At 39.4% G+C, this 72,089-nt stretch overlaps 3 protein-coding genes across 3 annotated transcripts; 1 reads left to right on the top strand and 2 right to left on the bottom strand.

Annotated features, from left to right (window-relative positions):
• Nucleotides 1-20,698: 20,698 nt before the first annotated feature.
• On the bottom strand, nucleotides 20,699-23,776 carry LOC132149786 (chymotrypsinogen A-like). Its single transcript, XM_059559185.1, has 6 exons — nucleotides 23,688-23,776; nucleotides 22,395-22,415; nucleotides 22,155-22,320; nucleotides 21,800-22,068; nucleotides 21,559-21,701; nucleotides 20,699-21,016 (listed from the first exon to the last, which is right to left on the bottom strand). Exons 1-6 carry the CDS (start codon nucleotides 23,740-23,742, stop codon nucleotides 20,699-20,701), a joined length of 972 nt encoding a protein of 323 aa, XP_059415168.1. The 5' UTR covers nucleotides 23,743-23,776.
• Nucleotides 23,777-32,713: 8,937 nt separating this feature from the next.
• On the top strand, nucleotides 32,714-35,791 carry LOC132149787 (chymotrypsinogen A-like). Its single transcript, XM_059559186.1, has 6 exons — nucleotides 32,714-32,802; nucleotides 34,075-34,095; nucleotides 34,170-34,335; nucleotides 34,422-34,690; nucleotides 34,789-34,931; nucleotides 35,474-35,791. The coding sequence occupies exons 1-6, from the start codon at nucleotides 32,748-32,750 to the stop codon at nucleotides 35,789-35,791; spliced, it is 972 nt and encodes a 323-aa protein (XP_059415169.1). The 5' UTR covers nucleotides 32,714-32,747.
• Nucleotides 35,792-55,654: 19,863 nt separating this feature from the next.
• On the bottom strand, nucleotides 55,655-57,454 carry LOC132149721 (GTPase IMAP family member 4-like). Its single transcript, XM_059559132.1, has 2 exons — nucleotides 56,794-57,454; nucleotides 55,655-56,687 (listed from the first exon to the last, which is right to left on the bottom strand). Exons 1-2 carry the CDS (start codon nucleotides 57,440-57,442, stop codon nucleotides 55,681-55,683), a joined length of 1,656 nt encoding a protein of 551 aa, XP_059415115.1. The 5' UTR covers nucleotides 57,443-57,454; the 3' UTR covers nucleotides 55,655-55,680.
• Nucleotides 57,455-72,089: the final 14,635 nt, after the last annotated feature.

The following is a 72,089-nucleotide window of genomic DNA, read 5'->3' on the forward strand; positions in this document are numbered from 1 at the left end:
GTTGGACTTATAGCTACTGTAACAACACTTGTCTAAAGGGTAGTTAGTTAAGATTAGACTCCTTTACCAACCCTTAAAGCTACCCATACCAGCAAACCTGTCCCTAACCTTACCCGTATCCCACCTCAATAGCAGCTAGTGTGTTTGCAATAGAACATGAACACAATAAGTACACTGTACGTCATATTTTTTGACGCAAGTGGTTTAACCCTTGTGGATTGTTCAAATTCACTACCCTTTCGAGTTGTTCGGGATGAAAACATCCACTCAATTAAACTGCTGTAAAAATGTATCAGATTCACATTTTTTTTCAATTTTTTTTGCATAAATCTGTTAATCAACCTCAGTCCTGATCAAAACTATCAAATGTTTTTAAAAAAAATCCAAGATTTTAACTCTTTAATTGCCAAGTTCATAAATGATGTCACTGATTTGGGGGGAAAAAACACACAAAATGACTTATTTTCAATATAAAAGTAATTGTGGCTGGATTTTTTTTTTTTTTTACTTTTTATAACAGTCTTGGGCATGTCAAAGTTTAGTAGCAACATTGGCTTTGATGCATTTTTAGTTTTTGTGCAACATTAGATTTAATTTTTTTCTCCCTAATTAGTTGTTGGTGGCTGTTTTTGCCCCATTGACTTCCATTATAATGACATTGATTGCAAAGCCATGAAACCATGTAATCATGCATTCTTGATTGTTTGTGGTTTTCCCTTTTGGGAAGAGGTAAAATTTGTTAATTTTACAGTTGATCACTAGGTGGGACCTTTAACCCTTTAGATAGGCCTGTGCAAAAAAAGGCTTAGTTTCTGGCTTGTATATGGAGTAATATGGAGTATAACAGCAAATTACAGTGTTTGTGTGTGTGTGAGATTCTTGATTGTTGGTGGTTTTCCCTGTTGGGAAGAGGTAACATTTGTTATTTTTACAGTTGATCACTAGGTGGGACCATTAACCCTTTAGATAGGCCTGTGCAAAAAAAGCTTAGTTTCTGATTTGTATATGAAGCTATATGGAGCATAACAGCATATTATATTGAGTGTGTATGTGTGTGTGTGTGTGAGAAAGAGAGAGAGAGTGTGTGTGAGCGAGACCTTTGCGCACTTACCTTAATGTATTTCAGAAAATCACAATGTACACCTCAGCTCTTAGAACTACATGGAGTAAACAAAAGTGTATTTATGCACCTGCTGCCTTTTAATGGTGGTGAAAGTATTCGGTTGTTAAGTGATGACGTAAGAAGCGCTGTTTCCGGTTCCAGGCCTCAACTTGCTTCACTTGAGAATATGACCTCAGCAGCCGTTTATGAGCACTGTTTATTCATATTGATAATTTAAGTTAAATGCTTTCAAACTTACGATATACACTACAGTCTCCGTGCTCACAGTGTCCCAAAAACAAATAATTTTTAGATATTTTTTTTATATTTATTTTTTATTGTCTGGCTATCTGGTACTTCGGTATGGAGTTAAAGGTTAATATTATAACTTTTTCGCTAGTATTCTATCACATTGTGAGTTTATATTAGCACCTTTTGTTGTTTTCTCGTGGTAACTGATAGAGCGTTTGGACACGGAAAGCGCCGCTACGTGACGTCAGACTTAACAAGCGAATAGACTAAACAAAAGCAAATTACGTGGATTTAAACACTTGCATGCCATTGTGCTGGATATTTAATGGTGAGAAGAGCAGCAAGCAACACGAGAAAGGGCTTGACTTGTACCAAAGTTTTAGAAATGATTATGTAGCGTGACCCCTCCAGCGAGCTTCAGCTTATTTGAAGTTGGTATTGCATTTTGGTTCATAATACATTGTTCATAAATTTGATGCGAAGTAGATTTTTTTACAGGATTTTAAGGTTTTAAACTGGCTTTACCATCAAGAAAAGAGGAGCATTTGACTTATAGGCCATCTGTACTTTTCACCATCAAAAGGAAGCAGGTGCATAAACACACTTCTTTTTTTATTGTTTACTCCATGTAGTTCTGAGAGCATGAGGTGCATATTTTGATTTTTTCAAATACTGTACATCAAGGTAAGTGCACAAAGGTCTCTCTCACACCCTCTCTTTCTCTCTCTCTCTCTATCACACACACACACACACACTAATATAATTTGCTATTATACTCCATATAACTCCATACAAGCCAGAAACTATGCCTTTTTTTGCACAGGCCTATCTAAAGGGTTAATGGTCCCAACTAGTGATCAACTGTAAAAAATAACAAATGTTACCTCTTCCCAACAGGAAAAACCTCCAACAATCAAGAATCTCACACACACAAACACTATAATTTGCTGTTATGCTCCATATAACTCCATATACAAGCCAGAAACCAAGCCTTTTTTGCACAGGCCTATTTAAAGGGTTAATGGTCCCACCTAGTGATCAACTGTAAAAATACATTTTTTTACCTCTTCCCAAAAGTGAAAACCACAAACAATCAAGAATGCATGATTATATGGTGTCATGGCTTTGCAATCAAAAAATGTCGTTATAATGGAAGTCAATGGGGCAAAAACAGCCACCAACAGCTAATTAGGGAGAAAAAAAAATAAATATAATGCTGCACAAAAACTAACAATGCATCAAATCCAATCTTGTTGCTAATCTTTGACATGCCCAAGACTGTGATAAAAGGTAAAAAAAATCCAGTCCACAATCACTTTTTATATTGAAAATATTTAATTTTGTGTGTTTTTTTTCCCAAATCAGTGACATCATTTATGAACTTGGTAATTAAAAAGTTAAAATCTTGGAATGTTTTTAAAAATTTGGTAGTTTTGATCAGGACTGAGGTTGATTAATTGATTTATGCAAAAAAAAATTGAAAAAAATATTTATCTAATACATTTTTACAGCAGTTTAATTTAGTGGATGTTTTCATCCACGAACATCCCGAAAGGGTAGTGAATTTGCCAAGAGTGTACCGTTGAGTTTTTGAAAAATTTCAAAGCATTTTCCCAAAATATGGGTCAAAATAAGATTTGTCACCAAAAATCATTCCATTAGCTCAAACACAGAGAAAGTTGTGGCCAAAATAAGACTCAACTTTACCCCCTAGTGGACGAAAACGTCCCCAACAACCCACAAGGGTTACGACACCTAATATAAAGTGTTATATTCTTAAATTTTCTCTTGAACATCCAGATCACTCATAGCTACAAAATTCCTTTTTGCATTTGTACATTTGTAAATGTAAAAAAGTGCATTACTTAATATATGAACTGGAGTTTAGTGACATTTGTAGATTTTCAAGAATTCTAGTGTTAGTGTTCACCCAAAAATGAAATTATGTCATTAATTACTCACCCTCATGTCGTTCCATAAAACTGCAGTTCATATTCAAAACACACCTGGAGATCTTTTTGATGAAATCTGAAAGTTTTCTGTCCCTTTGTTGACTCTATGCAACTATCAATTATATGCTTCAAAAAGTTTATAGCGAACGTAAAACTAATCCATAGGAATAAAGCATTTTAGTTCAAGGGCTCATAAGAACAGTTTGAATTTAGGGGTGAACGATGCCTTTAACAAGCACATCTCATATTTATAGCTATGTGAGTATGTTCTCATGATTTGATCATTATATAATGCCTATTAAGGATTTATTAAAGTTATTATAAAGTGTTACCCCATCTTTAAACCCTCTGAAATTCCATTATATGAATCTAATCACAGATATCAAAGGGAAAGACAACAGTTTGATTTTCTGAAGGAGTAAACAATAAGAGAGTTATAATTTTAGGGTGAAATTCTATAACTTCTGTTATTTCAGCCTCCAGCAAGGACTTAAAAAACCTTCTGAAGTTCTGGGTCGGATGGGAGCGGATGAGGGAAATATGGCTGTGGAAATTGTGAAAAAAGATCTCCCAAAATCCTCTGCTTCTGTGTTCTCCGGCTACCAGGGCACTACAACAGTTTCCGGTCCTTCACCAAGGACTTGATGATGTGCATTGGCACTTGCAAGTGTGGTTTTGGCAATGTGTAATTTTTAGACACATGTACATGTTACATTTGTTACACAGTGATATACACTTTTATTAAATGCTGTTACTGGACCTAGGACCAATGCTTTGTTCAAATCCAGCTTACAAGTTTTTTTTTTCTTTTTTGGATTGCTTTGGACATATCAAAGAACCTAATAAAATATGGAAATATATATTCCAAATATTTAATATAGGCTATAGGGAATTACACTAGTGATGGTTCGTATGTGAACGAATATTTTAGGTGAACGAATCGTTCTCGTTCACGTAATCCACTGACCATAGGCAGCAACCATACTCAACCATACTTCCGGTGGCGCTGCTCTGTTTGCGACCCGGGCACGCTGTTTACTGCGATCGTCGTTTTGTTTGTTGGTTGTTTTTGTTTGTTTGTTGGTTGCGTTGGCTTGTATGTTTGTGAATGTGTTGCTGCGCTGTGGGAACGTGAAGTCAACATGGCAAGATTTATTCATTACATATATCTTGTGTTGCTCATTGTCGGGAGTATGTGTACCATGCCAAACTTATTCAGCGGGCATCCAGGCCCAGCATCTTACTACCTACACCCGAGATGTACTACCTACACCTTCCACCTGTGGATTTACCAGCCTGCGTGTGCGCTCGGCCAGCGCGGTTCGAGGAGAAGGGGTCGGCGCGGTGGAGCACGCCAGCGTTTACGACGGAGAGGCAGTAAGCCTCCTCTACCTTCAATGATATTATGCAACGCAAGATCACTTCGAGCTAAAATAGAAGAACTTCGGATTAATACCAGAACATGCTCTGAGTATCGCACCTCAAGTTTAATGGTGATCACGGAAACGTGGTTACACAGGGATATCCAAAACTCTCTGATTGACATCGATGGATTTTCACTTGTCAGGGCAGATAGGACTGAACAATCCGGAAAAACGAGAGGTGGCGGCATGGCTGTGTATGTAAGTAACAACTGGTGCAAACAGTACACAGTTAGGGAAACACTTTGCTGTCCGGATGTCGAGATTTTGCATTTGACTATGAGACCGTTTTACCTCCCAAGGGAGTTCGGAAGTGTGGCCGTGTGCGTTGTGTACATTCCTCCCAGCGGGAATGCAGCTAGGGCCGCAGCTTGCATTGCTGACTGTGTACACCAAGAACTGCAGCGCGCTCCGGGCGCCCCCGTGTTTATAGTGGGCGACTTCAACCACTGTAAACTTGAATTAGCACTCCCTGGGTTTGAACAATATATCAAGTGCAGCACACGTGAAAACAAGACTATTGACAAATGTTATGGCAATGTTAAAAATGCCTATGTAGCCAAACCAAAAGCCCCATTGGCCAATTCAGACCACAACGTGATTCACTTAATTCCCATCTACAAAACCATGCTGAAACACAGCAAGCCACAAGTGAAAACAGTCAGTGTGTGGTCTGATGAGGGGATAGAAACACTAAAAGGATGCTTCTTGTGTACAGATTGGAGTGTGTTTCACGACACAGATATTGATGTTACAACAGAGACAATCACAGACTATATAAATTATTGCATAGATAGCGTCCTTACAAAGAAAAAAAAAAGGTGGCTTTTAGAAATAATGACAGAATTGAGCTAAAAGTGGTGCAAAAGGAACTGAACCAACTGCTTAATAAAGCCAGAAAAAAGCAAAAGGAAGTAATTGAAAGCCACTTTATAACCATGAATTCGAAAAAACTCTGGGACTCAATGAAAACTATCACTAACATGGCACCAAGTAAAGTACATATAACCACTACAGATGACTGGATGAAAGCTAATGAATTTAATGACTTTTACCTTAGATTTCAAACTCAGGATTTTAACAATGATTGCACTAGTATCCTAAACTCCATCAGCACGGATTTGAACATAGGACATGAGATAGACTGGTTACAGATACAGTCACTGTTCCAGCATCATTGTACTAGGAAAGCTAAGGGTCCAGATGGAATCTCTGCCCGCTTACTGAAAACATGTGCGGAGGGGCTTGTTCCAGCCTGGTGCCCTATCTTTCAGCAATCGCTTGACTCTCACATCATCCCAGCCCTATGGAAAAAGACTGTTATTATTCCAGTACCAAAGAAACCCTGTCCCAAGGAGAACAATGATTTTAGACCAGTAGCATTGACATCCATTGTAATAAAGTGTTTTGAGAAATATATGGTGTCTCTTTTAAAAACTGAGGTTAACAAAAAGTTAAATCCCTGGCAGTTTGCCTATAAACGGGGTAGGAGTATAGCATCACCCACCTAGTCCTTAAGCACTTGGAGGACCCAAAGGCCTACGCACGCTTACTTTTTATAGATTTTAGTTCGGCCTTCAATACGATTCAGCCAGTTATTTTATTTGAGACACTTAAAAATATGAGTGTAAGCTCTTTTATTGTTGAATGGTATTACTCCTTTTTAACTAATAGGACACAATATGTTAAAGTACACAAGGCAGTCTCAGACCCCAAATCCATCAGCACGGGGGCACCACAGGGTTGTGTGAGCTCCCCTGTCCTTTTTACTATCTATACCAATGAATGTGTGAGTAAACATCCACACAATTATATTGTTAAATTCTCTGATGACACTGCTATCCTTAGCTTATTGTTTCAAGACCAAGACACAGTCTCCTACCATTCAGAAATTAAACAGTTTGTGGACTGGTGTGATGCTCACCATCTGATGGTTAACGTCATTAAAACAGAGGAGATGATATTTGACCCAAGATCAATCTGTGAACCTAATCCTGAACTTATTCATAACAAACCAATACGCCAGGTTACGTCATATAAGTATCTGGGTGTATTTATTGATTGTCCCCTTACCTGGCACATTCATGTTGGAAATCTTTGCACCAGGTTGCAACAAAGGATGTACTTTTTAAGAAGGTTAAGACTGTTTGGTGTTAACAGCAAAATCTTGCTTCTGTTTTTTGAAATGATTTTAGAGAGTGTGATACGTTATAGCATGCAGACCTGGTATGGTAATCTTTCAGTTCAGCTTAAATCTAAGTTGGGGCGGCTGATCAATACAGCTTTTAAAATTGTAGGCTACCAAGAACAGTGCTACCTTCAGTCACTGTATGAAAAATCTGTGCTCAGGGAGGCACATAAGATTCTGGATGATCCATCCCACATTCTGAAGGAAATAGAGTTGTTACCCTCAGGTAAACGATTTAGAATGCCGTACTGCAGGTTAAAGAGGTATAAAAACTCATTCATCCCAGCTGCCATTAAGATGCTAAACAGTAGCAAATGACGGTTACCTACTTGTATACTTTTTATCCCCACTGTGTTGTGCAATTATTATTATAAATTAATTTTTGTAATTTTCACGATACAGTGTAATGACGCATGTTTGTATTGTTTATATTCTGTGTATTTTTTATATTTTTTTATGTGGTACGTTGTAAGTGTGTGTCGAAGTGACTGTAGCCCAAGACAAATTTCCCCCCTGGGGGACATTAAAGTATATTTTATCTTTATCTTATGCGCGTAATTTGCAGGGGGGTTACGGGGGTCATGAAACATTAAATCAAAACCGCATCTATAGCCGCACGTCAGTTTATAAATGCAGGCTAGGATACTGCATACATGCACCAAACGATTAACTAGGAAATAACTTTACCATTAAATAAATAAACACAGAGAACTTTGAAAATACGCTAGATATAATTTTAACAAAATAAATACAAAACGAATTTATTCGAATTTACCCCCCCCCCCCCCCCACCCAAAAAAAAAAAATCAGATCCAACTAATATAACCCCCTCAATATCATCACATCATTCAGATTAAAATAATATGAAATATTCAGAATGAATACTTTTGTTCGTTTTCTTTATTAATTTCATTTGCCAGCAAGAAAGATAGTATCATATTTTAATTAAAATATAAAAGGCCTACTATCTTTCTTGCTGGCAAATGAAATGTACCCCCCGCCCACATCACCGACTACTTGGTATTACTGCGTCAGTGCGCCTAGAGTGTTTAGAGTGTTTAGAGTGATCATGTTACTGATATTGAATGTGTAGTGATCAGGAATGAATGTGAAACAACAACTATATTGCTGCTGTGATTTTGTAATGTTTATTTCTCTGTCATTTGCCTTTGGCAGATCACAATCTATATGCTAAGAGATTCATAATATAGACACCGGGAACCTAAAAAAAATCTCTTTGTGGTACTCTTTCTGTTTAAAGAGTATTTTATGATCACTGTCAGTTTCTGCACTTATAAAACTATAACATGTTCACAAATGAATTACTTTAATGCAATATAGTTATTAGAAAAACAAACTGTATTTAAATATTGTGTGCTCTAGTGTAGTTTTACCTGTAGCTGTTAATGGAGATAGGTGTCATAAAATTTATGTTTATGCTTACTATTATTTATATTTATTAAAATTAACATTATATATATATCATATATATATATACATATATATATATATATACATCTGCCAATATGGGGTGATGTGTGTACAGTAATGAGGAAAAAAATAACTTGCCTATATAGCTTAGCTTTATTATTTATTTATTTTTCTGTTATTATTTTTAATGGTTCACAGACACTGATCCTTTCTAACCTAAAGCGCAGCGCAATATTATACACAAACCTCCCAAAGTCACGCAATAATGAGTGTGTGAAGTGAATGAATGTAAACTTTATGATTGAAAAGTGCGCACATCAAACACCGCACTGATGTTGCCTCTCTGTGCATCTCTCAAAAATCAGAGCTTGGAGAGAGTAATATCAACTAAAATAATACACCATACATGTTCTACTATGTGTGTATATTTAAAATGCAATGATTTAAACCTCATAGGCTAGGAAATGATACATGAATGGAATAAGCACGCGATCATCAAGCTAACAGCCGCGTGGCGCGTCTCTCAAAAACCAAACCAGCTCTCTGTCAAGAGAAGGCTAATAATCAGCTTAGACAGTGGCGGTCTTAACATAGAGGCATAGGTAGGCGGCTGCTTGGGGCCCCCTACCAGCGGTCGTAGAAGGGGGCCCCCAACAAACCTCAAAAAAAAAAAAAAAAGAAAAGGCCCCTTATCATCATGAATGCTTCAAAAGCAAGGTACACTTTATTAATATTCTTAAGAAATACGTTGAAACGTTGAAGTAGTGGTTAAAATGTCCAGTTCATGGTTATCTGTCCCTACACATACACCCCCTGTTTTCACAATGAAATGGACTAGTCCATAACGCTGCGCGGCGCGAAAGATAAACACACAGTCAGTGACAGGAGGACTGAGAAATACACAGAGACGACGCAAGGCAAATCAAAACGGGAAAATGAAAAGAAGTTACGAAAGCGGGTCAATTAAAAGAAAAAAGCGAAAAGACGCCAATAAATATTTGGCAACGCTGCCAAAGTTGACACACTTTTTTACGGCTGCTAATACAGACTGGAACAACAACATCCAAAGCGCTAACATTACAGCAGCAGCAGCAGCAGCTAACGTTAGCTGTGAAGTGGCGCTAGGTGAGGAGGAGGATAACGCTGACCAAGACAATGAGGACATCACGTTGTTGCTGCCCGCCGTCACCGACAGAGTTATCGAGGTTGACACAGATGAGGTGGAAGAGTTGTCCAGTGATGGCCATTTTGACACCGATGACGGGGATTTGGTGAGTCAACCGCCTAGCCTAGTTCTACTGTTAGTGTAAAAACGGTGAAATTTACGGTAAAAAAAAAAAAAACGGCAGATGTGGCTGATGTATTTTACCATGAAAAAAAAATGGTGGCAACCTTTTATGTTTTACGGGACTTAAATTTACGGGCAAAAAAACAACAACAACAACACAATTTAAAATAACCCTGTGAAATTTACCTTTTTTTTTTAAACTAAGTTAATTGTAGTAGACTTATGATTCTACAGCATGTGATCCATCCGTGTTGTGATAATCTGAAGAATCTGTAAAAAAAATTTGCACAATAAAGGTTTGAACTACTGTATTTTTCAGACATACACAGACATCAAGATTCAGCATATGAATCTCAACAACGGGGATATAAGTGCAGTGCATGATGGGAGCCATCAATCAAAACTCAATCAATATCTCCCAACATGCATTGCAGCATGAATAAATTATGCTGAATTGCCTTAGTATTTTCTTTTATTATTATTATCTGCTTTTATTTTTGCTGTTGTTTTTGTTGCAACTTTTTAGTAACTTGTTTTGTGATGTTCAGAGTTTTATCTGATTATTTTGTTGATTGTCACCGTTGTTGAGATTCATACGCCGATTCTTGATGTCTGTGTTGATCTAGGCTAACTCATATAACGTTAGAAGTTTTAATCCTTTTTTGTACATCGTGTGTTTTTAAAGTTCTTCAGATTACCTGTTTGTCACTGCTAGCTTGCATGCGGTAGGGTCACAGAGCTATAATACTCAAAAACATGAAATATTAATTAGTATTAAACATTCCCCATACAATGAAAGATAAGACTCTTTATGAGCTCAGTGAATCAGGCCACTACATGACGATTATGCCATCATCAATAAATAGCCACAATGTTTTTTTACGGTAAAATTTAGTTCAATGCCATTAAACATAAATGTTTCTAAAGTATTTTTTACGGTAAAGTATTGGCAACCACAGCTTCCAGTTTTATACCTTAAATTTTATTTTTATTTTTACGGTAAGGTACGGTAAATGCAATGGTAAGTTTATGGTATTTTTTTTTAACAGTGTTCTTCCAAAATCTGTACATTTAACAGTATTTTACAGTAAAATTACATGAAATGTCCTGTGAGAGCTATTACAGTTTTTCACTGTAAGGGTACATACTGTTAAGCAATTAATTAACATACTGTTAAGCATTTCCGTTGCTTTTTTACAGTTTTTTACTGTTAAAATTACAATTCTTTTTTTTACAGTGTAGTAATAGCCCTAGCTGTGCTAATCCTGCTGCCACCAACCAAAGCACTGTGGGCTTGCTGACAGATGACCCGGCTCTCTGGCCTAAGAAGCTCACAGCCGAGGAGAGATGTGCGATCGTTCGCAAAGGTCCCATACAAGCCGGTGTAGAATTCCCCAAAAATCAAGAGGGGCGGAGATTTACCAGTAATAATTACTGCATCCAAATGAAGAACGGGGAGAAGATTAATAGGACGTGGCTTATCTACAGTGAATCAGGGGACTGTGTTATGTGCTTTTGTTGCCGACTTTTTGGAGAGGGGAACACACATTTAAGTTCAGATGGTTTTAACAATTGGAGAAACCTCGGAGCTCACCTGAAACAGCATGAGAGGTCCGCTGAACATGTGTCTCATATGGAGTCCTGGCACACACTTACCCAAAGACTTCAGACAGGCACAGCCATTGATCAGCTGAACCAAAATGCAATGATGGCAGAAATTGAGAGATGGAGAAATATTTTAAAAAGATTGCTTGCCATAATTACCCATCTAGCTGAGCGAAATCTTGCTTTCCGTGGGCATACGGAGAAATTATATGAGCATGGCAATGGAAACTTCCTAGGACAAGTACAGCTGATGGCAAAATTTGACCCATTCATGAAAGAACATTTAAGAAGAATCCAAGAAAAAGAGCTGTCAGACACTTATTTGAGTAAGCACATCCAGAATGAATTGATATCACATGTGGCAAAGAGCACCCTTGATGCCATTGTTGAAAAAGTGAAGAGGGCCAAATATTATGCAGTCATAATGGATTGCACACCTGACATCAGCCACAATGAACAGCTGTCTGTGGTCCTGCGCCTAGTTAATTGCGAGCTGCACAAAGACGTGTCCATCCACGAGCATTTTGTAGGCTTTCTTTTGGCAGAGGACACAACTGGCAAAGGCCTACTCGAACTTTTTCTTGGACATCTGGAAACACTGCACCTGGATATCTCTGACTGCCGTGGTCAATCTTATGATAACGGCAGTAACATGCAGGGAAAGAAGCAGGGGGTACAAAAGAGGGTCCTTGACCTCAACTCCAAAGCCCTCTGTGTCCCGTGTGGAAGTCACACACTGAACCTGGTCATTGGGGATGCTGCCAAATCATCCACAATATCCCTCAACTTCTATGGTGTGTTACAGAGACTCTACAATCTTTTTAGTGGCTCTGTTCAGCGGTGGGCCATTCTCCAGGCGAATGTGAAGGATTTTACCATCAAGGCCTTGTCAACCACCAGATGGGAATGCCGTGTGGAGGCTGTAAAAGCTGTACGGTATCAGCTTCCAGAAATTTTGAATGCCCTGGAGGCTTTACATGACTTTGCCATAGAAAAGAGTGATTCAGAGTGTGCATCCAGTGCTTCAAGCCTCTGCCGGGAACTGAAGAAATGGCCATTTATGGTAAGTTGTGTGGTGTGGTACAATGTATTGTACGTTATCAACAAAGTTAGTAAGATCCTACAGGGCCCCAAAGTGAGCATTGAGACCATGAAGAGGGAAATCTCTGCAGTCATAGACTTCCTCCAAGATTTCAGGGAGCACGGATTCAATGCCGCCAAAATAGATGCCAGGGAAATTGCAGAGAAGATGGAGGTGGAGATGATCTGGGCAGACATTCGGCAGAAAAAAACAAAAAGGCAGTTTGACTATGAGGGCACAGAGGAGACTACTTCAACTGCAGAGGAACGTTTCAGAAGAGAGTTCTTCTTACACCTAGTTGATACTGCCCTGGTCAAGACTAGGGAGAGATTCTCCTACATGGAGAACTTCTTTAAGTTGTATGGATTTCTCTACTCCACTGATATAATGAAAAGCACCATACAGGCAGGCAATCTAGATGAATGCTGCAACAGGTTTGAGAAGGCAATGGAGGATGTGGATGCAGGGGACCTAAAAATGGAAATTACAGGTGCTGTTAAGTCTTTCCCCCCACACATCTCATCACCATTGGAAGTTCTTAACTACATATACAAAGAGAATCTCCTAGATCTGTATCCAAATCTTAGCATAGCCCTGCGGCTCTTGCTTACTCTTCCTGTTACAGTTGCATCAGGTGAGAGAAGTTTCTCTACATTGAAACGACTGAAAACATATCTGCGCTCATCTATGTCCCAAGAAAGACTGTCATCCCTGGCTGTCATTTCCATCGAACATGACATAGTGGAAACTGTTGATACAGACTCCATAGTTAGAAAATTTGCTGAGGCCAAGGCTCGCAGAGTAAGATTAGTATGAACATGATGAGAAAGACAAAAAAAGGCATGAGGAGGAAGAGAGGGAGGAGGAGAGAAGGGACAGAGACAAAAGCAGATGATACACTCAGCACTCAAACACAGTCAATAAAGAAGAGCAGGAGAAGAACAGAAAAAGGAGTAGAGGAAGAGAAAGACAGACAAGGGAGAGAAAGACTAAAAACAGGCATGAGGAGGAAAAGAAACAGAGGGATGAGAAAGAGAGAAAGGAAGGGACAGAGACGCAAAATAGAGAAGGTAATCATTTAACAATAGAAAAATTCTAATTATTTCTTAATCCCAATGATTGACTGCTGTTGTTTTTTGTTATTCTTTCACTTCATAATAGAAGAAAGAAGCCCATCACTAACTTCTGGATAGCTAAGGTAATTGACTCAACCTTTTATTGGACCACAAAATTGTCCCACACTCATTTTGTTCATAGACCATTTTGTTAGTTGGTGACAATGTTTTTTATTATTATTATTATTTTACAGGTACAGCTCCTACATCTGCACATCATGTTGGTGAGAAGACCTGTGAGAAAATGTCAACAAGTAGGACTCTATGTGTCAGAAGTGTGTCATGTGGAGAACAATCTCTCTTTTCTCTCTCATAGACTCTCACTCACTCACTCACTCACTCACTCACTCACTCACTCACTCACTCAAAGACACTCACTCACTCACTCACTCACTCACTCAGACACTCACTCACTCACTTACTCACTCACTCAGACACTCACTCACTGACACTCGCTCACTCAGACACTCACTCACTTACTCAAAGACACTCACTCACTCACTCACTCACACACTCGCTCACTCAGACACTCACACTCACTCACTCAGACACTCACAGACACTCACTCACTCAGACACTCACTCACTCACTCACTCAGACACTCACAGTCACTCACTCAGACACTCACAGACACTCACTCACAGACACTCACTCAGAAACTCACAGACACTCACTCACTCACTCAGACACTCACAGACACTCACTCACTCAGACACTCACTCACTCACTCACTCAGACACTCACAGTCACTCACTCAGACACTCACAGACACTCACTCACTCAGACACTCACTCACTCACTCACTCAGACACTCACAGTCACTCACTCAGACACTCACAGACACTCACTCACAGACACTCACTCAGAAACTCACAGACACTCACTCACTCACTCAGACACTCACAGACACTCACTCACTCAGACACTCACTCACTCACTCACTCAGACACTCACAGTCACTCACTCAGACACTCACAGACACTCACTCACAGACACTCACTCAGAAACTCACAGACACTCACTCACTCACTCACTCAGACACTCACTCAGACACTCACAGACACTCACTCACAGACACTCACTCAGAAACTCACAGACACTCACTCACTCACTCAGACACTCACTCAGACACTCACAGACACTCACTCACTCAGACACTCACTCACTCAGACACTCACAGACACTCACTCACTCAGACACTCACAGACACTCACTCACTCAGACACTCACTCAGAAACTCACAGACACTCACTCACTCAGACACTCACAGACACTCACTCACTCACTCACAGACACTCACTCACAGACACTCACAGACACTCACTCACAGACACTCACAGACACTCACTCAGACACTCACAGACACTCACTCACAGACACTCACTCAGAAACTCACAGACACTCACTCACTCAGACACTCACACTCACTCACAGACACTCACTCACTCAGACACTCACACTCACTCACAGACACTCACTCACAGACACTCACTCACTCAGACACTCACAGACACTCACTCAGACACTCACACTCACTCACAGACACTCACTCACTCAGACACTCACACTCACTCACAGACACTCACTCACTCAGACACTCACACTCACTCACAGACACTCACTCACAGACACTCACTCACTCAGACACTCACAGACACTCACTCAGACACTCACACTCACTCACAGACACTCACTCACTCAGACACTCACACTCACTCACAGACACTCACTCACTCAGACACTCACACTCACTCACAGACACTCACTCACTCACTCACTCAGACACTCACACTCACTCACAGACACTCACTCACTCACTCAGACAATGACACACACACACACACACACTTTCTGTCATACCCTGTATCCTGTACATGGGTCTGCTTATGCAATGGCAATTGCAACTTCAGCCCTCTCTCTCTCACACACACACACACACTATCATGTACATAGGTTTGTTTGTAGAATGTTTGAAATGTTCAATCTCAAATGTAATGTCAATTCACTTACAATATCCTGTATCTTGTACATGGGTTTGTTTGTAGAATGCAATATTTGCTAAGTATATGGCTGTTTGTGGGGGTTTACCCTTACTACTTGTCTTGCTGGTTATGTTAATTTGCTCTTATAAAAATAATAAACAGTGCTGGTTTTCCTGGCATTTTGGCAAATTTTGTTATCTGTTATCTGTTGGGTTCAATCGTGACTATTAGTTTGTGTAGTGCTACACTTTGTGTGGTCTCTGCTTTCCATCTTCATTTTGGAGTAAAGAAGTGTATGCAGGGTTCAAAGGGGAAGTTTTTTTTTTCTCCTCTTCAAACTTCACTTCCCCGTAGATTAGCTTTACCTGCCTATCCACAATTCAGTCTTTTTTTTTTTTTCGCTCTTTTTTAAAAATCGGATGGGGGGGCCCCATACATACCTTCGCCTTGGGCCCCCAATTTGCTAAATCCGCCACTGAGCTTAGATACAGATGCATTTTCTACTAGGCATACATGTTTGCTTCTTTATCTTTTGCTGGTTTGCGTGGCACACACACATTCGTTTAGTGAAGTTCAAAAAAGACTTCTTAAAGATTTATGCGTAATGAAAAAGTGCGCCTTGAATTAATTCAGTCGTGTTCAGACGATCACTAAACGTTTGTCATGAAAGCTCTATATTTGTATGATCAATTTATTTTTGCAAATTAATGTTAAACTTTAGAAGACTGAATAGGGCAAATAGTTGAAGCACAAATATTTTTTCATACTCTGTTCTCATTTTTTCCATACTTTTCTAGACCTGAAAATGACCCCCCCCCCCCCCCCCTACATAAATGTTGGGTACAATTAACTATATGTTTTACCACCCTTCATCTATTTATAACCAGTTCAAGTGTAATGATATAAAAATACTGTTATTAAACCATTTCAAATATAAATTATGGACAAACTAGTTTTGATTCAATATTAACTTTAAAGTGCTATTACAATACATTATAACCACATATTTAGCTATTCTAACTATTTTCATCATTGGTTTAAGTAGCAGTGGGTAGTAATAGAATAGAAATGTACAGTTATATCCCATCGTGCTGATGTCTTTAGTCATTTGGCAATCCTACAGCCTGAACCACTAAATATTGAATATTGTGGAAGAAACAGAACATCTCTTTATTCTCTTGCTGTAATCTCTATCAAGACTACATTATAGGAATATTTTATTGCTCAGTGGTTGCTCTTTCTAAACTGAGGAGACTTAGTTGTGATTCTCATGTATTTCTGATTTTAGTCTAAAAAGTGTCTCAGATGTTTCTCCTAAAAAATCCTTAGGAGAAATGAAAGTAGAAACATGCACATCTCTTTATTGTCTGGAATGGAAACGCCAAGATGCGCATAAATTCTACAAATGTGCATAAAAACCTATGGGCACATTTGAGTTGGATCAACTTTTTATCCAATAAGAAGAAATGTGCATAAACTACTACGGAAACACATTAACTGAATAAATTCCTCCATGCGCATTAAAAAAGTCCTGTGACTGTGCTATGAAATGTGATAACTTGACTAGCAGTGGACCGATCTCATTCACAGCATCTATGTTCTGAAATGCCTGAGAAAAGTCTGTCATCAAAGTATTTCTGTATAATTACTGTTTTACACGACTGTGTTCCCATACAGCAGCATCCACTAACAGCATTTATTTTGGTATATCTGCTCGCTCTGAGGTGCAAGTAGTTTAAATCATTTATGAAAAATGTAAAATGATTATATTCAGTAGCTTCTCCTAAGTTCTTAGGGATATTTAGTGCCACAGTTTACCAGGAAGTGACACTTTTGTTCTCTTAGACTCGTTGGATGGAATCGGTGCTTTATTCGCTTATGTTTATGTGATATTCCAGTTTTGAGCATACGTTTAATTCAAATCTTTGGATGAAAACATTGATATCAGCTGTCACGCTCATGGACTGTGTGTTTGTTTTCCTCCCCCACGTGCTTTGTTTCCTAGTTTTAGTCATGTCTTTGTGTGTGTGTGTGTGTGTGTGTGTAAATAAAATCAATTATTTCATAACAACAAATGACGTGCCTAAGTACATAAACATTGTCCAATAAAAAAGTAACATTAACCTTATTTTTGCATAATGGGGGAGTCATGGCCTATGGTTAGAGAGTTTGACTCCTAACCCTAAGGCCTGGTTCACACTGCAAGCTGCGGCAGAGCAGAAGCAGCGCGCGCCTATTTTGCTTTCACACTGGCAGCAGAGGCAGCACGCAACTGAACAGCGGATTTTGGTCAGAGTACTCTATAATGGGTACGTTCGCATTGCTATATTTCCATTTAAAATACATTTAAATAAAAAGACTTGGCAAGAAGCTTTTTTAAATTAATAATTTCATTGTTACTTTTGTTGCATCTTTGTAGGAGAGAACATGGTGCATATTACCATCTTGTCACTGGGTTTGTTTGCAATCAAATTTACCAAAGGACACCATGAAAACCAATTTAATAAACGGTTTTAAATGATGTGTACATTGTAAATAGTTCACAGCTTTGACTTCCTGCTCATCTTGAAATCAGCATTTACTTGTTTATTATATATGCATGTATCACCTGCTTTTGTTATTTGTGTGCTTATGTGTAATTTAGAAATTGTAAATCAATGGTTCCAATTGAATCAATTTTGAATCAAATATTAAGTTGTTCGCTCGTGTGCCAACGAAAGCGTCAAAAGCACTATAGAATTACTTACCATCTGCAATAAGAGCCACTGCAACTTCATTCCATGCTTTTTCCTTCTCCTGCAAGTCTTTGTAAAGTACATTGTGTGGATCATAAAGAACTTGATATTTCTCAACTTCCACGATGAGACGAGTGTCGTCCATTATTGTCTTTCCAGGTGCACTCTGAAGACCACCGCCTGTGACACCACGTGCTGTTGTTTATGATTGTCAGCACGACATCTGTTCTTCTGCCAATATATAGGACTAGTTATAAGAATACGACTACTACTAATAATAAATAAATCTCCAAGACTAAACTAGCAATATCAATTATTTAAAGTTGTTTTTGTATTTCGGCAAAAAAGTTTATTTTTGGATATAACTGTAAGTACTTTAACAGATTTTGTAATATATATATATATATATATATATATATATATATATATATATATAAAATACACAGCATTTACTACATCGGTTCCGTGAGAGTTAAGCTAAGAAATAAGAGTCGACACCACTTTCAGCAATTTGTGTGTAAATGTAGGTTTTTGACAAACTATTTCTAGCGAGATATTAGCATTGCATTTAATATTCGCTTAGTTGTCAGCAAAGCTCTCTTGTTGTAGATCATTAAAGCGTTGTTTTAGAAGTCAGTCTGAAATCACTTTCAGGAGGAACCGTGAACAAACGCTGCCTTTAAAGTCATTTTCTGATAAGAGAGCAAGTCATAAAGCTTTCAGACGCAGCAGAGTCTTCTGAGGAGAAGTGAGCAATTGACACTATTTCACATATTAACATGAACATATGAGACACAGTTTACACACCACACTGCTCCACTGATCATGTTCTGGTTACTCCACTGCACACCTCGGATAACGTCCTCCTCACTCTTAACCTCCTGGTTCCTGATGCAACACAAACCCCGACACATAACACTTTTCAATGTATCCTATGATCACTCACACCCTCCCAGCTATCGGCCTTGGTTTTATCTTTGCTTCCTCCCCCTAAAACAGTTCTCATCTCTTGATGCTGACAGTGCTACCGACACTCTCTGCTCCACTCTTTCATCTTGTTTAGAAACTTTCTGCCCCTTGTCTTCCAGGCCAGCTCGTACCACCCCTTCTGCCCCTTGTCTTCCAGGCCAGCTCGTACCACCCCTTCTGCCCCTTGTCTTCCAGGCCAGCTCGTACCACCCCTTCTGCCCCTTGTCTTCCAGACCAGCTCGTACCACCCCTTCTGCCCCTTGTCTTCCAGGCCAGCTCGTACCACCCCTTCTGCCCCTTGTCTTCCAGGCCAGCTCGTACCACCCCTTCTGCCCCTTGTCTTCCAGACCAGATCGTACCACCCCTTCTGCCCCTTGTCTTCCAGGCCAGCTCGTACCACCCCTTCTGCCCCTTGTCTTCCAGGCCAGCTCGTACCACCCCTTCTGCCCCTTGTCTTCCAGACCAGCTCGTACCACCCCTTCTGCCCCTTGTCTTCCAGACCAGCTCGTACCACCCCTTCTGCCCCTTGTCTTCCAGACCAGATCGTACCACCCCTTCTGCCCCTTGTCTTCCAGACCAGCTCGTACCACCCCTTCTGCCCCTTGTCTTCCAGGCCAGCTCGTACCACCCCTTCTGCCCCTTGTCTTCCAGACCAGCTCGTACCACCCCTTCTGCCCCTTGTCTTCCAGACCAGCTCGTACCACCCCTTCTGCCCCTTGTCTTCCAGACCAGCTCGTACCACCCCTTCTGCCCCTTGTCTTCCAGGCCAGCTCGTACCACCCCTTCTGCCCCATGTCTTCCAGACCAGCTCGTACCACCCCTTCTGCCCCTTGTCTTCCAGACCAGCTCGTACCACCCCTTCTTCCCCTTGTCTTTTTAGGAGAAAGTCCAAGGAATTTATTGGAAATTTCAGGTTAACTCTGAAGGAATTTTAATAATACTGGTAGAAAAAGCAGGAATCCATCAGTCATAATGCATTTTTTCAGACTTTGCCTTTATTTTTCTCCAAAATTTTACAGTAAATCCCAGTGGAAGTTTTTATTTTTACAGGATAACAGCATTATTGCAATATGAGATAAATATTTTAATGTGATAAAATGTTTTGTTTTAAATAATAAGTGCTGAGGATGTGGACAGATTTCCTTCTTGTTCGTCTCTAGCTGATCACTCGCCTGAACATGGTAAGTGATTAAAGATAATTAATTTTCAACCAGATACAACCAGTATCTCAGATCACATTGTAATGATTGCAGAGCTCCAGAACCGATATCGGTTTTGCATATTGATTATAAAACACATAAACATAAAAATAATTGGTATCAATAATTGGTATATATTGGTTCATCTCTACTATGTATGCAAATATCCTGAATCTCAGAGGACAAAAGCGTGCTAAACTTCTTTATGATCTTACAATATCAATAAGACAGCTTTTTAAGATTATCACATTTATAGAATGATAATGAATAAATGGCAAATATAACAATATAACAGCTTTTTCTCATATTTTTGAGAGCATGTACAGCAGAACTGTCCTCTTCATCAAAGGACCCTGATGATTACTGTTCAAGCGAATTTTAGGAAGCGAGAAACAGGGAGAAAGAAATGATGGAGACTGTGAGAGAAAGAGGGAATAAGAGGAGGTTGGGAACACTTCCGAAGTTGGAGTTGGATGTTTGATCTGGAGTTGGAGTTGATTGTTGAATGCCATTGCTAAATGCAACAAATCCAGGCGGGTTGCTGCCCGTTAAAGACTTGATCCAGTCCTGAAACTGAGAGACTTTGGCGAACACAGTGGGAAATGTGGGCTCAGCACATCCTTTGCCAAAACTCACAATGCCAGACTGAATCCACAGGGAGCTGTTGCTGCTGAGTATCGGACCTCCAGAGTCTCCCTGTATTGAAACACATTCAACATTTATATCTCTGACAGTATACAGTGAACAACTGTTATAGATACAAGTATTCTAGTGTTGGTCAAAGAATCATGGATGTGTGTCCGTCACTTCATACATATACATTTATATATATTTTTTATTTTTTCAAATATGGTTTCTGTGATTTTAATTAGTTCCTATATCACACTGGTGTATGGGTAAGTGTTTGTTTTTCAATAAGTTTGGTTTTATGTAGTTATTTAATGCCATAAAAGCAGGGTTTGACATCATGATTATGATTGTGTGATTGGGTTTGAGGGAGTTTAGGGCGGGACTTTGATACCGCAGCTCCTCCACGCGATCATTACTGCACAGACTCGGGTCCCAAAAGATGTCATCTTCACAAGATGACCGTGGATATTGAGCAGTTCATGACCGGTGGAGTAAAGTCGGGGCATAACTAGGTGCAATGTACAATTGTGAGGTGACAAAACTGGTGAGTAGTGTATTGTAAATTGATTTGGATTAAAAAGGTTTCAAATGAATGACTGATGTCTTACCTGACATGGACCTTTTCCTCCCTGATTTAACAATCCAGCACAAAGCATATTGCTTGTGAAGGTCTCTTCATAAGCCTTTTTACAATCACTGTCGCTCACAATCGGTATCATCACCTCCTGCAGCATGTCAGGAACCTGGGTGGCTGTGACACAGATCAGAGGACAGATTTGATGGCTTAAAAATATTTCTAGGTAAATTATTGAGGTTTACAGTAGAACTGGCAAGCAAATGTTCACCCACCTCCAGATTGCAGCAAACCCCATCCAGTGACCCAGCTCTCAGTCCCTCCACCAAACACACTCCCAGTCGCTGCCAGACAGACCGGACTGATGTAATCAGAGAAAGTCACAGAGGAGGAGAGCTGGACCAGGGCTATATCATTGTCAAAGGGAGGACTATTATAGTCAGGATGGTTAATGACTTGACTCGCTTTCCTGGACGTCTCATCAGGGTTTGAGCCAGATTGACTCAGACGACCGAAGTACATCACAACGTCAGACAAAACGAAACTGTAAATAGATAAAGATGCTTTAATCCAACTATTATCAATCTACAAATATATGCATTATTAAAAATGATGCATTAGTCTTCATACTCCTGGAAGCAGTGAGCTGCAGATAAAACCCAGTCTTTAGTGATGAGAGTCCCGCCGCAGTTATGACTTGAGCCGGAGAGATGAATGCTGACCTGCCACGGCCAAGAACCTGCCGTCGCATCCTCCCCTCCAACAATCTTGTTATTGAGAGGGGCTCGACCACAGACTGATGACAGAAAGCACCTCTCAGACACAGAAGATTCACAAGCTGTGAGTTTTATGACCATTACATAAACTTACCATCTAACTGGCAGAGTGAACCTGTGTGGAAAGATGAAGACAAAGACAAAGTAAGCAGAAAGATGACTCTCATAAACTGGTTTGTGTAGTTTACCTGTTACATCAGTGCTGGTGCATATTTGCATGAAAACAAGATACAATTTTTATGTATTTTAGTAAAATACCTGTTGAATAATTTCACAGTTGTGACATGAATGAAGTAACTAACCTAAATCAGGTCAGTCTCTCATGCTGTGCGTTTGTGAATTAGATACTTATGGGTTTCTATAGTTTACATTTTAGTTTTAAATGGCCGTAAACATTTAGTGAGAGTTGCTGAATATAAAATAATTATGTGCCTGTCTTGTGACCAAAATAATAAACAAATCAAAACTATCTTTTAGCCTCTTTAAAGTCACACATCTCCATCCTGATTATTGACGTACTGGGATTAGCCCAGTTTGTTTGGACCAGTTTGTCCGTCTGAATCACAGCCTGTCAGTATGATTTATAATTGCTTTGATGTTCTTTTGAGCATGCAAAATACTGAATATAGTTTTGTGTTTCGTGTGGTGTATACAGTCAGTGTAGCTGTAAGTCTCTGGCTAACTCATGTTATAGTTCTGCTGATCAGCCGTGGGCCGCTAATGTCTAGAAAAGTGTCAATAAATATAGAACGTATGTTGTACTTGCCCTCATGATAAAGGACGGGTCCGGTTCGCTAACATAAGTGTAAAACAATATTTCCCCTCCGATTCGTTATCTTTAGAACAGAGTGAAGCACTATTATATTATAATAAGATGTATTATTGATAAGCCGTACTTCAGTCCTAGTGATGGGCATTACGACTGTGACATGCGCTGTATGCAGTAGACCAATCACAACAGACTGGGTCATCCGACCAATCAGAGCAGAGAAACATTATGCAAAGGAGGGGTTTGGAAAGATGAATCTTCAAACTAATCATCTAAGAGTGGTTGAGAAATAACGTAAAATTAAATGTCCATTATAAGAAAATTAAAGTGTTTTGATCTGTTGTTGGGAACTCCCAAAAGCACATTATGAACCTTTCAAATAGCATAATATGAGCACTATAAGCATTTGTAAAGACATTCATACAAATGCAAAATCTGTGTTTATCTACGAAACCAATTGAAGCATTTGACCATGTCTTTAGATCCAAATATGTTTACACTGTCAAGTGTGTTCCCAAAGGATCTTAAACATGGCTTGGCAGCTAATAAACCATTAAAATAAACATTATTAGATGTACTTTTAACATTGTCATGTTGTATCTTTTTCTAAGCTCTCACCTGTAATGTAGAGAAGTGTGACTCCAGCAATACTCAAAGCGCTGTTGAACTTCATCCTTCTGCTCTGCTCTGCTCTGTGATCGGACTGCTGTTTCTACACTGTCTGAGATGGAAAGCAAGTACCACTGCATTTATCAACAGTTCTCAGTCTCCACCCCAACACTACGTCCATCTCTGACTCATATGTTTTCCAAAATATAAATGAAAAGCTTCCTTTTCTTTTGTGGCTGAGGGTGGGATGTCATCACCAGTTTTTATTCAAGTTAAAGAAAATCTCCAATCCATTATTCTTCATGATTTAATTCACACATGCATCATGAAATACACACAAGTCATGCACACTTAATCCACCATCCATCTACATGTTTAGCACCAGTATACATTAATTAATTGTATTTATATATATATAATCTACAATTCATAAATGTCTGTGAATGTTACATTTCTAGGAACTTGTATTGTTCTTGCTATGTCTGTTTGCTATTTATTTTTTTTCTTTAATTGTCTGTGTATGTTAGATTGGGTTTTTTGTTTGTTAATAAAATATAGTTTCATTAAAAGCAACATCTTCTTAATGCCTGAAGTAGTGAAACAGTTTAAAATTCACTTGTATTCACTTAATTTGGATATTGTGCTAGAAGAATACTGACTAATATGATATCTATCTTTAAACATCATGCTATTCACTAATGTTTTATTGTCCTGTTGATGAGATTGATGGTGATTTATCTAAACAGAGAAAAGTCCTGCATGTACTTTTATTATTCTGACCTACAAAACCTGTTTGTACAGTCAACACTCTTCATACTTCCAATCGCAGAAAAGATCAAAAAGATTTTAACATCATTTCTCGTCTGGAGGTATGCATAACTAAAAAATGACTAAATTACGACAATTTGACAAGAATTAGAAGAATGAAAGTAGACCATTTACAAGAAGTGGATGATCGCTGGTTTCTTCAATGTCACACGACTGGTAAAACCAGACGACTTTCTGCAGTTTTCAGCGACATTATACTGGTTTAGTTTGCTCCTTTTGGACTTGATAGATCTCTATCTTCTTATTACTTCACCTGCATCCTCATACGTGTGGACAGATTCTCCAAAGCATTTAAGCTGATACCCCTGAAGAAAAAAGGGCTAACTTGGTGCTTAAACATTTGTAAAAATGCCTTGGAGTAACCCTTTAAGAAACAAGTTTTTCAGATTAATGAGACATATGATATGCATTAATAACGATACTGAAGAGTGATGACTGGAAGCTGCTAACCCGTCTCTATTTCTCTTGATTATTCAAGATTTTTTATCTGTCCTCATGGCCCAAGACTTGGCACATGCAACATGTTGTCACTCTCCCTTTCTTTGCCTGATATTCTCAAATAAATAAAGAAATCTTTAGTAAAATTGAAGTCACTTCAAGAATTACAATAAACTGAGCTGAAAAACACATTAGATATACTAATATAATATATTGTGATTAAGTACCTTTTCAACTCTTTTTTTTATTGAATTAGAAGCATCCATTGGAAAAAAAACCACAACTAAATGCTTCCCAGAAAGTTCACATATGTCTGCAAGATGTCTGTTAAAGATCTCTTCATCTGGAAAGCATCTGCTGTGTACCAAAATCTGATATGTTCATCTGTCTTTAAGAAGTCAGTTTTACATTCATTCTAAATCATAAGCATCTTAAAGGCTATTTGACATCTGATAAGAAACGTCCTATAGATGTATGGCAGATGAGCAAACAGCCTAAAAAATACATTTTGCAGATATCAAATAGAGTCTCTGTGTTGAATGTGTGCTATTAATGCTTTAAGTTTAAAAATCAGTCACTATTCTAAATGTAATTGCCCTGTTTATGAGACATTTGCTGCTTCACCTCGACAGAGAAAAGACTGTTGTGTACTTTGACAGTTCTGGCCTGCTTATTGTACACAACTAGGCACCAAGATATGGCCAAAATGTGAGAAGAGCAGTATGTACTGTGACACCCCTGCAGGCTGTTCTTGAGTTGCAAACTCTGAGTTTTCGGTCTCAGAACAGCTAAATTGTGTTCAGTTGAGTCTTCGGTTGACTCTTGAGTTTAGCGTGTGCAACACGACAATGAGAAGTCATGATCAACGGAGCTCGGAAATTATTATTAATTATGGCAACAGCACTGACAATACATAAATAATTCTTAATCACTGTTATGATGTCAGAGGTAAAAATGGTAAATTATTGAACTAATATTTATTTTGATGGTAGCCTATTCCACAGCAAAAAAAAGAAAGAAAGATAGAGACTGTAGCAGCATCTAAAAAGTTAATTATAAAACACAATTCAATCATGGTAAAGATTTGGTAAGGCATAAAAGTTTCATTGGTGTAGGCAACGTGACTTTATAGACATTTGACATATTTAATATCATTTAGTGTCTATTTTACTGCGCAGCAGCTTGTTGCACTTAGTTTAACGCTCTTTTAACATAGGTTAAATAAATATTCTGTAATCAAACCTGTTACATTTCTTAATTATTTTAACAACTTACTTGTCCTCAGTCGACACCACTGACAGATGAAGAAGAGACGGTTTAGGAAGAGGAATTTAAAATCTAAAAGGAAAAACTAATAACTATTGCTTTTGAATTTGTAGAAAATAAAGATGACCAAATCAATTGTGAATAATTTGTGTTTATTTAACAGCTGTGGTTATGGCATATATCTCGCACTACCCCTCCATCTGGCATCCTTCCATTCCATACATTAACCTAATTCATTTTCAGAAGGTGTGATGATGGGGATATGCCTGTCTTCAATGCATCCAAACACACTGGAAATCCTGAAAAATATTCGTACTATTGGGTTACTTCCAGAGGTCGCAGCAAGATGTTATCAAGTGAACATCATTTATAAGATTAGCCTGGTTGGTTGTAGGCCTGCTGAGCTTCCTGCGGGTCTGTGAAAGGTGTCATGATGTAAAAAGTGGTTATTATTATTAGCTCATCTATTTATTCAATTCAATTTTATTTATATAGCGCTTTTCACAATTGTTTGAAAGCGGCTTTACATTAATAAAAGCAGGAGAACACAGAAAATCGGTGGACAACATAAGAAGCTAAGATTAAACCGTACTAGTGAGCATAGTAATCATGTAAGGCTTTGATAATAATTTATGAAAGCCTTATACAGTGTGATGGAGTTACTTAACACAATTTCACTCATATCTGCAGTCCATTTCAATTAAAAATTCAACCGTTTCATAATCAGAGTACAACTGCGTTTTTGGAGATGTGAATTAACTATTTGGATTGTAATTGTGATGTTTCAGGGGAGAGGTGATTGTGTAATTGTGCACTACTTGCGCATTCAGGCAGCCTGCAATACTTTGCCACGCTTTTTCTCTTTGCATTATCACTGTGGCGGTGTTGCCTTTCTTCTTAATTATGTCTTTTACCTCTTCGTATGCCTCAATGAAGATTTGAGCCTCCAAACGGGGAAAAGTACACCGCTCTGGTTGCCATGGTGAATCTGTGAGTCTGTGATCAGTGGCGAGTCTATTCGAGTGAGCCGTGAGCGCGCACCTATCTAGGATTGGTTTCACCTGACTTGATGAACCCGTGGCTGCTCATCCTGGCTTGGTCTTTGTGCAACCAATTAATCCTGGACGCACTTGTTTTGGCTTCATTGAGCTCAGCTCAGTCATTTATCCTGGATGTCTTAATTCTACTTTTGTGCAATGGGCCCCAGGTTAGGTTCATGGAGTAAGTTACCACGGTAACTGACCCTGAGTATAAGTTACCTATATATACGTAGGTTTATAAGTAGGTTATAAGTAGGTTTGACAAACCTCCCACTCTGAAACTGAAAACCCAGAGTTCCCCTTGTTTTAGGGTTAACATACTCAGCGTTTTCACTTAACCTCGTTTCTAAAACAAACCCCAGCTGCTATTCCCTGTTTTCATAATCCATAGTTAATAATTCTAACCTGCTCATGTATAGTCACCATATGGCCAGAATGTGAGAAAACCAGTATGTACAGTCAACACTATTTATACGTCTACACAACATAACAATTTTGTGTTATCAGGTTTCTGGGCCCGGGGCTTGCAGAGCCATCAAACCAGTCATGTGTTCTTGAATTGTTAAGAATGAAATAGTTTAACAGCATTTTCCAGTAAGTCACTGTAGTAATGTCAAAGACCGGATTGAAGGAAGAGGGCCGGATAGGATAGTCTGCTGCTGGTGATTTATTACTTTTAATAAAACAAACAAAATGTTGCACAATCAGCGCTCAAAATGCCACAATTTGTATTTAACAGTTCACAAGTTCTCCAGAGCAGACACGTTCTCCCCACCAGACAGCAGTCCGTCTCTCTCCCCTCTCCAGCTCATTTCCTCTCCAGCTCATTCCTCGCCTTTTATGTGGTCTCTAATATAATTAGTGTCATTCATTATTTAAAATGCAGTAAATGGTTAAACGTTTATTTGTCCTGTTGTTATAAAAGCTGCCGTATATTTATTTATTTATTTTTATTTATTTTCTTTTACATTTATAAGCCAAATCCCAAAATTGTATGGTGTGTCTGTCTCAAGCATGCTTCAATAAATGACAACTTTTATAAAGTAAAGAGGAAAAGCATAAAAACAAATATGTGAAAGTGAAAGTGAAGTGACATTCAGCCAAGTATGGTGACCCATACTCAGAATTTGTGCTCTGCATTTAACCCATCCGAAGTGCACACACACAGAGCAGTGAACACACACACTGTGAGCACACACCCGGAGCAGTGGGCAGCCATTTATGCTGCGGCGCCCGGGGAGCAGTTGGGGGTTCGATGCCTTGCTCAAGGGCACCTAAGTCGTGGTATTGAAGGTGGAGAGAGAACTGTACATGCACTCCCCCCACCCACAATTCCTGCCGGCCCGGGACTCGAACTCACAACCTTTCGATTGGGAGTCCAACTCTCTAACCATTAGGCCACGACTTCCCACAGTATTATAGATTATTCACACAATATTATAGAAGAAAAAAAAAATCATCCAAATATTCCTGAAATCGTAGGAACTTATTTGAATTATTTTGTCACTGAAAACCATGTCCTGTGGTATGACATCATATCCTGTTTTTAAATCGAATCGGGCAAATCCACAGACAACTTTAATTAGCTGAAAGCCCCCTCTGAAGCCCATCACATGTGCACCTGGTCAATCTCGGTCTCAGAATTAAAATACTTAACCTTTTGGAATGACTTATTATTATTATTATAATTAAAAACTGTTAAACTACATAATCATGTAAAACTTTGGGGCGGCTATCTACGGAGAATTTGTTACAGGCTCAGGACAAACAAAGCTGGCTATACTACAGAGGAACCCGCTTACGAAAATTTGCACCGGAAAGAACGTTTTTGTATTACACCCAACTTCGAGTTCTAAATTACTTGCAAAGTGACAAGGACCATTCAAGGTAACATGGCAATTTGGGGATATTGATAATGAGGTGGTTCGAACCAAGCCAGGATGAGCAGCCACGGGTTCATCAAGTCAGGTGAAACCAATCCTAGATAGGTGCGCGCTCACGGCTCACTCGAATAGACTCGCCACTGATCACAGACTCACAGATTCACCATGGCAACCAGAGCGGTGTACTTTTCCCCGTTTGGAGGCTCAAATCTTCATTGAGGCATACGAAGAGGTAAAAGACATAATTAAGAAGAAAGGCAACACCGCCACAGTGATAATGCAAAGAGAAAAAGCGTGGCAAAGTATTGCAGGCTGCCTGAATGCGCAAGTAGTGCACAATTACACAATCACCTCTCCCCTGAAACATCACAATTACAATCCAAATAGTTAATTCACATCTCCAAAAACGCAGTTGTACTCTGATTATGAAACGGTTGAATTTTTAATTGAAATGGACTGCAGATATGAGTGAAATTGTGTTAAGTAACTCCATCACACTGTATAAGGCTTTCATAAATTATTATCAAAGCCTTACATGATTACTATGCTCACTAGTACGGTTTAATCTTAGCTTCTTATGTTGTCCACCGATTTTCTGTGTTCTCCTGCTTTTATTAATGTAAAGCCGCTTTCAAACAATTGTGAAAAGCGCTATATAAATAAAATTGAATTGAATAAATAGATGAGCTAATAATAATAACCACTTTTTACATCATGACACCTTTCACAGACCCGCAGGAAGCTCAGCAGGCCTACAACCAACCAGGCTAATCTTATAAATGATGTTCACTTGATAACATCTTGCTGCGACCTCTGGAAGTAACCCAATAGTACGAATATTTTTCAGGATTTCCAGTGTGTTTGGATGCATTGAAGACAGGCATATCCCCATCATCACACCTTCTGAAAATGAATTAGGTTAATGTATGGAATGGAAGGATGCCAGATGGAGGGGTAGTGCGAGATATATGCCATAACCACAGCTGTTAAATAAACACAAATTATTCACAATTGATTTGGTCATCTTTATTTTCTACAAATTCAAAAGCAATAGTTATTAGTTTTTCCTTTTAGATTTTAAATTCCTCTTCCTAAACCGTCTCTTCTTCATCTGTCAGTGGTGTCGACTGAGGACAAGTAAGTTGTTAAAATAATTAAGAAATGTAACAGGTTTGATTACAGAATATTTATTTAACCTATGTTAAAAGAGCGTTAAACTAAGTGCAACAAGCTGCTGCGCAGTAAAATAGACACTAAATGATATTAAATATGTCAAATGTCTATAAAGTCACGTTGCCTACACCAATGAAACTTTTATGCCTTACCAAATCTTTACCATGATTGAATTGTGTTTTATAATTAACTTTTTAGATGCTGCTACAGTCTCTATCTTTCTTTCTTTTTTTTGCTGTGGAATAGGCTACCATCAAAATAAATATTAGTTCAATAATTTACCATTTTTACCTCTGACATCATAACAGTGATTAAGAATTATTTATGTATTGTCAGTGCTGTTGCCATAATTAATAATAATTTCCGAGCTCCGTTGATCATGACTTCTCATTGTCGTGTTGCACACGCTAAACTCAAGAGTCAACCGAAGACTCAACTGAACACAATTTAGCTGTTCTGAGACCGAAAACTCAGAGTTTGCAACTCAAGAACAGCCTGCAGGGGTGTCACAGTACATACTGCTCTTCTCACATTTTGGCCATATCTTGGTGCCTAGTTGTGTACAATAAGCAGGCCAGAACTGTCAAAGTACACAACAGTCTTTTCTCTGTCGAGGTGAAGCAGCAAATGTCTCATAAACAGGGCAATTACATTTAGAATAGTGACTGATTTTTAAACTTAAAGCATTAATAGCACACATTCAACACAGAGACTCTATTTGATATCTGCAAAATGTATTTTTTAGGCTGTTTGCTCATCTGCCATACGTCTATAGGACGTTTCTTATCAGATGTCAAATAGTCTTTAAGATGCTTATGATTTAGAATGAATGTAAAACTGACTTCTTAAAGACAGATGAACATATCAGATTTTGGTACACAGCAGATGCTTTCCAGATGAAGAGATCTTTAACAGACATCTTGCAGACATATGTGAACTTTCTGGGAAGCATTTAGTTGTGGTTTTTTTTCCAATGGATGCTTCTAATTCAATAAAAAAAAGAGTTGAAAAGGTACTTAATCACAATATATTATATTAGTATATCTAATGTGTTTTTCAGCTCAGTTTATTGTAATTCTTGAAGTGACTTCAATTTTACTAAAGATTTCTTTATTTATTTGAGAATATCAGGCAAAGAAAGGGAGAGTGACAACATGTTGCATGTGCCAAGTCTTGGGCCATGAGGACAGATAAAGAATCTTGAATAATCAAGAGAAATAGAGACGGGTTAGCAGCTTCCAGTCATCACTCTTCAGTATCGTTATTAATGCATATCATATGTCTCATTAATCTGAAAAACTTGTTTCTTAAAGGGTTACTCCAAGGCATTTTTACAAATGTTTAAGCACCAAGTTAGCCCTTTTTTCTTCAGGGGTATCAGCTTAAATGCTTTGGAGAATCTGTCCACACGTATGAGGATGCAGGTGAAGTAATAAGAAGATAGAGATCTATCAAGTCCAAAAGGAGCAAACTAAACCAGTATAATGTCGCTGAAAACTGCAGAAAGTCGTCTGGTTTTACCAGTCGTGTGACATTGAAGAAACCAGCGATCATCCACTTCTTGTAAATGGTCTACTTTCATTCTTCTAATTCTTGTCAAATTGTCGTAATTTAGTCATTTTTTAGTTATGCATACCTCCAGACGAGAAATGATGTTAAAATCTTTTTGATCTTTTCTGCGATTGGAAGTATGAAGAGTGTTGACTGTACAAACAGGTTTTGTAGGTCAGAATAATAAAAGTACATGCAGGACTTTTCTCTGTTTAGATAAATCACCATCAATCTCATCAACAGGACAATAAAACATTAGTGAATAGCATGATGTTTAAAGATAGATATCATATTAGTCAGTATTCTTCTAGCACAATATCCAAATTAAGTGAATACAAGTGAATTTTAAACTGTTTCACTACTTCAGGCATTAAGAAGATGTTGCTTTTAATGAAACTATATTTTATTAACAAACAAAAAACCCAATCTAACATACACAGACAATTAAAGAAAAAAAATAAATAGCAAACAGACATAGCAAGAACAATACAAGTTCCTAGAAATGTAACATTCACAGACATTTATGAATTGTAGATTATATATATATAAATACAATTAATTAATGTATACTGGTGCTAAACATGTAGATGGATGGTGGATTAAGTGTGCATGACTTGTGTGTATTTCATGATGCATGTGTGAATTAAATCATGAAGAATAATGGATTGGAGATTTTCTTTAACTTGAATAAAAACTGGTGATGACATCCCACCCTCAGCCACAAAAGAAAAGGAAGCTTTTCATTTATTTTTTGGAAAACATATGAGTCAGAGATGGACGTAGTGTTGGGGTGGAGACTGAGAACTGTTGATAAATGCAGTGGTACTTGCTTTCCATCTCAGACAGTGTAGAAACAGCAGTCCGATCACAGAGCAGAGCAGAGCAGAAGGATGAAGTTCAACAGCGCTTTGAGTATTGCTGGAGTCACACTTCTCTACATTACAGGTGAGAGCTTAGAAAAAGATACAACATGACAATGTTAAAAGTACATCTAATAATGTTTATTTTAATGGTTTATTAGCTGCCAAGCCATGTTTAAGATCCTTTGGGAACACACTTGACAGTCTAAACATATTTGGATCTAAAGACATGGTCAAATGCTTCAATTGGTTTCGTAGATAAACACAGATTTTGCATTTGTATGAATGTCTTTACAAATGCTTATAGTGCTCATATTATGCTATTTGAAAGGTTCATAATGTGCTTTTGGGAGTTCCCAACAACAGATCAAAACACTTTAATTTTCTTATAATGGACATTTAATTTTACGTTATTTCTCAACCACTCTTAGATGATTAGTTTGAAGATTCATCTTTCCAAACCCCTCCTTTGCATAATGTTTCTCTGCTCTGATTGGTCGGATGACCCAGTCTGTTGTGATTGGTCTACTGCATACAGCGCATGTCACAATCGTAATGCCCATCACTAGGACTGAAGTACGGCTTATCAATAATACATCTTATTATAATATAATAGTGCTTCACTCTGTTCTAAAGATAACGAATCGGAGGGGAAATATTGTTTTACACTTATGTTAGCGAACCGGACCCGTCCTTTATCATGAGGGCAAGTACAACATACGTTCTATATTTATTGACACTTTTCTAGACATTAGCGGCCCACGGCTGATCAGCAGAACTATAACATGAGTTAGCCAGAGACTTACAGCTACACTGACTGTATACACCACACGAAACACAAAACTATATTCAGTATTTTGCATGCTCAAAAGAACATCAAAGCAATTATAAATCATACTGACAGGCTGTGATTCAGACGGACAAACTGGTCCAAACAAACTGGGCTAATCCCAGTACGTCAATAATCAGGATGGAGATGTGTGACTTTAAAGAGGCTAAAAGATAGTTTTGATTTGTTTATTATTTTGGTCACAAGACAGGCACATAATTATTTTATATTCAGCAACTCTCACTAAATGTTTACGGCCATTTAAAACTAAAATGTAAACTATAGAAACCCATAAGTATCTAATTCACAAACGCACAGCATGAGAGACTGACCTGATTTAGGTTAGTTACTTCATTCATGTCACAACTGTGAAATTATTCAACAGGTATTTTACTAAAATACATAAAAATTGTATCTTGTTTTCATGCAAATATGCACCAGCACTGATGTAACAGGTAAACTACACAAACCAGTTTATGAGAGTCATCTTTCTGCTTACTTTGTCTTTGTCTTCATCTTTCCACACAGGTTCACTCTGCCAGTTAGATGGTAAGTTTATGTAATGGTCATAAAACTCACAGCTTGTGAATCTTCTGTGTCTGAGAGGTGCTTTCTGTCATCAGTCTGTGGTCGAGCCCCTCTCAATAACAAGATTGTTGGAGGGGAGGATGCGACGGCAGGTTCTTGGCCGTGGCAGGTCAGCATTCATCTCTCCGGCTCAAGTCATAACTGCGGCGGGACTCTCATCACTAAAGACTGGGTTTTATCTGCAGCTCACTGCTTCCAGGAGTATGAAGACTAATGCATCATTTTTAATAATGCATATATTTGTAGATTGATAATAGTTGGATTAAAGCATCTTTATCTATTTACAGTTTCGTTTTGTCTGACGTTGTGATGTACTTCGGTCGTCTGAGTCAATCTGGCTCAAACCCTGATGAGACGTCCAGGAAAGCGAGTCAAGTCATTAACCATCCTGACTATAATAGTCCTCCCTTTGACAATGATATAGCCCTGGTCCAGCTCTCCTCCTCTGTGACTTTCTCTGATTACATCAGTCCGGTCTGTCTGGCAGCGACTGGGAGTGTGTTTGGTGGAGGGACTGAGAGCTGGGTCACTGGATGGGGTTTGCTGCAATCTGGAGGTGGGTGAACATTTGCTTGCCAGTTCTACTGTAAACCTCAATAATTTACCTAGAAATATTTTTAAGCCATCAAATCTGTCCTCTGATCTGTGTCACAGCCACCCAGGTTCCTGACATGCTGCAGGAGGTGATGATACCGATTGTGAGCGACAGTGATTGTAAAAAGGCTTATGAAGAGACCTTCACAAGCAATATGCTTTGTGCTGGATTGTTAAATCAGGGAGGAAAAGGTCCATGTCAGGTAAGACATCAGTCATTCATTTGAAACCTTTTTAATCCAAATCAATTTACAATACACTACTCACCAGTTTTGTCACCTCACAATTGTACATTGCACCTAGTTATGCCCCGACTTTACTCCACCGGTCATGAACTGCTCAATATCCACGGTCATCTTGTGAAGATGACATCTTTTGGGACCCGAGTCTGTGCAGTAATGATCGCGTGGAGGAGCTGCGGTATCAAAGTCCCGCCCTAAACTCCCTCAAACCCAATCACACAATCATAATCATGATGTCAAACCCTGCTTTTATGGCATTAAATAACTACATAAAACCAAACTTATTGAAAAACAAACACTTACCCATACACCAGTGTGATATAGGAACTAATTAAAATCACAGAAACCATATTTGAAAAAATAAAAAATATATATAAATGTATATGTATGAAGTGACGGACACACATCCATGATTCTTTGACCAACACTAGAATACTTGTATCTATAACAGTTGTTCACTGTATACTGTCAGAGATATAAATGTTGAATGTGTTTCAATACAGGGAGACTCTGGAGGTCCGATACTCAGCAGCAACAGCTCCCTGTGGATTCAGTCTGGCATTGTGAGTTTTGGCAAAGGATGTGCTGAGCCCACATTTCCCACTGTGTTCGCCAAAGTCTCTCAGTTTCAGGACTGGATCAAGTCTTTAACGGGCAGCAACCCGCCTGGATTTGTTGCATTTAGCAATGGCATTCAACAATCAACTCCAACTCCAGATCAAACATCCAACTCCAACTTCGGAAGTGTTCCCAACCTCCTCTTATTCCCTCTTTCTCTCACAGTCTCCATCATTTCTTTCTCCCTGTTTCTCGCTTCCTAAAATTCGCTTGAACAGTAATCATCAGGGTCCTTTGATGAAGAGGACAGTTCTGCTGTACATGCTCTCAAAAATATGAGAAAAAGCTGTTATATTGTTATATTTGCCATTTATTCATTATCATTCTATAAATGTGATAATCTTAAAAAGCTGTCTTATTGATATTGTAAGATCATAAAGAAGTTTAGCACGCTTTTGTCCTCTGAGATTCAGGATATTTGCATACATAGTAGAGATGAACCAATATATACCAATTATTGATACCAATTATTTTTATGTTTATGTGTTTTATAATCAATATGCAAAACCGATATCGGTTCTGGAGCTCTGCAATCATTGCAATGTGATCTGAGATACTGGTTGAAAATTAATTATCTTTAATCACTTACCATGTTCAGGCGAGTGATCAGCTAGAGACGAACAAGAAGGAAATCTGTCCACATCCTCAGCACTTATTATTTAAAACAAAACATGTTATCACAATAAAATATTTATCTTATATTGCAATAATGCTGTTATCCTGTAAAAATAAAAACTTCCACTGGGATTTACTGTAGAATTTTGGAGAAAAATAAAGGCAAAGTCTGAAAAAATGCATTATGACTGATGGATTCCTGCTTTTTCTACCAGTATTATTAAAATTCCTTCAGAGTTAACCTGAAATTTCCAATAAATTCCTTGGACTTTCTCCTAAAAAGACAAGGGGAAGAAGGGGTGGTACGAGCTGGTCTGGAAGACAAGGGGCAGAAGGGGTGGTACGAGCTGGCCTGGAAGACAAGGGGCAGAAGGGGTGGTACGAGCTGGCCTGGAAGACAAGGGGCAGAAGGGGTGGTACGATCTGGCCTGGAAGACAAGGGGCAGAAGGGGTGGTACGAGCTGGCCTGGAAGACAAGGGGCAGAAGGGGTGGTACGATCTGGCCTGGAAGACAAGGGGCAGAAGGGGTGGTACGAGCTGGCCTGGAAGACAAGGGGCAGAAGGGGTGGTACGAGCTGGCCTGGAAGACAAGGGGCAGATGGGGTGGTACGAGCTGGCCTGGAAGACAAGGGGCAGAAGGGGTGGTACGATCTGGCCTGGAAGACAAGGGGCAGAAGGGGTGGTACGAGCTGGCCTGGAAGACAAGGGGCAGAAGGGGTGGTACGATCTGGCCTGGAAGACATGGGGCAGAAGGGGTGGTACGAGCTGGTCTGGAAGACAAGGGGCAGAAGGGGTGGTACGAGCTGGTCTGGAAGACAAGGGGCAGAAGGGGTGGTACGAGCTGGCCTGGAAGACAAGGGGCAGAAGGGGTGGTACGAGCTGGTCTGGAAGACAAGGGGCAGAAGGGGTGGTACGAGCTGGTCTGGAAGACAAGGGGCAGAAGGGGTGGTACGAGCTGGTCTGGAAGACAAGGGGCAGAAGGGGTGGTACGAGCTGGCCTGGAAGACAAGGGGCAGAAGGGGTGGTACGAGCTGGTCTGGAAGACAAGGGGCAGAAGGGGTGGTACGAGCTGGTCTGGAAGACAAGGGGCAGAAGGGGTGGTACGAGCTGGCCTGGAAGACAAGGGGCAGAAGGGGTGGTACGAGCTGGTCTGGAAGACAAGGGGCAGAAGGGGTGGTACGAGCTGGCCTGGAAGACAAGGGGCAGAAGGGGTGGTACGATCTGGCCTGGAAGACAAGGGGCAGAAGGGGTGGTACGATCTGGCCTGGAAGACAAGGGGCAGAAGGGGTGGTACGAGCTGGCCTGGAAGACAAGGGGCAGAAGGGGTGGTACGATCTGGCCTGGAAGACATGGGGCAGAAGGGGTGGTACGAGCTGGTCTGGAAGACAAGGGGCAGAAGGGGTGGTACGAGCTGGTCTGGAAGACAAGGGGCAGAAGGGGTGGTACGAGCTGGCCTGGAAGACAAGGGGCAGAAGGGGTGGTACGAGCTGGCCTGGAAGACAAGGGGCAGAAGGGGTGGTACGATCTGGCCTGGAAGACAAGGGGCAGAAGGGGTGGTACGAGCTGGCCTGGAAGACAAGGGGCAGAAAGTTTCTAAACAAGATGAAAGAGTGGAGCAGAGAGTGTCGGTAGCACTGTCAGCATCAAGAGATGAGAACTGTTTTAGGGGGAGGAAGCAAAGATAAAACCAAGGCCGATAGCTGGGAGGGTGTGAGTGATCATAGGATACATTGAAAAGTGTTATGTGTCGGGGTTTGTGTTGCATCAGGAACCAGGAGGTTAAGAGTGAGGAGGACGTTATCCGAGGTGTGCAGTGGAGTAACCAGAACATGATCAGTGGAGCAGTGTGGTGTGTAAACTGTGTCTCATATGTTCATGTTAATATGTGAAATAGTGTCAATTGCTCACTTCTCCTCAGAAGACTCTGCTGCGTCTGAAAGCTTTATGACTTGCTCTCTTATCAGAAAATGACTTTAAAGGCAGCGTTTGTTCACGGTTCCTCCTGAAAGTGATTTCAGACTGACTTCTAAAACAACGCTTTAATGATCTACAACAAGAGAGCTTTGCTGACAACTAAGCGAATATTAAATGCAATGCTAATATCTCGCTAGAAATAGTTTGTCAAAAACCTACATTTACACACAAATTGCTGAAAGTGGTGTCGACTCTTATTTCTTAGCTTAACTCTCACGGAACCGATGTAGTAAATGCTGTGTAATTTTTGTCGTCTTTATGTAAATGGATACTATAAAATCCCAAATTCAAATCCAGAGTACTAAACAATGAATTGCCACCGAGCGCTGCAAGACAGTCTTCATACTGAGGTAGAGGGTGCGCATCTTTCACAGCATGCACATTAAGCCAAAGGAAGTACATGGAAAACCACAAAATGCCATTCTTTTTCATGAAAATTTGCTATCCGCTTTACAAACTATACCCTTCTCCTTCTCATTCAGAATGACACGCAACTTCTGGTACTGCAAAGGGGGAACTCACCTAAAAAGTGAGCAAACTGACTCTCATCAAACAGTTGAATTCTGTGCATAAAGTCCTTGACTTCGCCACAGTCAAGAGAATGTCTGGATGAAAATGGACTCATGATCAAGCACTAAATCACCCATCTTTGCCTTTTTGAATTCAGAAACTTCACACACTTCTAAATCAATGGTCTCCAAACCACAATTTATGAGCCTCAGCTCACTGACAACCAAATCACTTAGAGTACAGGCCATAGAGCTAGTGTCTAACATTGCATTAACGCTAAGTGAGAAATTAATAAGAACCGGTGTGTAGAAAAGCGTATCTGACCATGCAGCGCATTGTGTATTCTGAAAGACGACTCTCTGGGAGTCAGGACAAATATTCTTAAAGGATAGAAACAAATCAGTATCTGCTTTCAGGGAGTTTTCAGATTGACCCATACTTAGCAGACACTTTTATATTTTCTTTTTTCTGGTGACATTGTGCAACAATGGAAACCGCTGTTTCTGTAGAAGGTCGACTGGTTATTCCTGTTGTGTGACTGAAGAAACAAGCCTTCATCCTCTTCTTGTCAAGATTACACTCGGTTTTTTTCAAAGGGTCATCATGTGTTTATTCTCAGTCATGCATACACCTCCAGACCTGAAACGTTGTCAACGGCAGAGTCTTTAAAAATGGTTGTCTGTTCTGCTATTATAAGTATAGTGTTGACTGTACATACTGTTCTTCTCACACTGTGGTCAATTTAGAGATGGCTCTGTAGAATAATGAAAGAACATGCAGGTCTTTCACCGAACATTAGATAAAGCCCCATCATCTCTCTCATAAACAGGGATATACTATACATGGCAGTGCAGAGCTTCTGGTTTTGGGTCGTTGTAATAAACTCTTTCATTGGTTATAGTGCAGCACATTTTTATGCTGCCATCTTCAAATACTGGATAAATATTGAACTTGTGATGTTTATCATATTACACAGTAAAAAATAGAACAAGCCATTTACTTAAAAAAATGAAGGTAAGAATATTACAAATAATATTTTTGAGCAGTTTTTCAGGCTTGATTTTCTACTGCAATCTACCTAAATACATTATGTGAAATCTCCTAAAATAATGAATCTATGACACAATGAATTGAATATAATTAGTGAAATGTGCTCATTAATTTTAATTTGATTCTCAAAAGTCTGTGGTTTTGAGTGAAGTCTGTTTTTATCTGACTTTGAGTTATTTTATACTTTTAAAAGTCTCCAGACAGCCAAAGAGCTGAAGTAGGAAAATATCTGAGGAATACTGGAAAGGACTGCACTAGCACTAGCAAAGCTACTGCTCATTAAACAAGACTTAATGCCTTAGAGGAGTAACAGTGTAACAGTGTAACAGAAACTCTTACAAATGTCAAACATAACTGAACATTAAACATTGACAGATGCTTTCATTCACTCAAAAACATAAAATAGCATTTCATTTCAAAATTTACTCTCCATATCCAGCCATATGCAAAGCATGCTGGTAACTAACACTCACCTCTAAATAAAACTGCAAAATTGAGCAAATTTTCTTCATATTAATAGTTTTTTTTAATTATTATGTTTAATCAGTTCCTCAATTCAAGCACCCAAACTGCTTAAGTTTCCTTAAAAAATAAAAATAGATAAAAAGGTTTTATCTCTTGGTTTTATTTGTAAAAGGTCCTCAATATTTTCTGTACTACACAATTTATTTGATTTAATCTGCATATTATTTTTAACTATAACCTTATCTTTTAAATATAAATTACAAGACCCATGATTAATTTATTCAGTGATTTTTTTAATCACAATTTCCCAATTAAATAGATCTATTTTTAATCATTTTTAATCATTACACTGCAAGTATTAAAGGGAGACTTCACCCCAGAATGAAAATGTAGTCATTAATCACTTTCCCCCATGTCGTCCCAAACCCGTAAAAGCTTCGTTCGTCTTTGGAACACAATTTAAGATATTTTGGATGAAAACCGGGAGGCTTGTGACTGTCCCATAAACTGCCAAATAAATAACAGTGTCACGGTCCAGGAAAGTATTAAAAGCATCGTCAGAATTCTCCATCTGCCATCAGTGAATCAACCGTGACGTTATGAAGCAACGAGAATACTTTTAGTACACAAAGAAAGCAAAAATAATGACTGTTAATGACTCAACAATTCCTTTGTGAACAGTCTCCTCTGTGTTTCTCCATGTCACCCTATTGGACAGTCTCAAGACTCTTTAAGCAGATGTTAAAATAAAAAAAAAATAAAAAATAATAATAATAATCTTTAAAAGAACACTACAGGCCGTACAAAATCTAATATTCACAGACATTGTATAGCGGTTGAACATTAAACACATGAACACTGATCGCTTACAAATGCTCTCGCTCACATTCAGGGGAAGAAGGGCTCAGTAACTCGTTTGGGAGCTATGTGTATCATGTATAAATAAAGGATGAAGAATGGTGTGAATTTTTTGTGTGTGTGTGTGTGTGTGTAAAATATTCCACACACATCCAGAAAATACACCTATGAAAAGCCTTGGTTTTTTTTTTGGTAGAGAATGTGCTGACCCCAGATATCCCAGTGTGTACAAAAGAGTCTCTCAGTATAAGGACTGGATCAAGTCTTACAAGTCTTTGCATTCAACATTGTCATTCAACATTCAACTCCTGCTCCAACTACAAATGTAACTCCGTCTGCAGCATCCAGCTCCAACTATGGAAGCGTTCCCAACCTCCTCTTATTCCCTCTTTCTCCCACATTCTCCATCACTTATTTCACCTTCTCCCGCTTTCTTGCATCCTAAAGATCGTTTGAACATTACTTCTTTAAAGAGCAGTTATATTGTTATGTCGTTTATTCTTTATCTTTTTTATGTACTATTATTGAATAGTATTACTGTCATTATAAGACCATACACTCACGAAGTTCATCATGCTTCTGTTCTCTGAGATTAAGGATATTTGTATAAACAGTAGAGATGGACCTATTTTTTAAACAATACAAATGATTTTTATGTTTATATGACTGATAAACTCTAACAATCTCACAATGGTGATCTTTAAAGCTTTAGAAGAGGTCTCAACAACATCACACAGTGTGCTTATTTTTTTTTCTCTATAACTAAATAATCTGGGGGTTTCATATTTGTCTCATGTAATGCTTTAGACGAGATCCCAACAAAGTGTGCATTAAAAGAAGAACTTGAAAGGCACCAAATAAAGAGGAGTAGTAAATTCAGAGTTAAAGGCTGTTGAAAGAAATAGTATGATAGTGATAGTGACGTGACTTACAGCCAAGTATGGTGACCCATACTCAGAATTCATGCTTTGCATTTAACCCATCCAAAGTGCACACACAGCAGTGAACACACACACACACACACAAACCCGGAGCAGTGGACACACACACACACGCACACACACACACACACAGCAGTGAACACACACACACACACACACACACACACACAGCAGTGAACACACACACACACACACACACACACAGCAGTGAACACACACACACACACACACACACACACGCAGCAGTGAACACACACACACACACACACACACACACACACACAGCAGTGAACACACACACACACACACACACAGCAGTGAACACACACACACACACACACACACACAGCAGTGAACACACACACACACACACACACACACACACACACACACACACACACTTTGAACACACACCCGGAGCAGTGGGCATCATTTATGCTGCGGCGCCCGGGGAGCAGTTGGGGGTAGAGGGCGGCATTGGGTTTGGGCTCCTACGGGACCCAAGGCAAATCTCGCGGGAGCGGGCGGTTTTACCTTTACTGCGGGCGGGAGTAGGCGGTCAGAACATTTCACGTGAGACCCGCGTGGATGGTGTATAGAAATGGAGTCAACACAAGAAGTTGAGAATAAAATGAAAGCTGCTATTTACTTGACAAAAGCAAGGCAAGTCAGACATCTGGAAACAATTCTCATTTTTCACTTGAAAATTGTCACTGGCAACACAGTCTCACTCTCTACTCGTCAAATGTCTGACGCATGGTCAAGGGATCTGGCGTCACTTTTTTGACGCACTGGGTATACCTTTGGCGTTATTTTTCAACGTGCAGGTTAGTCCGATAGACTTCTATAGAACTCATCAGCGTTTAAATTTGACGTCTTGGGTCATAAATAAAAACAAAAAAGAATAGGCTACAAAAAATTATATATGACAGAGATCGTTTTTATCTGGCACTCCAAGTTTTGAGGTTTAAAAATCCTCGCAATCTGATATCAAAGTGCTCTCTGTGCAAAGGCTTAGCGCGTTCATCAGCGGTGAGTTTAACAACACTCACCTGCAGGTAAAACAGCATTCAGCGGTGAGTTTAACAACGCTCACCTGCAGGTAAAACAGCATTCAACGGTGAGTTTAACAACACTCACCTGCAGGTAAAACAGCATTCAGCGGTGAGTTTAACAACACCTAACTCCAGGTAAAACAGCATTCAGCGGTGAGTTTAACAACACTCACCTGCAGGTAAAACAGCATTCAGCACTGAGTTTAACAACGCTCACCTGCAGGTAAAACAGCATTCAGCGGTGAGTTTAACAACACTCACCTGCAGGTAAAACAGCATTCAGCGGTGAGTTTAACAACACTCACCTGCAGGTAAAACAGCATTCAGCACTGAGTTTAACAACACTCACCTGCAGGTAAAACAGCATTCAGCGGTGAGTTTAACAACACTCACCTGCAGGTAAAACAGCATTCAGCGGTGAGTTTAACAACACTCACCTGCAGGTAAAACAGCATTCAGCGGTGAGTTTAACAACGCTCACCTGCAGGTAAAACAGCATTCAGCGGTGAGTTTAACAACACTCACCTGCAGGTAAAACAGCATTCAGCGGTGAGTTTAACAACACTCACCTGCAGGTAAAACAGCATTCAGCGGTGAGTTTAACAACACTCACCTGCAGGTAAAACAGCATTCAGCGGTGAGTTTAACAACACTCACCTGCAGGTAAAACAGCATTCAGCGGTGAGTTTAACAACACTCACCTGCAGGTAAAACAGCATTCAGCGGTGAGTTTAACAACACTCACCTGCAGGTAAAACAGCATTCAGCGGTGAGTTTAACAACACTCACCTGCCGGTAAAACAGCATTCAGCGGTAAGTTTAACAACACTCACCTGCAGGTAAAACAGCATTCAGCGGTGAGTTTAACAACACTCACCTGCAGGTAAAACAGCATTCAGCGGTGAGTTTAACAACACTCACCTGCAGGTAAAACAGCATTCAGCGGTGAGTTTAACAACACTCACCTGCAGGTAAAACAGCATTCAGCGGTGAGTTTAACAACGCTCACCTGCAGGTAAAACAGCATTCAGCGGTGAGTTTAACAACGCTCACCTGCAGGTAAAACAGCATTCAGCGGTGAGTTTAACAACACTCACCTGCAGGTAAAACAGCATTCAGCGGTGAGTTTAACAACGCTCACCTGCAGGTAAAACAGCATTCAGCGGTGAGTTTAACAACACTCACCTGCAGGTAAAACAGCATTCAGCGGTGAGTTTAACAACGCTCACCTGCAGGTAAAACAGCATTCAGCGGTGAGTTTAACAACGCTCACCTGCAGGTAAAACAGCATTCAGCGGTGAGTTTAACAACGCTCACCTGCAGGTAAAACAGCATTCAGCGGTGAGTTTAACAACGCTCACCTGCAGGTAAAACAGCATTCAGCGGTGAGTTTAACAACACTCACCTGCAGGTAAAACAGCATTCAGCGGTGAGTTTGACCAAAGCATCGCTCAACTGCAGGGAAAATGGCATTAAAAGGTGAGTTTAACAACGCTCCAAGGCGAGTGCAAGTAAGCAGTTTAACTGTTTTCTTACAACCCATTCTCGCTTATCGCTTATTCATAGTTTATCACTATGAAATCACGTTCAAGAAGTCTCAGTCAGCACACATCGTGATACTTGCCATCAGCTTACATGTGCCACAGGTTAGGTGAGTAGATGTAAATTCGCTCTTTTAATGCCTGTTATAAAAAGTATTCTGTCTTCTTTATTAATCAGATTAGCGCCGTATTGTTTACCCGCTGTATCAGTCATCCGAGGCTGTCTTTGAGTTTCATTGTGTTTAACTAAATGAACACACCTGCTAACTAGTGTGATTAAACTCTGTCAGTCACGTGACGTGCCATAGACTTTCAATATATTCATTTCAGGTTCAAAGATGTAAATATTCAGCTAAAAATAAAAATAATAAAAAAGGGGAGAGAAAATAAAATTGAATTATATACAGAATGTTAATAATGATCTGTGAGCAAAATATTTAGATATAAACTGATATGAATGAACTGCAGGATGGAAAAATACATTTTTTTATTATTTATGTATTTTTTTTATTTACATTAAAAGGTATTAAAAGCATGGTACATAACATATGATTACTGTGACATCTGTCATATAAAAGCACATAAAACACTAACAGTACAGTGATACAAACATAGCTGGTTTAGTGATTATTGTATTGTTGTGTTGATTATTAATATACCATAGTAAAACTACAGTTACTGTGGTAAAAACATGGTAAATGTCCCGTTTACTGTGTTTTATTCATTTAATTTATTACTATTGTAAGTGTCGTGATTACCATGATTTTACTACAAATAGAACTTACATCATTGATCCTGAAATTAATATAAAACGGATCGAAGGTCTATGGCACGTCACGTGACAGATAGAGTTTAATCACACTAATTAGCAGCTGTGTTCATTTATTTAAATGCAATGAAACTCAAAGACAGCCGCGGATGACCGATATAATACAGCGATTAAACATATGGCGCTAATCTGATTAATAAAGAAGACAGAATACATTTTATAAAAGGCATTAAAAGAGCGTATTTACGATTACTCACCCAACCCGTGCCACTTTTAAACTGGTGGCAAGTATCGCGATTTGTGCTGAATGAGACTTCTTGAACGTGATTTCATAGCGATAAACATCTCATGTCCTCGCGTCGAAATCCTGACGCCAAAAGTTTCCCACTGAAAGCAATGAAGGTCGTAGTGCGTCGATATTGCGACGCCTAAAGGCACATTTGGCGTCATAAAAGTGACGCTAGGGGCGTTTGACCATGCTTCGGGTTTTGACGCCTTTGGAGTGAGAATGGGTTGCCACTCCTGACAGCAAAATGCATATATCTGCATGACTTTCTAACATTTATAGATGAAAAATATACCTGTGACGTGTCAGTTATACAGTGAGGAAAACACAACGTCTAAAATGCATTAAACAGAACTGCTGTACAGGTGCATCTCACTAAACTAGAATGTTGTGGAAAAGTTCATTTATTTCAGTAATTCAACTCAAATTTTCAATCAATTCAGTGCACACAGACTGAAGTAGTTTAAGACCCTTCCTCCAGACTCTAGGACCTTGGTTTCCAAATTAAATACAAAACTTGCTCTCATTTGAAAAGAGGACTTTGGATCACTGGGCAACAGTGAACTTGTGAAGTTCACTCAAATTCTTGAATCGATTTTGCTTCACAACCCTCATAAGGCTGTGGTTCTCTCAGTTGGTTGTGCATCTTTTTCTTCCACATTTTTTCTGTCCACTCAACTTTCTGTTAACATGCTTGGATACAGCACTCTGTGAACAGCCAGCTTCTTTGGCAATGGATGTTTGTGTGCATTGAAATTATTTAATACACGAGTTTCACAATTTGAGTTGATTTACTGAAATCCACGACATTCTAATGCACCTGTATTGGCTGTTTGTCATGGTGGATCGCTTTGATCCATGATCAACATTAAGGGCTGCTTAATACGCCTGTACATCAAATACTCTAAAAGATCATAACTCTATCTAGTGATACTGCAGCTGTAATGAAAATGACTGTGGACTCTGTTTCCTCAACTTGATATTTTCAACTGTTTCCTCAAACTCTCCTTTCATTGTTTCACTGTGTTTCAGTTTTCTTTGTAATGTTTTCAGTGTTGTATTGAGCTCCTCCTATAATTGAACAAAAATACATTAAGCATCAGATTACAGTAAAAAAGAAGACTATACAGTGATAATATTATATAATGAATTTAGTGCAAAAGTATACTGATTTCTTCTGTTTTTGTGACCATATTCTTAATTAATTCAGAAGTTAAAACCTGTCATAAAACAAGTATTTGTTTTAATACAGTACAAAATAATGTGGTGATTTTGGCCACACTGCTTGTTAGCCATGCACACTTCATATACACATGAACATGAATACAAAAATGCACATAAACATCAACAGATTCAACACATGCACAATGTTACAATGTTTCAGGGTTAACAGATATAATGATACTGTTTTCAATACTTCTCTTTTGCACAGAGTAATTTAGATTTTATCTCTAACATAGCACACAATGTTACATTTTGAGTTTATGATCTTGTGATTTATGACTTGTTTATGATGTGTTTATGATTCTTTACTATCCTGAGAGCACCTGATACATGTTTAATGTCTGCATTTACATCTGCAAGATGTATTTTTTAGAGTGTTGCTCATCTGCAATGTCTCTAAGACGTTTCCTTTCAGTTGTTAAATAGATGTTTAGAAAATGTCTATTATATGTTTATGATTTAGAATGTGTGTAAATCTGCTTTTCTAAGAAGTTTCCCAGATCAAGCACTCTTATCAGACATCTTAGAGATGTACCTGTGCAATCTGGGTAATAACGTTCTGCAAAAATTATTTATGTTTTTAAATAACTTATGTTTTTAGTTTGTATGCCAAAAAGTTTTATGGACCCAGAAATATGACAAAACAATCTAAAGCTGGACTAAACCAAGTGTGCAGCACAAGTCTTGAAATGTGAAGCCAAAATGTTTCGATCACCGCAGTATAAGCCATAGACCCGCCCTCTCCATGTGATCTAATGGGACGTGAGACAAGCTAAATAATAAAATATCTCTTAAAATATAATAATGGGACGCGACTCCACTCCAGACTCGGGTCTCGAATCAGAGCAATATGTCTGAGCTCTATCCAGATACTGGCAGCTTTACTGTTCTTCAGAGGACGAGTAAAAGTGTCGTCCATCTTTCCGACTAAGAAAAAACACAAGCAGTCCTGATCACTGCAGCCCTGCTCAATTAGATCAACTCTTCAGAATGCTTTTCAACAGCGTGAAGTTTAAACTCATTCCTCTTACCTTATATGATGAAACCACTTCATCGATGGGTCTGAATTTATGATTGTCGTGTTTCTGTGAGTTAACACACACTACACACACCGGCTGTTTGTCCTCCAGACAGAAGTTTCTCACTGTGTAAACTGCAGATCTCCTCAGATCCTGATGAATGAACCTCATTCCTCTCCTTCAGGAACGACTCACACAGGTTTTTTAACACTAGATTAATTGGAGGATCATCTCTTGAGGATCTTCTCCTGCAGACGGGACACTCCTGAGTTCTCCTGATTCTCCAGAACTGATGAAGACACTCTTTACAGACACTGTGACTGCATGACAGAAACACAGGAGTCTTGAAGATCTCACAGCACACAGGACAGATATAATCTTCTTCAGACTGGGAAGCCATTGTTTTCTCTTTGAGCTGCAACAATCTAAACTTTACTTTCTGGAAGAAGTCCGTTTGAAAAAGGAATCACTGGAATCACAAAGATCGTCGATCTGTCTGTTCAGAAATAAACTAAACACAATTCATTTTTGAAAGAGTTTCTCTTGGTTCTTCGAAGTTGAATCTTTATTGTTTTTTTTCAGTAGAGAAGAGAGTCAGTTTCTCAGAAAGGAGATAAGATGACACGTCAGTCTCTTCCTGGTAAGAGCTGTGAGAGGAGAAGTCTATGAAGAACAACATCAGGATCACTTCAGGTTCAATTTTTAACAAAATATATTCAAAATGAACTTTCAATTAGTACTATGTTATAAAACCTTGGATGAAGCACAATGTAGCAGCACAGTCCAGCGAGGCATGTGTGGGATTACAAATTTATAAAATGTTAAATCTAGGTTCCAATATAATAGCATATGAACTGAAAACGTTTTAGTATACATTTTGAGGTAAATCAGGAAAATCAGGTGTCTGAGATAATGTCCTTTTGTCTCTTCCTTGCCATTTGGCTTTTTAAGCTCAAGACACAGCTGTGCCTTTTGTCTCTATGATAATGTGAAGGTATCAGTGATACTGTCAGGCACCTCTGTATTTAAATGACACTGTTATGCTGATGAGATCAAGGCTGGGAAGATGCCAGTGTCTGGCACCTTCCTGATTGCATTTGCATGCTTTGTTCAGGTAAGTCTCCACCTCTGTGTATCCCGCCCCCTTAAAATGTACATAAACTACAATGTCTTAGGGACAAATTAGACTTCTTGATGACTGCAGCGCCACGCAGACCGTTCTCAATAAAGAATCCTGCTGAAGATTACCCAAGAGTCTCCTGGTCTTCGTTTCTGAGTTCCCAACAGTTTTTGGCGCCGTGACCCGGATAGAGCTTCTCACCTGAATCCAGATTGAAACTGCAATCTCAACAAAGATCTGACTTCATTCCAGACTGAATCTTTCTGTACAACCAATGGTTGGTGAGTGTACCTCTATCCAAAAGAACCTTTAAGACCAGAACAAATGTGTTATCCTCTGCGCCGTCAGAGAAGAGTTAACAGACAGCTGTAGGGTTTGGTTAACTAAGTTACCCTCTAAAAATTATATTTTAGAGATTAAAGTAATTCTCTGTTTAGCCAGGGAAGATTAGCATCACATGCTAATATTTTGCTACCCTCTGTGTCTGGCAGGGAAGTTTAGCATAAAGTGCTAATAGTTTGTGTCTTTATCCTCTGCTTGCCAGGGAAGTGTTAGAAGTGTCATTTTGTGTCAGAAAGACTTTACAAAATGTTGAGAAGGAATCCTAAGCTGATCCCAACAACTAAGAAAGGTGGACTAGCTACTCCTTCATGGACAGACAGTGAGTTCAAATCATTGTTAGGACAGCACATGGACTCAATAGTGACAGAGTCACTAAAAGAGTCACTTGATAAAGAAATTTGGTATTCATCCAGAAAAATTATGGTCAATTGAAGAATGTAAAAAAGTACTAGGATCATGTATTCGCAAAAACAATGTGAAAGGCATTATCTGCTGCCACAGAGAATTTGGTTTAGCACTAGCTACACAACATTCTCAGCGTACCTCAGAACTAGAGGAACAGAACAAAGAGCTCAGAGCTAGAGTATCCTCTTTGACTAAGAAACTGAATCGCAAAAACTGACGTGGAAGAAGTTAGTCAGACTGATAACAATTATCCTGATTTACAAGCTTTCTTTGAAACAGATGTAGCCATCCAGTCAGTAACTGATGTAACTGTAGATTCAGTAAAGGTATGTGGCGCTAGGAGGAGATCTCAGAGAATTGAGGGAACTGAAAGTGTTCCTGCCAACTTTTCTGTTGTCCAAGTACAAACTGTTGCCAAAGGGCTAAGACCTAAGGATATAGAGAGACTATCCCAGAGCTTACCCTCTGCACGCACAAATTTTACTGAATTCAGAAGAGCATTGATCAGCAAAATGCGTCTCTATGACATGTCGTTAGCAGAAGTCACACAGCTGATGTCACAAATTCTAACTGAATCTGAATTCAACAGTTTTGAGTCTGCTTTTACTTTTGAACTACAACATGCCAGTAAACATGAATTGAGAGAGGGAGTTCTGAGAGAGTTAAAGAATATTGTTGGACCAAAAGTGGATTGGTCAAAGGTCACTAGTTGTGTACAGAAGGAGGCTGAAACTGTCTGTGAATACACTGAAAGATTTTGTCAGTCAGCAGTATCTTACAGTGGAATAGTTGGTGATCCTGAAAGTGTGTTAGAGCAGTGGTTCCCAAACTTTTCCATTCCACGACCCACCTAGACAAGTGTAATATATTTCACGACCCACCAAAATATTAAAAAAAAAAAAAAAACAACGAGTGAAATTACTTTAAACCTAATCTTACTTAAAATTTTTATGACAGAAATTAAGTATTTAAGAAAAATAACCATTTTATTTTAGAGTACAACTGAAAATTTCACTACAAATTTACAAGTTTTAATTTTTGTTTACTGGCGTTAAAATATGTAGTGTCCATAAAAACGTGAAGCAGGCTCACTCCAGTGAAGTGTGATCTGCGCTGCTGTGTTTTGTTGCATTCATGATCCTTCCGTGTGTGTCGGCGAGAACGGAGCACAATCCAACACTTTTTTAGAAAAGCATAAGAAGCAAAGCAGAACTATCTAAAACAGTTTGGAGATTAAAATAATTGTGAAATAGGTAAAAAAAGACCGATTGAACCTTTTAATGACATTGCTCTGAGACCTTCAAAACACGCAACGCACACGGACTTAATTGCAATTTGAAAATCACACTAAGGATATTGCAGTTCATTATTAATGTTGGTGGGCTATATCGTTGTGATGAGTGGGTTCCCAGTTCCCGCCTCCTTCTTCCTGTGATTGTGAAGATTTTAATGTTTTACACTGGTGCCGAAGCCAGGGAGGAAGGAGGGGCGCGCTGCCGAAGATCCTTCGCCGCTGGGGTGAATCCGCAGTGCCATCGAGCAGGGCGAAGGAGTCTGCCGCCGAGGGTGCTCGATGTGGTGGGCTGGAGTGAGTTGCCGGGGGGGGGGGGGCGAACTCACTCCAGCCCACCGCCTCGATGACTCCTTCGTGGAAAGAGGTGGGAACCGGCGGACAATCAAACAAAGTTTTAATAACCAAATAAACACAAAACAGCGCGACAGCCCCTCTCGGATGACTGCCGTGCACAAATAAAAAACAAACACAAAATAAAACCCAGGCCTGGTCCTCTCTCGTCCTTCACTGTCATCGCTCCTCTTTTGTATCTTTCCGATCTCCTCCGTGGTTCTTGAGACCGGTGAGTGTTGCTCATTTCCCAATCACTCCACCGGCCTAGCTCTGTTCCCATGGCACTAGGCCCCGCCCCACTCGTCACATTCGTGCAGCCCTAGACTGAACTGTGTTAGTGTCTGTGTGTCATTGAAACGCAAAATTAGCTGCAGCCAAGTGACTTTGTGCGACCCACCTTGTTCCATTCCGTGACCCACGAGTGGGTCGCGACCCACAGTTTGAAAACCCCTGTGTTAGAGGACAAGGGACCATTAGTTCGCATCTGGTCAGATGGCCTTGTAGCTGAGTACAGAAAAGCTTTGCCATTCTTAGATCTAACTTGGTCTAACAAAACTCTCAAAAGTAATCTAGACAGTTTAGCTACTTGGGAAAGAAACTCTGATGTCAAAGCCAGAGTAAAGATTGCAGCAGCATCTTTTCAGGTCAAAACAGAGAACCGACAGAAATGTAAAAGTCCCAAGAAGGAGGGCAGTTGTCATTTTTGTGGTAAAACTGGACACTGGATGAAAGAGTGTAGGAAAAGCAAGAAGACATTAAGAGAAATGAACAGCTTTACTCAGCTCTTACTCAGTCTACTTAGTACGCTGAATCTGCCCCTCCCCACGTCACCTAACTGTTGGAGCAGCTTGCTCAGGTGTTAACTGTAAGGGCTGTGAGTGCTTAACTTCCCAGTAACGTACAACAAAGATGAAAGATCCTTTGTAAATACATTGACTGTCACTTCCTTTCATTGAGAGAACATTAAGTAAACTCACAGCCTTCAAAGCTATACTAAAGCACACTCCAGTCACTCCTATTCTTTTTGGGTTATGATGTCTTGTTATGACTGATGTTTCATTAGAGGATGGAGATGTCACACAGTAAAGTTCGCACACCAACTACAGGGACAGACTAGGACACACACAGACCAGTGAGGAGCCCAGGGAAGAACCGAAGTGCAACAGGCCTCGGGGGCCAACCCTGTGGTGAAGACTTCCTCATAGGTTTCCCCTGTCCGTAGTTTTATCCCCACCTCACTGGTCCATAGGTGTGAAATTACTTAAAACTAGGTTGAGAAAAACACTATACGATCACCAGATTTAAAACCACTATACGATCTACAGAAGTCTAAAAATGTCTATGCATGAAAACTGCTGGTCTGCTGTTTCTTTGTTTTCTTGTGTTGCAGGTATGTGTGCATGAGAAGTCTTTTCCATATGTGACACCCTGGTGTAAAGCATCACTTCAGACATCCATGAACAAGCTTCATGAGGACAAAGAGTCATCTTGAGTGAATCTACATGCGAAATGGACTACAGAAAACAGACTTCACAGCTATTCGGACGCCATGGACTTCAAGACTTCCACTCTTACGCTACATGATTTTTTCTGTGTCATCATGTAGTTTTTTACAACGTGTTACCATCCATGCCATGTGTCAACAGTTATGGTTCTAAAAATACACCTAAGTAAATCTAGGACAAGACACAGAATAAGTTAAACGTGCCTGTAACCTTTTCAAGTTACATGATTGAAGATGGAGCTTGTGTTAACAAACATAGGCCATAGAATGGACTTTTGAAGGTTTAAATTTGTATTATGTGAGAGTTATTAGAACTCTCAACGGGAGGACTGTGGGATTACAAATTTATAAAATGTTAAATCTAGGTTCCAATATAATAGCATATGAACTGAAAACGTTTTAGTATACATTTTGAGGTAAATCAGGAAAATCAGGTGTCTGAGATAATGTCCTTTTGTCTCTTCCTTGCCATTTGGCTTTTTAAGCTCAAGACACAGCTGTGCCTTTTGTCTCTATGATAATGTGAAGGTATCAGTGATACTGTCAGGCACCTCTGTATTTAAATGACACTGTTATGCTGATGAGATCAAGGCTGGGAAGATGCCAGTGTCTGGCACCTTCCTGATTGCATTTGCATGCTTTGTTCAGGTAAGTCTCCACCTCTGTGTATCCCGCCCCCTTAAAATGTACATAAACTACAATGTCTTAGGGACAAATTAGACTTCTTGATGACTGCAGCGCCACGCAGACCGTTCTCAATAAAGAATCCTGCTGAAGATTACCCAAGAGTCTCCTGGTCTTCGTTTCTGAGTTCCCAACACATGACATTTTCTTCCCTTGTGTGTCTCCATATGTTGTCGAATGACAATAAATCCCACTTGAACTTAAAAATACAGACACTAAAACAAACGTGTTCAGATATTATCACGAGTTGAACACACAACACACGCACAATATACACATGTCTAATGAACAAAAACACCAAGTCAGAAGCAGAGAAACAATCTTAAGAGGGAGTTCAACTGCATTCATTTTGACGTTTATGTCAATAATAATATCCCATTCATGGAAAGACAAACACAATATGAATATGGAATGTGTTCATAAGCTTCCCTTTAAGAAACAGAGGCAAAAAAAGATTGAATCTCCATTTTGTGGCAGTCTGTTTCATAGAAGGTTCCAATATATTTTATTAAAAATAAAGTACACATATTTTTGTTTCCATTAATTGGTAATTCTTTACAATAAGGTTCCCTTAATAGAGGGTTTATAAAGGTGCTCATAAATGACTAATAACTCACAAATACATTATAAATAATTGATAAGCAGTTACAAATGCAAGAATAAAAAGGCTGATTTTAATGCAACACCTGCCAAATAGTGAGCCATTTTTAACTCAAATATAATGTAAATAATACATGTTGTAAGAGTTCAGAAAAGTACTGAACTCTTGATTTCTTCTCAGATCCACATTTGTTCACAGTTATCTGTAAGAAAACAGCTGATATGATCATAAATGTGACTGTTCGTCCCTGTGTGGATGTTGTTTGCTGTTGTTTTCTGCTGCTCTCCGTTTTTACTTTCACTTTCGCAGGAGACCCTGATTGGTTCCTGCTGCTGTCAATCATCCGAGAGGGACGGGTTAAAAATCGGATTTAAAACCAGATTTGGTAAAAAACAGATTTATTTAACGCAATATTTGGTTAAATTTCCTTAAAAAAAAAAAAACTTTAACATTTAAATATAATTTGTTAATAATCTTTTGACACAGGCCTACCTATTGGTAAATTTTAGCATGTCCCCAAAGGGTGTTTGTTTATTTTTCAGTTCAAAATCTTCTTAAATTTGACAAAGAGTGGCTTTATAATGTCTAGTTATAAATATAAAATGATGTACCATCTAGTGTGTTAGGTAATGTTTTGTAATGTTGAGTTTTGAGTCAGTTGCTCAGTTTCTCCACTAGATAGTAACCGGAGATTCAAAAGCAACGCCATTCAATTTGGGGGGTTACGTTTTCTCGTAAAACCGAAACACACAGCTTGTATCAAATGCGAAGTTATCTCAGGGCATGTTTTACAGCTAATCTCGGCACATTAGTGGGATAATGTGTGAGAAATATAGCTGGAGAACAATTAAATGCAAAATAGGTTGTAGGCTCTACTGGGTGAATTAATTTTGTTGTTTTTTTTACTGAGTAACCATCATCATTTTCCCAGATAGTGTATAGATTTTTAGGCATTCTATTATCTCAAACAGCCTGAAAAATAGTGTATTTAGCTGATGTAAATGGGGAAAAAAATCTCCCCGGTGGATTTTTTTGCCCCTGAACCCTCTTTGGTTTGGGCTAAGCCCCGAATCTTTGCATAGTCTAGCTCCGCCCCTGGCTCTGAGTTAACACTGCTGTGAATGCATGTGGCGTTGTACAGAATATGACGGAGGAGCCAGAACTGCAGCTCATAGAATGTGTGCTGCACCACAATATTACGATATTTCTTCAAAAGCAGATCATGGAGACATTTTTATCGTCCACGATCAAAAATCGTCATATCACACACCCCTTATAGTTTATTTATATAAAAGGTAGGATATATTTGTGTATAAAGTTGGGGATCAGTGTATTCCCGGTCCCGCCCACTCCCACTGACATTTTTCCTGTCCCGTCTCAATCCCGTGATTAATAGTGAATTTGTTTCCCGTGACCCGCGGGAATCCCGAAAAAATTGTAAGCCTTTAATGTGGACACAAAGATTGTTTATGGCGAACTTGTCTTCTGTCTCATTAAGTTTTTCACTGAATTGAACATAATTTCTGTTTTGCTAGTTTCCGTGTAGCACTGATTGCAAGTTGAACGGCCTCTGCATGTCTGAATCCTTTGCTCTCAGCTTCCTTTATGGTGCTCTCTTTCTCCTCGAGGGACACCATCTCCACTGCTCTGCGTATATCTGATCCTTTAACATCAGGATACATAAGAAGTTCTGCCATGAATGATTGAGAAAAATATTTCTTAGCCTCACGCCGTGACTCCTTTGCTAAACGCCAGTATATTTTCTGCCATTCTGTTTGAGGGACTCGTTTGTGCTTCTGTTTGAACTGCTTTTCTTTCTCATCGAGTTTCTCCTTCTGAATCTCCTGAATGCCTTTCTCCGCTTCCTCAAACATCTCATTTGAAAAGTGTCCATTTTCTGCCACCATGGTCTCTATTTTACTGATCAGATCTTTGAACTGTGGGAAACTAGCGGACTTATTGTCCAGACAGAAGAATCTGTTTCCACAACTCTCTACAAGTTCTTTAAGAGCTGGATCACCTTTTTCTAGATATTGCTCAATGGTTTGCTTTTTGTCCAACTGATCTTTATGGGTGAATATGAGCATGGAGTAGTTTTCCATCTGTTCTCCAAAAACTTCTTTAAGTTTATTTATTGTATTTTTCTCCTCCTTGGTGAATCGGCCCACTTTAATCACAATGAGAAAAGCATGCGGTCCTGGAGAAGTGAACGTTACGCATTCCCCTATTTCAGATTTTATCTCCTTTTCACTGTGTTTAGTATCATAAAGTCCAGGAGTGTCAATCACTGATATTTCTTTACCAAACCTCACTCTAGTTGCTGACTGACACTGTTTGGTCTGAGAGGTTGAAGCGGCTGAAGAATCAAACACATTTCTCCCGATGATGGTGTTTCCAGTGGCACTTTTCCCAGCTCCAGTTTTCCCCAGCAGAACCAGCCTGATCTGGTCTTTGCTCTCAGCAATCACATCAGTCTCATCTGGATCTGCTGCTGGAGACTCATCTGAAACTGCAACAGAAAGAACAGTGTGTCAACACTTACACTTGGTCAACAAGTTGCCATATGCTTGTGTTTTTGAAGTCATTTATAATGACAGCATGTGAAAGACACTTACACATGACACCAGGAACTTCCATGCTTGGTCTCCTCATTTGTTTCATGGTAAATTTCTCTTTATTCTCCATCATCATTTTTTCAATCTTCTGCAGAAGTTCTTCAACTTGACTTTTCCCTTTACATTTGTTATTGAAACAGTGGAAGTTTCCTGCACATTCAGTCACCAGTCGCTGGAGATCTGCATGATCTTGTAGATGTTCATCAATGGTCTGATCCAGATCCTCCAGATCATCTCCACGTGTGAACAGAATCATGATGTACTTCTGAACTTCAGGACCAAACAAACACTCAATATAATCCAGGATCTCTTGCTCATTTTGCAGAGGTTTCTCCAGAGGAACGGTGAGCAGAACTGAACTGAGACCTGCTGAACATCCAGAGACCAGCTGCTCTTTCATCTTCTCCAGCTGCTCTTCATTCAGATCTGGATCCAGTAGATCTGGACAATCAATCACAGAGACCTGCTTCCCTCTGATCTGAGTCTGACCCTCACACACTTCTGACTCATTTTTCTTCTTATGTTTTTGGACTTTAAACCTTCTTTCTCCCAGTATTGTGTTTCCAGATGAGCTTTTCCCAGAACCCTTTCTGCCCATGAGAAGAATCCGGATCACTGGATCATCTGAGCTGGAGCTGCTCGCTGACATCTCTGAAACAGACAGAAAACATGGAGTACGATGTGTAAAAATAATATTATTTATAGATACATATACGTACAGGCAAAGTCAAGTTTTTCTTGAAGCAGGAAAAGTATAGGGCAAAAAACTAAAGAATTTTACAAGTCTAAGACGACATCTTAAATCAGAGTAAAACTGATTCAATAATTTAAATATATATACAGTGGGTACGGAAAGTATTCAGACCAACTTAAATTTGTCACCCTTTGTTATATTGCAGCAGTTTGCTAAAATCATTTAAGTTATTTTTTTTCCTCAATGTACACAGCATCCCATATTGACAGAAAAACACAGAATTGTTGACATTTTTGCACATTTATTAAAAAAGAAAAACTAAAAATATAACATATTCCTACGTATTCAGACCCTTTGCTCAGTAGAAATGCTTAATTGGGTTTAAGTCAGGGCTCTGGCTGGGCCATTCAAGAACAGTCACGGAGTCACCTTCGTTATTTTAGCTGTGTGCTTAGGGTCATTGTCTGTTGGAAGGTGAACCTTCGGCCCAGTCTGAGGTCCTGAGCGCTCTGGAGAAGGTTTTCATCCAGGATAGACTGTACTTGGCCGCATTCATCTTTCCCTCGATTGCAACCAGTCGTCATGTCCCTGCAGCTGAAGAACCCCCCCCACAGTATGATGCTGCCACCACCACCATGCTTCACTGTTGGGACTGTGTTGGACAGGTGATGAGCAGTGCCTGGTGTTCTCCACACATACCGCTTAGAATTAAGGCCAAGTTCTATCCTGGTCTCATCAGACCAGACAATCTTATTTTCTCACCATCTTGGAGTCCTTCAGGTGTGCTTTCATGTGCCATAAAGCCCCGACTGGTGGAGGGCTGCAGTGATGGCTGACTTTCCACAACTTTTTCCCATCTCCCGACTGCATCTCCGGAGGTCAGCCACAGTGATCTTTGGGTTCTTCTTTACCTCTCTCACCAAGGCTCTTCTCCCCGATAGCTCAGTTTGGCCGGACGACCAGCTCTAGGAAGGGTTCTGGTCGTCCCAAACATCTTCCTTTTAAGGATAATGGAGGCCACTGTGCTCTTAGGAACCTTAAGTGCAGCAGAAATGTTTTTTGTAACCTTGGCCAGATCTGTGCCTTGCCACAATTCGGTCTCTGAGCTCTTCAGCCAGTTCCTTTAAGCTCATGATTCTCATTTGCTCTGACCTGCACTATGAGCTGTAAGCTTTTATATAGACAGGTGTGTGGCTTTCCTAATCAACTCCAATCAGTATAATCAAACACAGCTGGACTCAAATGAAGCTGTAGAACCATCTCAAGGATGATCAGAAGAAATGCACAGCACCTGAGTTAAATATATGATTGTCACAGCAAAAGGTCTGAATACTTATGACCATGTGATATTTCAGTTTTTCTTTTTTAATAAATGTGCAAAAATGTCAGCAATTCTGTGTTTTTCTGTCAATATGGTGTCCTGTGTGTACAATAATGGGGAAAAAATAGGTCTGCTCCGATCACGATCGGCCGATCGTTATGTGCATCTCGTCAGTAAAGTCGGTTCTCTAATCAGCGGTAAATTCCATCAGGTGCGTGATTTCACATAGAGCAGCTGTTACTACACAGAGCTGTTGTTAACTGAGAAGATGCGCAAATCCACGTTCATTATCAGCGTTTATTTGCGCATCTTCTCAGTTAACAACGGCTCTGTGTAGTAACAGCTGCTCTATGTGAAATCACTTAAACTATTTTACCAAATGGCTGCAATATAACAAAGAGTGAAAAATTTAAGGGGGTCTGAATACTTTCCGTACCCACTGTATATAATGATGCTTAATGATGCCTTAATTATTTAGTGAGACATCAATATAACTTAAACTACATCTTCAACATTTTTATTAAACAAAATCGAGATGTGTGAAATTACACAGATATCTGCAGCTGCTCTTGCCTCACTTGCACAGAAAAACAGATTTCAAACATTAAAGGACACATACATTATTATGCAAAAACCTTTTTCATGTTGCTGGAACATAAATGTGCATTGACAGTGTGTGTAAACAGCCACTATATGATGATAAAAATCCACCGATTGTTTTTTTTTTAATCCCCCATAAATCATAAGCAGTGTCTTGGATCTGTTGACGAACACTGCAGTATTATCATAGAACCCTCTCTGACCGAGTTGTACAAATTGTATCAAAGTCATAGCAGCTGTAGTGACCAGAATGACTGTTTCTCAGTTCCAAGAACTTAAAGAACAAACTTCTGTGTTCTCGTGGATGCCTGGAAAGAACAAATTTAAAAGGACGTGAGAAGACAGAACACATCTTTGAGAGAATCGATATGTGCTGTGATCTTGTTGCTCGACCGACCATCCGAGCAAATTATAAATATAGCCAAAGTACAATAAATACAACATAACTATAAATTTCATAACCTATTATAACATTTATTTTATATTGTCAATGACATTCTTTTCAGATTATATCTCTTTTTATTATTTTACCATGTGCATTTGTGAAAATTAGTATGTATTTTTGTTATCCATGCTTTGTCAGTGTTGAGTTTATTTTTAATATATCAATAATACTATAGGCTTTTTCTAGGTCTTAAAATTATGTAAAATAATTTTTTACTTTCACAGCTGTCACATTTGCGAGCTTGCAGCTGGAATCTCTTAAGCGAGAAAGAAATTTAAAGCTCACAGGCTTCTGTACGTCGAGCGCCCCAGTGACTTCTGGGATTTGTGATGTTTGATTCTCACAAGTCTGCATTCAATGCATCCTCGATATCAATAACGCATCCGGGTACTTTCATGTGTCCTCTGTTCTTACATTCTTGAATATTGCAACTGAACTTTGACAGATAATAATGACATAGAACGAGAACACAGACACAATATCACTTAAGAAAACATACTGAGAAATGGCTGATGTCTCGTAAGTGACTGATGTGTTTTGTTTCTGGATGTAAGAATGAACATAGCAGTCATCATTTACTCCCGACTTTTGTTTTTAAAGGGAATGTGACCCCCAATCTACCTAAATGCATTTGTTTGCACGACTTAATTTAAACCAGACTGCTTTGTGAACGAGGGTCAGTACAAAACATGGTTTTTAATATGTTTGTGTGTGTGTGTGGTTTTGTTATAGTGCATAGCAAACATTGTAAAAGGATCTGTGTGTATTGCTCATTCATCGTTGCAAACTGCTGCAAACTTCATCAAATAACCATTTGGAGACTTCCTTGTTCCTTCTCAAGACTGTTATTACTGCCTGCGTCTCTCCTTTATGAGTGTCCGACTCTGGTTCATACATACACATATAGGGCCATGGGCGTAGAATACACTGGTGATGTTTTTACTTTCTTAGCCAATTAAAACTAGGAGATAAGAAAATTAAAAATAAAATCTGCCATTTAGACAATTAGAATTTAAAGGGACACACAAAATCAGCTCATTTTTATTCCCAACCTAGAATTGCCATTTTCTACATGGTATAATATAACAATTGTTTAACAATAGTTACTTTGAGCTGAAACTTACAGACACACTTATATTACATCTTGTGAAAAGGGGCATACTAGTTTCTCTTTAAGTAAATGTTATGGCTGTATCATAAACTTGTTCTGCTTGTTTTTTCTGGCCGTCTGATGGCAGCAGTTTAAAGGTGTGGTCGGTGTTACTGCGAAAACTGTGAATTTATTTCCCTTTAGTCCAAAGGGTATTACTTGTTTATTTGGTGTAAAATTGTCATTTGTCTGATTTTTTATTTATTATTATTTTTTTTTAATATATAGTCATATTTGGTATGAAAGAACTGTGAGACTAAGAGCATAATTATTTGAAGGGCATATGACTAAGACAACTTTTCCCTGCAAAAGAAAGAAATTAAGCAAAAACTACAACTTCGATACATCATGGAATAAAACTGATTTGGCAACAGCAGCATATAGAGTCTTTAAATCTACGTGAAGATATTTCTTACCTGTAGGTGCAGAAGGTCCCTCCGCCATCTTTAGTGAATCAGACTCCAGACAGACCACAAGTATAATGCCTCAAACTAGTACAAAACATTAATAAACCACACTCTTTAAATGAAACATGTTCTGGACTTGGTCAAAAGAAAAACTAAGAGAACAGCAGCTGTTGAGTTTAGCTTTACTTTCACTTTGTTCATAGTGAAATCCTCCTGCAGTTTCTTTACCTGTACTTCCTGATACCTGTTAGAGGCGGAGCCAGGATGTTTCTAAAAGAGTGGCCAGGGAGGGGCCAGCAGCCAGTGTGGGGTTATTTCCATATAGAAATGTGTTTGACTGAATATAAAGTACTGGACTGTTTTAGTGCCTAAAATACAACTAAATACAATTAATTTGCTTAAACTTTAACTTAACTTGCTTCTGGTTCTTAACACTCTCAAAAACTTGTTTCCATCACTGCATACTCACAGATGAGACATGCAGGTAACCACAGCCCTCACTGATTATAATAAAATATAATATCAGTGAGGGCTGTGGTTACCTGCATGTCTCATGAGAAAATTAAATAGTGAATGTTTAACCTTCTAAAATTAATTGCAACATTTATATCATACCTTAATTGAACTATTTACAAAGGGGAAAAAAAAATAATATAATATCAGTGAGGGCTGTGGTTACCTGCATGTCTCTCTGAGAAAATTAAATAGTGAATGTTTAACCTTCTAAAATTAATTGCAACATTTATATCATACCTTAATTGAACTATTTACAAAGGGGAAAAAAAAATCTCCATTTGAATCTGCATGTGCAAGAATGTGAAAAAGGGCGGAAATCCACAGCACATAAATGCCAGATTGTAAAATGAGTTATTTAAGTAGTCCATGTGACAGGGTCGGTTAGAATATTTTGAAGCATCAAAAATACATTTTGGTCCAAAAATAGAAAAAACTACGACTTTATTCAGCATTGTCTTCTCTTCCGTGTCTGTTGTGAGAGAGTTCAAAACAAAGCAGTTTGTCATATCCGGTTCACGAACGAATCATTCGATGTAACCGGATCTTTTTGAACCAGTTCACCAAATCGAACTGAATTATTTTAAACGGTTCTCGTCTCCAATACGCATTAATCCACAAATGACGTAAGCTGTTAACTTTTTTAATGTGGCTGACACTTCCTCTGAGTTCAAACAAACCAATATCCCGGAGTAATTCATGTACTCAAACAGTACACTGACTGAACTGCTGTGAAGAGAGAACTGAAGATGAACACCGAGCCGAGCCAGATAATGACTCGTTCACGAGTCAAGAACCGGTTGCATCAGTTCCCTTTCATAGGTCACTTCGATGCTGCGGTGACATCACCGGCTATGGGAACACCCCTCGGTGTGACGAATGTCTGAAGCCCTATACCATCTCGCCAATCCTATTGGCCAAATAGCGCTTGGCACCACCCTTACGCATGCGCACGCATCATATACCTGGGTGCCGCGCGCTATTTCGCTCAGATTTCATTCCTTCAGGGAAGCGAATCATCTGTGCCCTAGGAATCATCTCGCGTTCTTCAGCGGTTTTCTACGAGCAGTGTTAACTCCTCTTCGCGGACGCGATGAGTTTTCGAAGGTGTAAGGAGCCGTGAACCAGGTACATCACGAAGGTAGACTCTCATGAAAGGTGCGTAGTATGTCTGGGTTTACATCACGCACAGGCGGCGCTTAGCGGCCTTTCTTCTTGTCCCCATTGTGATGGCCTGCGGCTCAGGGTACTGCGCTCGAGGGTGGAAGTATTTTCTGATGTCGCGCCCGTGTCTAACCCCGGCCATGTCACTTCTGCGACTGCCGAGGCACCGCACGAGGCGATAGCTTGGGGTGACACGTGCGACATGGCTTTCAAGGACAGCACAGTGCTGGAATATTCTCCACATCGCTCGCTCTACCCTATCCTGGTGCAGAATAAAAGTTTTGTTGAGCCTGTCGTCTTCTCTAATGAGGATTTTCAGTCCACACCGGAGGCATGTAGTGCCATCTCCTTCGGTTGTGGACGCTGTGATGACGTTTTATCCACCGCGGCCTCGGGGTCTGAGGACTTCGCGGCCGACACTGCGAGCTGTTGGATGTGGTTTCTCGCGCGGTGGGTAAATTGGGACTGGATTGGGAGGTTGAGAAGGCTGAGGCCCAACCTTCATCTAAGCTGTACGACCGTTTTCTAACTAGTCGGACACCTGCACAGCCCCGAAGGCCTTTACCTTTTTCCCGGACCTCCACCAAGAGGTCTCGAGGTCCTGGAAACAGCCGTTCTCGGCGCGGATTACTAATGCTGCGGCTGCGGATTTCGCCACCATTTCCGATATGGCGAACCATGGCTATGCAGCGATGCCTCCAGTGGAAGAGACTCTCGCCGAACACCTTGCGCCTAATTCGGCCGCGGCATGGAAGTCTCGCCCCCTTCTTCCCTCTAAGGCGTGTCGAGTCACGTCCAGCCTAGTTGGGAAATCCTACATGGCCGCTGGCCAGGCGGCTGCTTCGCTCCACTCTATGGCGGGCCTTCAGGCCTACCAAGCGGAGCTATTAAATGATAAGGCGCTAAGGCGCTAATCATGGGAGATTTTAATATTCACGTTGATAATGCAAATGATACATTAGGACTTGCGTTTACTGACCTAATAAACTCCTTTGGAGTCAAGCAAAATGTCACCGGGCCCACTCATCGTTTTAATCATACACTAGATCTAATTATATCACATGGAATCGATCTTACTGCTATAGATATTGTACCCCAATGTGATGATATTACAGACCATTTCCTTGTATCGTGCATGCTGCGTATAACTGATATTAACTATATGTCTCAGCGTTACCGTCTGGGCAGAACTATTGTTCCAGCCACCAAAGACAGATTCGCAAATAACCTGCCTGATCTATCTCAACTGCTATTTGTACCCAAAAATACACATGAATTAGACGAAATTACTGACAACATGGGCACTATTTTCTCTAATACATTAGAAGCTGTTGCCCCCATCAAATTGAAAAAGGTTAGAGAAAAACGTACTGTGCCATGGTATAACAGTAATACTCACTCTCTCAAGAAAGTAACTCATAGTCTTGAACGCAAATGGAGAAAAACTAACTTGGAAGTTTTTAAAATTGCATGGAAAAACAGTATGTCCAGCTATAGACAGGCTCTAAAAACTGCTAGGGCAGAGCATATCCACAAACTCATTGAAAATAACCAAAACAAATCCAAGGTTTTTATTTAGCACAGTGGCTAAATTAACAAATTACCAGACGCCACCTGATTCAAATATTCCACCAACGTTAAATAGTAATGACTTTATGAATTTCTTCACTGATAAAATAGATAACATTAGAAATACAATAGCGAATGTAGATTCTACAGCGTCTAACACCTCAGTTTCATCCATCGCACCCAAAGATAAACTGCAGTGCTTTACAAATATAGGACAGGAAGAGCTAAATAAACTTATCACTGTATCTAAACCAACAACATGTTTATTAGATCCTGTACCCACTAAATTACTAAAAGAGCTGTTACCTGTAGCCGAAGAACCGCTTCTCAATATCATTAACTCGTCGTTATCTTTAGGTCACGTCCCAAAACCATTCAAGCTGGCGGTTATCAAGCCTCTTATTAAGAAACCAAAACTAGATCCTAGTGTACTGGCAAATTATAGGCCTATTTCAAATCTTCCATTTATGTCTAAAATTTTAGAAAAAGTTGTGTCTGCTCAATTGAGCACCTTCCTGCATAAAAATGATCTGTATGAAGAATGACATACTCATAGATCGATTACAAAACTATACAGGTATTCAAGGGCAGGCTCTAAGATGGTTTAGATCCTACCTGTCCGATCGCTACCATTTTGTTTACTTAAATGGGGTGTCATCTCATTTATCATCAGTAAAATATGGAGTGCCACAAGGATCCGTCCTAGGTCCCCTTCTATTTTCAATATACATGTTGCCCCTTGGTAATATTATTAGAAAATACGGAATAAGCTTCCACTGTTATGCTGATGATACTCAGCTATATATTTCAACGAGACCAGATGAAACTTCCCAATTATCTAAGCTAACAGAGTGTGTTAAAAATGTAAAAGATTGGATGACAAATAATTTTCTCCAATTAAATTCGGATAAGACAGAGATATTAATTATTGGACCAAAAAACACCACACAGAATCTTGTAGATTACAATCTGCAACTAGACGGATGTACTGTTACTTCCTCTACAGTCAGAAATCTGGGTGTTATATTAGACAGCAATTTGTCTTTTGAAAATCATATTTCCAATGTTACAAAAACTGCATTCTTCCATCTTAGAAACATTGCCAAGCTACGAAACATGTTATCTGTTTCTGATGCAGAAAAGCTAGTTCATGCTTTCATGACCTCTAGACTAGACTATTGTAATGCACTTCTAGGTGGTTGTCCTGCTTCGTCAATAAACAAGCTACAGGTAGTCCAAAATGCAGCAGCTAGAGTCCTTACCAGGTCAAGAAAATATGATCATATTACCCCTATTTTACAGTCTCTGCACTGGCTACCTATTAAGTTCCGTATCTGTTACAAATTATCATTACTTACCTATAAGGCCCTAAATGGTTTAGCTCCTGCGTACCTAACTAGCCTTCTACCACGCTACAACCCATCACGCACCCTAAGGTCACAAAACGCTGGACTTTTGGTAGTTCCTAGGATAGCGAAGTCCACTAAAGGAGGTAGAGCTTTTTCACATTTGGCTCCCAAACTCTGGAATAGCCTTCCTGATAATGTTCGGGGTTCAGACACACTCTCTCTGTTTAAATCTAGATTAAAAACGCATCTCTTTCGCAAAGCATTCGAATAATGTATCTCTTAAATTGTGAGTGTAGTTGCATCTGCATTTTTATTCTTTAGCTTGGGTTAAACTAATTTTACTTTGTTGGATCAGCAGCTATGCTAATGATGTCTCTATCTTGTTTCTATGTTTTGCCACGGGTAACTAGGATTTACACAAGCTCCAGTCTGGATCCAGAACACCTGAGAAGAGATGATGCTGACCCTCAGAGGACCTCAGATGATGCTAACCTTGAATCAACAAACAGAACTAACAATTATTGCTACATGTGTGACTGCATCATATAATTACTATTAATTAATAATATTGATAGTTCATCATCTAGCTGACTACGTCTTGTATTATTATTATTATTTTTATTTTTCTAAAATCCTGTCAAACGTGCACAAACTACTAGCTACTACTAAATATTGTAGAAACATAATTTTCTGTAGTTTCTGTAGTTCAAAGTTGCTTTGTAACGATTTGTATTGTAAAAAGCGCTATACAAATAAACTTGAATTGAATTGAATTGAATTGAATTAAAGGAACTAGATGAAGGGGAGGGTATCACACCCGAGGCAGTGAAGGAATTACGGCGGGCAACAGATTTGGCGCTACGTGCTACCAAACATACTGCTCGAGCAGTGGGCCGTTCCATGGCTGGTTTGATTACGGTTGAGCGCCACCTCTGGCTTAATCTCACCGACATCAAAGAAAAGGATAAATCTTTCCTCATGGATGCCCCTGTTTCTAAGGCACTTAGTTCGGAGAGGCTGTCACTTCGGTGGTGGAAAAAATCAGGGCAGCGAAACAGCAATCAGCCGCTTTCCGCCAGCTGATTCCTCGCAGACCCAGGGAGGTTGAATGCCGGCAGGCGCCCACGCGTTCTCGCTCGACCTCCTCTCACTGCCAGCGAGTTGCCTCTCAGGAAGAGCTTTCACTTATGGCGCCCCCTCATAAGGATTGGGGCCCTAAGGTTTTTCCACCGGCTCACCAACGTCAGCGCAAGAGGTTAAACCTGAGTTCGACGGCTAATGCCTCTCGTTCTCGGGCCCCGAATAGCAGCTCCTGATGTTCTCGCTGCTTGCCAGGGACTGTGCCCTCCACTAGAGAGTGCTGTTGGACCGCTTTTGTGTATCCAACCCTCTCACTGCAGTCCCCATGCTCAAACACTGACTGTCTCGCCGCAAACAGTGCCTCGAGCAGCATTGGATCGAGCTGTTACGCCAAAGATTCCCTCAGACACTCTGCGCAATCCATCTTTCAGAATTCGAGGGACGATTCAAGGGTCTTGCACATCGGTTTCCCGGTTGTGAATCATCAGGGAGGATTATGCTCTCGCCCCCTGGTCTCAGAACAAATTTCTGTCATTTTTCTGTCATTCATGTCCCCGGTTATTTGAACTTCGGAGCGGATTTGCTATCCAGGCAGACTCTGGAGCAAGGGGAATGGAGGTTACACCCCCAAACGGTAAACCTCTTATGGCAGATTTTCGGAGGAGCGAGAGTGGATTTATTCACGTCGAACATGACTACGCATTGCCCGCTATGGTTCTCCCTATGCCCTCCATCGCCCCTGGGATTGGATGCGCTAGCTCACAATTGGCCCAGGACCAGTTTGTATGATTTTCCCCCAATTCGTTTGATCCCAGCGGTATTATCGAGAGTACGGCTGGACAGAGTGGAACAGCTGCTTCTGGTGGCTCCGCGGTGGCACACACAGCCGTGATTTGCGGACCTGATCAGTCTGTTAGCGGGCTCTCCATGGGAGATTCCCCTCAGACAGGATTTATTATCACAAGCACAGGGAATGATTTGGCACCCGAGGCCAGATCAATGAAAACTGTGGGCGTGGCCTCTGAGCGGAGTGAGTTAGTATGTCCCGGTCTTTCTGTTGAAACCACCGAGACTATACTGAATTCTAGAGCAGCTTCTACGAGACCCTTATATGCTTTCAAGTGGACTGTTTACGACCTGGTGTGAAATTCATAATATGGATCCAGGAGATCTAAGTCTTTGCCCTGTCAGAGCTTTAAAGGCTTATGTGGATCGTACAGCCCCATGGCGTGAGTCTGACCAGCTGTTTGTCTGTTTTGGACATAAGGGTAAAGGCCATGCTGTTACAAAACAGCGCATGTCCCATTGGCTGGTGGAAGCAATATCTTTAGCCTATGAGGCAGTCTGTCTGTGGACATTCATACTTCAAAGAACAACAGAAACGATGTGAATGTTTCAATGTGAACGGGCCATTTGCACTTCGGTTTTTCAGGCACATGTAGATTTGTTTTGCATCTCAAGAAGTTATAGTGATAATTCATCTGATGAATGTTTTTGAGATCATTTCCCCTCACAGATTAATCAAAGTCACCATATAAACCATAAAAGCAACTGAAACTGCTATTTTCTTTATATTAGTCAGATGCAGAGAATGCAGAGACTTTTAGCCAACACTATAAAGGCTTTTAATTCAGTTCAATACAATACAATTTAAAAGCTTTGAGAAATAAAAAAAAAAAAATCCAAAAAGCAAACATTTTCCTAATGCAAATACAATCAGCAGGCAATCAAAGGTGATGAAATATAAAAAGTAAATAGAATGCATTAAGCAAAAGGTGGCAATTAATCAATAATTAAAAGTGATCAATAATCACTAAAATTAAAAGTTGAATCTAATCAGATGGATCCCTCTCTCCTACTGACTTACAATAGGGATGTGTTAAGGCTTTAACGTTATTACTATCCTTACGTTGCTATATAGATATATATTTTTTTTATATATATAATTTAATGCTGTTTAGTTCTTATTAAACCCACTAAAGTCATTCAGTCAAGAGTAGTCATTTTCTTCTGTTGTTTGATTATCATTAATGTTTCAGATGGCTGTAGGTTTATTTGGCTGCTGTCACTTTAGGAACTAATGAATGGATCTAATATTAATACATCAGATTTTTCCCCATAGCTCAAATATCTTGTTTTATTAATCCATGAAAGCCAAACTCAAGAAAGGAAATGAAATGAAATTAACCGCCCAGCCCATAAATAACAAGAGCGATTTCACTTCTGGACTGAGAATAACAGAAATGAATCAGATGAAAGTCTTAATCTTATCACTTATAGAAACTGTTTGCAAGATACAATTAGCTTGACATTTATGAAGCAATAATAAATAGTAAGTGTATTTTTTTCTCCATTATAGTGAAAGCAGATCTGATAATGTCAAGGCTACGGAGATATTGTCTTTTGTAATTTAGTCCCAGAGCACTTTTAATACAGAGATCTGATACCATCCCTACATACAAAAAAAGCACAGATAGATCAGTTTCAAAGCTACATGACAGCAGTTCTTGCATCTGTGTTTTCTAAATATGTTTTTTTTGTTTTTAAAATAACTAGTTATTTAGTCTGTCCTTCATCTTCCTGAACAAGAACGGTTTGTAAAACTCTCTCATGAAGGAAAGAAGTTAAGAAAACTACAAGTGATGTACCTGTATACGCATTAAGAGACAAATGAACATACAGTAATATGAAACTCAAAACACATATAACATTAAGCAAACTGATACACAAGAATAAACCTTTCTGACACTGTTCTCTGTGGAGGAACTCCATCTTTGAGTTAATCTGAATCTCTCAGTAGAATCTGCTGGATTTGAAGATGAAGATGAACTTTCTTCACTGTGAAACTTCAGATAATGTTTCTTTGTCATGTCTCTTGTAATGTCTGGTCAGGACAGATTTATCCAGATGATGTTTTACTGCTTGATGCATTATTGTGTTTCATTTGACGGGGATGCAGCATCAGACGTGAAAGTGCTGATCTGAAGATGATCTACTTTCTGTGATTGTTTTTTATATGTCTGTGTAGAGCAGATGATTGATTATAACGATTCCCACATGCAGTGCAGTGATACGGTTTCTCTCCAGTGTGGATTCTCTCGTGTCTTTTCAGATTTGTTGACTGACTGAATCTCTTGTCACAGTGTGAACACTTGTAAGGTTTCTCTCCAGTCTGTATCCTCTCATGCGTTTTTAAACAATTTGCTGTAGCAAAAGTCTTTTCACACACAAAGCACATGTACTCTCTCACACCAGTATGTAGTTTCTGATGTATTTTCAAATTTTGTAGACGTGAAAAACTCTTTTCACACAAATTACATGAATGTGGTTTCTCCCTTGTATGAACTTTAAGGTGTTTGTTCAGGTCTGAAACCCTCAGAAATGTTTTGTCGCACTGATCACATAGGTAAGGTTTCTCTCCAGTGTGGCTTGTCATGTGTTCCTTAAGGCATGATGGTTGAATGAAACTCTTCCCGCACTGATCACATGTGTACGGTTTCTCTCCAGAGTGGATCCTCTCGTGTGTTTTCAGGTGTCCTGAACGACTGATCTCTGGTCACAGTGTGAACACTTGTATGGTTTCTCTCCAGTGTGAACTCTCTTGTGAACATTAAGACTATATTTGCATGACAAACTCTTTCCACACTGAGTGCAGGTGAAAGATTTCATGACTCTTCTTTTCTTCAAATCTTTCTGTTTGGTTTGAGAGGAACTCAATGTTTTTTCTCCAGTTTCTCCAAGTGATTCTTCTCCTCGACTTCACTCAGTTCTTCACTCTCCCTGTATTCTTCAATCAACTCTAAAATAAAAGTAAAAATTGTTAATTTTCAGTAACTTCTAAAAAAAAATCTGAGAAATGTGAAAGATATAAAAGTGATGCCTGAAAACAGTGTAATTTTATTGGGTTAATTTTTAAGTATTTTTACTCAGGTGCTGATTAGTTCTTCTGCACTCTAAATAAATAAATAAATAAATAAATAAATAAATAAATAAATATATATATATAATAATGTATGTATGTATATATATATATAGCTTCTCAAAACTAGTCTAATCGCGTTTCGTTCCGGGCGATAAAGAACACATTTTTTTTTTGCGGGGCTGTCTTGGTAAAATTCGCATTTTAGGGGCTAAACATCACGTTATTGGGATTGGGGTCGGTTCGACATGCGGACATGAAAAACAACCACAGATTTGGCAACACTGGTTGGACTTTACTACACAGAGCCGTATTTCACTAAAAATCTACACAAAATCGATTTCAAAATCACAGGCAATTCATTGCCGATTTTGAAAGCGATTCTGTGTAGCTTGTCCTTGAACTACGACTCTGTGTAGTAAATCCTGCTTCAACTGAACCAGTGTTGCCAAGTCTGTGGTTGTTTTTCATGTCCACGGGTTGAAGCCACCCCAATCCCATTAACGTGATGTTTAGCCCCTAAAATGTGAATTTTACCAAGGCAACCCTGCCAAAAAAACTTGTATTTTAACCCCGGGACGCGATTTTTATCAGGGAACCCCCTGGAAACGTGAATGTCAGGGCTTTACTGAGTCATATGTAAACATAGTAAATATTTATATTTAAACCTGTTAATTCATCTGAAACTCACGCGCATGTTAATTATGTGTTAAAATTGTCATCTTAGTTCAAATGGAACATTATGCATTATTACAACTGTATACATTATTTAAATAAGCATGTATATATTGTCTAATGCCCAGGAGGCATGAGCAACAGCAGGCTATGTAGTTGACATGGAGATAATATTTGGCAAAAGAAAAGAAACCTGTTCTCGATGCTAAATATTATATTTGTATAAGATATTTGTGATATTTAATAAGACCGTTATTTCCGGCATGATGATCGAGTCTGTACCAAAAATACCTCTCAATGTGCCCTCGTGGACTCGCGCCCTATAAGTCTGCACTACATGACATCACTAAAGTGTGGACTCTGAGGTAGAGGTCTTCACGGGTCCAAAAATTTGTGCCCGAACCCGAAAG

Source organism: Carassius carassius, chromosome 9 (genome assembly GCF_963082965.1).
Source record: "Carassius carassius chromosome 9, fCarCar2.1, whole genome shotgun sequence".
Lineage (NCBI taxonomy): Eukaryota > Metazoa > Chordata > Actinopteri > Cypriniformes > Cyprinidae > Carassius > Carassius carassius.

Excerpts from the sequence above, each read along its gene's own strand:
- LOC132149721 (XM_059559132.1), bottom strand. The coding sequence starts at position 57,442 with ATGTCAGCGAGCAGCTCCAGCTCAGATGATCCAGTGATCCGGATTCTT. Across the intron at positions 56,688-56,793 it reads GGAAGTTCCTGGTGTCATGT|TTTCAGATGAGTCTCCAGCA; the intron begins GTAAGTGTCTTT and ends TTTCTGTTGCAG.
- LOC132149787 (XM_059559186.1), top strand. The coding sequence starts at position 32,748 with ATGAAGTTCAACAGCGCTTTGAGTATTGCTGGAGTCACACTTCTCTAC. Across the intron at positions 34,096-34,169 it reads TTCACTCTGCCAGTTAGATG|TCTGTGGTCGAGCCCCTCTC; the intron begins GTAAGTTTATGT and ends TTCTGTCATCAG. Across the intron at positions 34,691-34,788 it reads GGGTTTGCTGCAATCTGGAG|CCACCCAGGTTCCTGACATG; the intron begins GTGGGTGAACAT and ends TCTGTGTCACAG.
- LOC132149786 (XM_059559185.1), bottom strand. The coding sequence starts at position 23,742 with ATGAAGTTCAACAGCGCTTTGAGTATTGCTGGAGTCACACTTCTCTAC. Across the intron at positions 22,321-22,394 it reads TTCACTCTGCCAGTTAGATG|TCTGTGGTCGAGCCCCTCTC; the intron begins GTAAGTTTATGT and ends TTCTGTCATCAG. Across the intron at positions 21,702-21,799 it reads GGGTTTGCTGCAATCTGGAG|CCACCCAGGTTCCTGACATG; the intron begins GTGGGTGAACAT and ends TCTGTGTCACAG.